At 47.4% G+C, this 72,089-nt stretch overlaps 2 annotated features.

Annotated features, from left to right (window-relative positions):
- Nucleotides 10,943-12,142: an enhancer, noted in NCBI's record as "CDK7 strongly-dependent group 2 enhancer chr1:5408560-5409759 (GRCh37/hg19 assembly coordinates)". NCBI's record gives its function as "activates an origin of replication core promoter dependent on BRD2, BRD4, P300/CBP, MED14 and CDK7 cofactors, with strong dependence on CDK7, by STARR-seq in HCT116 cells {active_cell/tissue: HCT116}" and the evidence as "EXISTENCE:reporter gene assay evidence [ECO:0000049][PMID:35650434]".
- Nucleotides 50,897-52,096: an enhancer, noted in NCBI's record as "CDK7 strongly-dependent group 2 enhancer chr1:5448514-5449713 (GRCh37/hg19 assembly coordinates)". NCBI's record gives its function as "activates an origin of replication core promoter dependent on BRD2, BRD4, P300/CBP, MED14 and CDK7 cofactors, with strong dependence on CDK7, by STARR-seq in HCT116 cells {active_cell/tissue: HCT116}" and the evidence as "EXISTENCE:reporter gene assay evidence [ECO:0000049][PMID:35650434]".

Raw genomic sequence — 72,089 nt, forward strand, 5'->3', positions numbered from 1 at the left:
ACAGAAGCATTCACTACCAAGCCCTGCAGTCAGTTGCAGTATTTGCGGAGGCCCGGAGGAGAGCAAATTCATCCCAATGTCACAGGGATTAGAACTGGAAGGAACCACAGAGACCAAGGAGCTCTGCAATTCATCAGCTGTTTGCTCTTCTAGTGGAGGCATTCATTTTCGCTGGAGCTCTTTCCCTCTCACATGAAATCTTACTTGGAACTGTATGTTTGAAAAGAGATAAAACCCCAACCACTCAGGCAGAGACCAGGAGGCTGTGAGGGTTGTCACTTCCCTCTCCTACGACTGCTGGGGCCCCTCGTGGAATCTAATATAACCCCTCATTTTGCAGATCAGGAAAAAGGGTCAGGGGAGGAATTGTTCCTTCTCAAGCTCACACAGCCAGCTAGTAGCAGAGCTGAAACTTTCCCCAGGTCCCTGGACTTCCTGTCTGTAGTGGATTCTAGAATGCACCAGACACACCTCCAACTATTATACTTCACTGAGACACACAAAGGCATCACCCCCATTTTCCTCCATCCTAAGCTTCATAAATAAACAAGTGCTGATACAGTATCCAAGCAACCCTGTTTGGTTACCAATAACGAACACCAACTCAAACTGACTCAAGCAAGAAGAGGTAGGGTGATGGCCCACATGCCTGGACTCTCCACAATTCAGGGTCCAGTGTCTCCCTTTTGTCTCTTCTGTCCCCTTCTCTCTCTTTTTCCTCTCCTAATTCCAGCTCCTCTTCTCCCCTCTCCTCTCTCTTTTTCTTTCTCTCATCATCTCTCTGCCCCACTCTCCTCCAGTTTATTTTGTTCCCAGGCAGACCCCATCTCATGGTGACTAAAGGTCTGTCAACAAGTCCAGGCTTCCACCCTCAAATATCCAGAAAGAGGTTCTCCCTGCCAATTATTCCTACAGAACCCCTGGGCCTGCCCCACATGGCACAGACGGGGCCAACTTGCCCATCCCTGAGTCAATCTTTGGGGCCGAGGAGACTGGGTACCTGATTGGTTTTGGCCAGTAGCTTACTACCCCCAGAACTGGAGTGAGGTCAACTCCAGCCACTGTAGGCAGACATTATGTAGAGGAAGGCTGACCCCAAGAACAGTGATTTTACTGTTATAGAAAAAGGCAAAGGGAGAGTTGGGCAGGCAAACAAAGACCTGTTTATTACAATTGATCTTCAGTTTTAAGTTCTTAGGAAAATGTCAGGATATTGCAGAGATCATTTATTTAAATAAAACAAAAATACCTTATTTAATTTTAAATGTAATCCTTCAAAGAATTAAATAAGAATCAAAAGCCAAATTCCAGGGATATTTATAATAATGCTATTTAAATAGTAAAACAACTGTTCCAACACAGCCGGACATTTAGTTAGGTAAATCATGGTGCATCTTCCTAATGCAACATTATGCAGCTTTCAAAGTGATCGTTATGAAGACTGTAGCAACGCAGAAAATGCCTCACAGAGAAAGCAACGTGAAAACATAAAACAAATGGTATCTGTGCTGCATTTATACATCTACCAAAAAATTCTATGCTTGGGGCAAAAATTGGAATACAGAAAAATGAGAAAACTTTCACTTGTTGGCATGGCAAGTTGATAGGTGATTGTGTGTGTGTGCGTTGTAAGTAACTGAAAAGTTAAAAAAAGCAAAGGAAGGCCGGGTGCCAGTGGCTCATGCCTGTAATCCTAGCACTTTGGGAGGCTGAGGCAGGTGGATCATGAGGTCAAAAGATCGAGACCATCCTGGCCAACATTGTGAAACCCCGTCTCTACTAAAAATGCAAAAATTAGCTGGGTGTGGTGGCACACACCTGTAGTCCCAGCTACTCAGGAGGCTGAGGCAGAAGAATCGCTTGAGCCCAGGAGGCGGAGGTTGCAGTGAGCTGAGATTGTGCCACTGCACTCCAGTCTGGGCGACAGTGAGAGACTCTGTCAAAAAAAAAAAGAAAGAAAAAGAAAAAGAAATCAAAGGAACAATTCCAATCCAGTGTGGCCCTTCATTTGTCTGGTGTGCTTGCTGGGAGGGTTCTAATCAGTTTCCCCCAGACCCCATTCCCTGTGCCTCTCCTCTCCTCCACCAGAAAGATTAGCAGGAGCCCAGTTCCTGTGGGTTTTAATGTGTGAAGGCAGGTGGATTTGGAAGCTAGGTATAAAATTATGAGGTGTCTCTACAGGTGACTGGAATCTGACAGCATGGTGTGTACTAGGTTGGATGGTGTCCCACCAAACTTATGTCCCTCCTGGAACCCAAACTCTGACCTTATTTGGAAACATGGTCACTGCAGATTTAATCAGTTAAGATGAAGTCTTACAGTGGGCCTTTAATTCAATATGTCTGGCATCCCAATGAGAAGAGAAGAGACCAAGAAGCTGATATACAGGCAAGAGGCCACCTGAAGATAGAGAGTGATTGGAATGCTGCATCTCTAAGCCTAGGAGTGTCAAGGAATGCCAGCCACCACCAGAAGCTAAGGAGATTCAGAGGGAGCAGGGCTGCTCATACCTTGATATTAAACTTCTAGCCTCCAGAGCTGTGAAAGAGAAGATCTCTGTTGTTTCAGGCCACCCAGTGTATGGAACCCTGTTACAGCAGCCCTAGGAAATGGATACAGGGTGCAACATTTGGGAATCCAGATGGGTGGGGGCCACTATAGAATCTTCCAGAAGCCTCAGAGAAGGGGCTTCAGGTCAGAACCATGGGTGGGAACTGGCATGGCAGAGTCTGGTTCTGGGGCAGTTGGGTTCCCGGGCAGCTGACTGCATCAGTGACCCAGGCATGGGTACATCCTCGGCCCAGAGCACTCTGTCCCAGCCCTCAAACAACAGGTTCCCACAGGCCCCAGCTCAAATTCACGTCATAGAACCTTTCCTCAGCATCCCGAATGGCTCATCACAGTGCCAGTGGGGCTGCCAGTCCAGCCCCTCCTCATCTTCATCAGCTCCCCAAAGCCACCCCAAATTCACATCAATGTCAGTAAAAAGTATGCATTCATTTGCAAATGTAGCTTGGGACAGATCTCAAACCTTTGCTGCAACCAGAGAGTCACCCCCAAGCCTTTTGTGCCCAGGTGTCTTCTCAGCTCTGGCATCATCATTCTGTACCTTTGCATCTACCAATGAGGCTGCATCCTGGAAGACCACAGCCTCAGCCCCCACTGCCAGCTACCTCGTGCCAGGGCCTGCCAATGGGAGGCGAGGATGGGATGAAAGGCGAGAGGAAGGCAGGCAAGGAAAGGTGATGCTCTGGGTTTGGGCAGCAGGAACAAAGGGCAGCAGGAGCAGTTGCCCCCCGGCAAGGGTTGACTTGGAACTGCTCAGTTCCAACAGCCACCGAATCCATGCCACAGTCATGGTGGGGCTCCAGGAAATGCCACTTCCTTTTTTCTCCTCCAGCCCTAAGGTGGCAGCAGCTTCCAGCTGCTGGAATCTTTGGTCATGTTAGCTTCCTCTGTTTGCAAAACTAGTCCTTCCAATGCCTTTGCAGCCAATTCCTGGATTAAATTCCTTTTGTTTGATGAAATTTCTAGGACGATTTACTTTCCTCTTTGGGCGTGGACAGATCCGCAGTCCTATATTCACATCCCAGAGCCTTAGCTACAATTCCCAGAAAGTGTCCTTCTCCGCCCTTTAAGCCACAACTGCAATGGTCCTGTTTACTCTTGTGCTGGTTTATTTTTTATCTTCCCATTGAAATGTTAAGTGCTCAAGGTCCAGGAGCTTCTCCGGCTTGTTCACCACTATAGCCCCAGATTCATACAGAGACACCAATACGTACTTTATTTTTTTGAATGGAGAGGTCGCTCATCAGATGAGAAGAGCACTGGGGTTGCTACAGCAGCAACACCGAGTCTCAGGATGCAGCCTGGATCTCCTCAGTCTGCCCCATCTGTAGTGAGCTGACATCCTCCCACAGTGATGGGGCTGAGGCTGAAGCTGGCCCCAACGTCCGTGTCCCCTGGAATGCCCCCTTCTCTTCCTCATCCACCTACTTCCTCTCCTCTGTCAGCTCACCCCTTGCCTGCTGGCTCCCAGGCTAACTGAGGACCCAGCCCTGTGCTCCTGTAGTGCCTGAGTCCTTCAAAGTACCCCTGGCCTGTCCCAGGCACTGCCTTCTAATCCCATTTCCCTAGCTGGCCAGCAAGCTTCTGGACCTGCCTGAGCCCTCATGAGCAGGCTGACACATAGGTGGATGCATGAAGGAGCTCGGTGGATCAGCAGGCACAGGAGAGAGGGGCTGGACACAAGAGCCAGGCTGAGATTTAAACAGCCTCCTCCAAATGAAAGAACAAGCCCAGTGAGGAATAACCACTGGGCAGATCCCAGGCCACTTCCCTCTCTCCTCTCATTCAGTGATCCCACCCTCGGGACACAAGGAGGTTGCCCTATGATCCCTCCTGCAGGAAAAAGAGGCCACTGCCTTCCTTGCTTAAAGCCCCACAGCAAGGCTCAGACTGAGACTTGGCCCAGCAGCATTGGCATCCAGGGCCCACGCTGTTCCTCTGCCTCTCGAGGGGCCATGCCATGCTGGTGGTCCAGCAGCTCATCCTCTTCCTGCTCTCACTGATGTGGAAGCTGAGCCCCGGCACAGAGCCAGCTCCCTGGGTGCAAACCCTGCCTCAGCCACTTCTGGAATTCTGAGCCCTGGGCACAGCACTGGACCTCTCTGAGCAAGTTCACTTCTTCATCCATAAAACAGGGTTAGAGTGGCCTCCACCTCATGGAAATGTGGCTTGGATTAAGTACGGTAATGCACTTACAGAAGGTGCAGCAGGCGTAGTGCATTACAGCAACACTGAAAAACGCATCGTCCGACATCAACACGTACTTGAGCTCTCAAGAAGAGGGATGAAGCAGGTCGTAGAGCTCGTGGCCTCACTGCCTAATGCCACCTGAAATCTGCTCCAAGTTCCTGTCCCCAAGGCTGAGTTCTCACCCCAGCCACAGGGCTGCCCCATTGAAATCAGATGTGAGCCACAGACATAATTTAAAATTTTAGCAACTGCATGCTTTTAAAAATTGAAAAAGATAAGCAGATAAAATCATTTTTTATGTTACTAGGTTGGTGCAAAAGTAATTGCGATTTTTGCCATTCCTTTCAAAATCTGGTGTTACATTATACTCTCTTGCCCAACAGATCAAAAGTGTTATTTCAACATAGGATCAATATAAAAATTATTGGTCAGTCATTTTACATTTTTTTGTTCCTACTGAATCCTTCAGATCCAGCGAGTATTTGACACAGCACATCTGGGTTAAGAAGAGCCACACTGCCGAACGTGGCCAGGGGCTGTCAGATTGGATAGTGCACCTCTAGACACTCAGTGGCTCCATTTCCAATCAAGCTGGGAAGATGTGGAATCTTTGGTTCTGCAGGTAGCACTGACTGCAGAGAAGCAGTGCGTGGGCATCCTGTTGTGTCTAAGAAGCCAGTAGCACTGCATGGGCTATGCTGACCAGCATGGGCCGCTGCCGGGACAGCATCCTCGCTGCCAGGAGACAGGCTCCGAAGCCTGGGCACATCCTTCTGGAGGGGAACAGGCTGACTGATGCCAAGGCTGCAGGACCACCGTGGAGCCACGATTTTGTCCTTCACTGGTGCTGCAGGGAACCCGGGGGGAGCCCAAAGCCTCGGGAACTTCATTCCAACCCTGTCCTGGAAAACAGCTCCACATCAAGGGTTGCTTTGATGGGGAAGACTTTGGGGCTTGAATCCTTCTGAACACTCAGCAAAGCCAAGTCCACTGTCCAGGACTGGGTAGTAGGAACCCATGCTCCAGAGGCTGCCAGGGGATTTCTGTCCATGTAGGGATCAGCTTGTGGTGCACCATAGACCCCCTGAACTCACACCTCAGCCCTTTACAAGCTGCTTTCCCAGGGACCAGACCAGCGAGCCCGAACAGGCAAAGCCACAGCAGCGTGACTGCAGCACAGACACAGTCCTGCCTCCCTGAGTTTATTGAACGAGGGTTGGCACAGGAGAAAAGCTCTTGCTTTGGCATCAGGCAGCCTTGGGTCTGAGTCCAGGGCTGTCCACTCCCCAGACCTCGGGCAAATTGCATGGTATCCAGGGTCCTGATGCTCTCAGCTATAGAACAGGATAAAGCGTGTCTCAGGATAAAGGGTGTCTCAGGGTAAAGGGTGTCTCAGGATAAAGGGGTGTCTCAGGATAAAGGGTGTCTCAGGATAAAGGGTATCTCAGGATGGTCCCCGGGGTGGATGGAGCTGTAGATGAAAGCACCAAGCATAGTGCCAGGCGACAGCCTCCACTAGGGGACCCCCGATCCTCCCTGGGTGTTAGGGAGGCCTTGGAGCATGGGGAGAAGAATACAGGGCCCGAGAATCAGAGTAGGTTCAGAGCCCATTTCACCACTCACCAGCAGAGACATGTGGGGCAAATGACATAACCTCTCTGAGTCTGTTTTCTCATCTGTGAAATGGGCATAACCACAGTACCTCCTCCATGGGAATGAGTTAACATAGATGCATGCACTCACTCTATTGCCTAGCTTATAATGAGAACCACATGTGTCAGATATTGTAACGTTCATTGTCAACATCATCACGGCAATGAAAAGGAATGCTAGTTCATCTGGTCCTACATCCTCATTTTAGACAGCAGGAACTGAGGCCCAGAGAAGACAGGTGGTTTTCTCCAGATGTTACAGCTAGTTAGTAGCACAGTCCAGACTTGGGTCTGGGTCTTATGATGCTTGCACTATTCACCATGGAAGTAGAGGAATACCAGTACCCCAGAAGACAACCTATTGATCCACAAGGCCCTGGGCAGGTCCCCATCATCCTAGCCATCCACCAATTTAGTTGAGCCACATATATTTCCCTTTCACTTCTTGCAGTGGCACATTGTGATTACTTAATTGCATGGGCTGAATTCAGTGAGATTCAATTAAGATGGAAATTTACTTTCCTCTCACCACTGTCCTTCAACTGTGCTGGGCTGGCTCTCCCACGTAGACACAGCTCAGGTAGATCACCAGGGTTTTCTGCGTGCTTTCAGGTACTAGAATGGTCAGGGCCGCCCATAGCATATATGATGTTTTTCTGCAAATTTCTAAGACGTGACCTCTGGACAGATGAATTAGACAAAGGGTATCTCTCCCTATGGACCAATGCAGCCCCCTTATTGGGGATGCAAGTTGTGGCACATGAGCTTAGAGTAGGTTTTAGCATCTACTCACTCATTCAGACTCATTCAGACACAGTCAGTAGTAGTAGCATCTACTACTCAATCAGACACACTTGTGCAGGGCACGACCTGTGTGAATGTACTTGGTGTCCCTAAGAGCAGCCTCACTCTCTTAGAGCAGGTAGTTAAAAGTCCAGCTCAATCTAAAGCAAAACTTCCATTTTCTAATCCAATCTGACATTTCTTCTCCTCCCACCAAGTTCAGTTGAGTCAATGAATTCAGCCCACCAGAAGGTAAGTGGAAGACAGTCTATGATTTCTTTCTTTTCTTTTCTTTTTTTTTTTTTTTTTTTTTTTGAGACAGAGTTTCACTCTTGTTACCCAGGCTGGAGTGCAATGACGTGATCTTGGCTCATTGCAACCTCCGCCTCCCGGGTTCCAGCAATTCTCCTGCCTCAGCCCCCAGAGTAGCTGGGATTACAGGCGTGCACCACCCCGCCCGGCTAATTTTTGTATTATTAGTAGAGACAGGGTTTCACCATGTCTGCCAGTCTGGTCTCGAACTCCTGACCTCAGGTGATCCACCCACCTCGGCCTCCCAAAGTGCTGGGATTACAGGCATGAGCCACTGCGCCTGGCCGGTCTGTGATTTCTTAATACCCACTGCTCTAGGCCCACCAGGGCTGGGCAGGGGACTACTGATGGCAGCCTCAAAGGCAAAAATCTTGTTTGTTGGGATTGCTGGGATATGGCCATGAAGCTCTCTGCTGACTGATGCCCAACACTGGCTCTTTCCCTTGGGACGTACTTCTTGTTTGGGATTTTTTAACATTCCCTACCCACAATTATAAGCCTGACTTAAGAGATGTCCTCTCTGTGGTAGGCATTGCCACTGGGCACCAACATGTGATTCTCTTCTACTGTATTTTCCCGGCCCCCTTGAACTTCAGCATGGCTGCACAATGCACCTTGACCCATACACTGGGACGTGTAAATGCTAGTGCTCTGTTCCTCACCGTCCCTTCCCCTGCTGTGCACTCCGGGAAACATGAGGATGCCCAGTCAACATGAAATTGAACCAGCCGGGAAAAGAGGTCACAGAGTGCAGCCACTCTGGAGAGTTGCTGAGCATCTGCAAGAAGTAACCTTTTGTGGAGCCATTCCACTGGCGTCTGGAAAGTGCCCGTGACTCTAGCATAACCAGGCTTGGCATGACTAATTCACCGCCACTGTCTGCTGGGATTGGCTTGTTCATGCCAGCAGCCCTTTTGAACTGGGTCTTCTGAAGACACTTTGAGCCTGCTTATTTTCCAAAATAACCACTAAGCTCATGGGAAAACTGGGTGACTTCATCCCCACCCCCAACTCTGGAAATGAAAGCCACTCCCACTGCTGATCTCTCCCTTCTCTTGGCCATCAGGCAATCCAGCTGGCCCTTGCCTAGATGATGTGACAGGTGAGAGTCAGGCTCCAATCCCAGGCTCTGCAAAGTCTGGGGCTTCGATCAAATCCTCCCAAGCACTCTGTTACCACCAATTGCCGAAATACCTAACAGCTTGGGGCAGCTGGTTGCAGCTCTCACAAATCGAATGAGATGTTTTATGCCCCATTCACGCAAAGCAGCCTTCTTGAAGACTCACTTGAATCAGGCAAAAATCTTACTCTGAGCCCCCGCCCAGGGAAAGGATGGAACTAGGTGGACCCTCCTTCCCTGATCAATCTCTTTTTACTTTCTTATCTTCTCTTATGTGTGCTGGAGGCGGGTGACAGGGTCAGAGAACCAGTTTCACTCTCTCTTAGCAAGTTCTGCAGGTGCCATGGAGTCTTACTTCTCCTTTGAACCTGGAGACATGGGTTATCTATTGATCTCAGCTCGGGGGTTTCTACTGAAATTCCATGGCAACGGGCAAAGTCCCAACAGCAGAAATGTGCTAATCCATATTGCATTGTTGCTTCTGGTCTCTGTTTTGGAATTTAAACTAATGTTTCATGGGAAGAACCAAGGCTTTTCACCAATTTCATTCAGCCTGAAAGACAAGAGGTGATGTCACCTCCACTTAACTGGTAATCACCTTGATGTTTATAATGTGAACATGACAATATCTCCAAAAGTGCTGAGCTGCTACTTGTAAAGAAAAAAAAAAGGAGCAAGACAAAGGCCAAAGGCTTCAATCTCAGCTAGGATCAGTAACCTTACTGCCCCTCAGCATGCTAATGTCTCTTCCCCTCTGTTTCTGACTCATTTTCCAAACATATCCTGTTTCCACCAAGACTCAGAGATACACACGTGAAACATATCTCCCGTTTTTCCTTTTTTTAAAACCCCCTCTTATGTACATGTGTGTGCATGTATGTATGCCTGTTTCTTTCTCAAAATGTGGGGAGAAAATATTCATAAAGGCACCCGAACACTCTTACCTGGACCATGAAGGGGTTGGACTAGATAATTGATAATGATGATGGTGATGATGGTGACAGTGGTGGCAGTGATGATGATAATGATGATGGTGATAACAAAAATGATGATGATTTTGATGGTGGTGGTGAGTATGATGGTGGTAATGGTTATGATAGTGATGGTAGTGGTAGAAATGATGGTGATGGTGGTGGTTGTGGTTGTGGTAATGGTGATACTGATAATGGTTGTGATGATGGTAGTGGTGATGATGATGGTGGTGATGGTAGCTAATATCTATTCCGGACTTTCAGGACTTGCTCTTTGTCACCTGCTGCTGAACCTTTTCCATGGCTAACTTCATCCACCCCATGAGACAAATACCATGGCTAGCCACCTTTAATAGCTAAGGCACTCAGTGGTTAGAAAATTTCTCAAGGTCGTGCAGCCAATACTGAGATCCCTTCTAGCTCTAAAATGTTTTAGCTCTATGGATGAAAGTAAACGCCTGAGTGCCCTTCTAAGAATTCTTGGGACTTGGGTAAAAACACCTGCCCCTGGCAGCATCCACAGGAAGTTCCATGAGAGGTCACAGGAAGGAAGGGAAGAACAAGAGGACAGGGGCTGGAGGGATGGCGGGGGAGACGTGAGGTAAATACTGTAGTAAGCAGGTGCAAAGGGAAAGAGACAGAGACCAGACCAGCTGCCAAAGGAGGCAGAGGGGACCCCCAGCCTCCCTAGGGAGGATTAGGCCTTTGTCAAACGTTTGATGCAAACCCGTGCTCTGGCAGCATTCAGCGGGTAATGTATGCTGCTAACAAGTATCAAAGCCTCGTGGAGGGGTCCTCTGAGGAGATGCTGTGTGAACAGGTCATTTCGTTTTGTGCCATTAGCCACTGTACTTCACTGGAATAAGTGCACCCTGCAAAGCCCAGAACTTCACACTCCAGCTGAGAAACTTGCACACCCACAACTAGAAGACAAAACATAATGACATTCCACCGCTCTGAGCAGGCTTCCACACCCCTAGTCAATGGAGCCCCGGTCCCTGGCACCCCTAAGTGGCTTTAAGCACTTGACGATAGACTGCTGGCCCTATTGCTCAAAAATAATACCCGATGCACTCGGGAGACAGGCTGCAATCCAATAAACCAACAGCCCCAAAGTCAGCAAGATCATAATTTGGAAATTGTTCTCCCCCTGCCCCAGTCTATTCCACAGACTTCAAATTGATCTGTCTAATCTCTTATCTGTAGCTATGAAATTGTATTTCCCTCTTAATAGGCCTACAAATGTTATAGATGAATAGTTCAATAGCAGGCAAAGAGGGAAGCAGCAGGCATACTAAAAAGGGACATTAGCTCCTCGCACCCTTGTTTTTTGAGTCTTGCTCTGTCACCCAGGCTGGAGTGCAAAGGCGTGATCTCAGCTCACTGCAACCTCCACCTCCCGGGTTCAAGCAATTCTCCTGCCTCAGTCTCCCAAGTAGCTGGGATTACAGGCATGTGCCACCCCACCCAGCTAATTTTTGTATTTTTAGTAGAAACGGGGTTTCACCATGTTGGCCAGGCTGGTCTCGAACTCTTGACCTGTGATCTTCCCACCTCGGCTTCCCAAAGTGCTGGGATTACCAGGCGAGAGACACCATGCCCGGCCAAATTCCCATTGTTTTAAGCCACCCAGTTTGTAGTCCTTTGTTATGGCAACCCCAGAAAACTCTTACACACTCCAAGCTGGGTTAAGTCCCTGCACACACACTGCGTGCCCCAGAACCAAGCCTCGCCAGCACTGTGTTGATGCCATTTCCTCCGGCATGTTGACGTCACCACCACCACCCCTCCCCATGCGTCATATTGACGTCACTTCCTCCACCATGTTGATGTCACTTCCTCCACCGTGTTGACGTCACTTCCTTCCTCAGTAAGGTGTGAGTTCCTTGGCAGAGGGTCTGCTTGTCGTCTTCGTTGGACTGCCCCACCCAGAGCCTGGGACACTTCAGGGACACATCTACTCTTGTCCTGTGGGTTGAATAAAATGGAACAGACTGGAATTTCTAGGGCTGCTGGAAGGACCTCCTGTTCTCAGATGCCAAAAGGAAACTTCTGTTCCCCGTGTCCTCTCTTCTCATGGGTCAGGAGCCCAGGCCTCCCTCCCGAAGCTGGCAGGGTGACCCCCCACTCCTTTTGACAAGCTCTCAGTTTTTAGCCCCCGCCCTCCACAGCCACTGGCAGCAACTTCACACATTTATTCCTGAACAACAAATCTGTTTCCCTGGCAGCATCTTCTCTCATCATTACCTCCTCCCACTCCCTGGTCCTCTGAGGACATTCTCAGGCTCCATTCAGGAAGCTCACAGACTCCATGGCACCAGCAACAGGTGGAAAGCATGACAATGGTCACACAGACAGAGGCAACAAAAATACTTAGCAAGCATCTGTCATGTGCAAGAAGCAGGATGAGGGGCTGGGGACAGGAAGTCCAGGGTGTGGAAGCTCATCCCATCCTTGCTGTCAGTCCCCAGCAAGAGTCACCACTAGGAGAGAGCTGTGGTTGTTTACTGACTGCACGGCTTATCGCTGCCATTTCTGCCTTATTATGGAGGGCCCAGCTGGCACCGAAGTCGCTGGAGCCCCAGAGTGCTGCCTGTCAAAGTGTCATCTCATTTGCTGGCTGGTTGCTGAAAAGCATAATGAAAATTATGTTCTGCTCTAGTCTGATCCCCACTGAAAGCCCCTGATGCTGGGAAGACATGGCATGCAAGCAAACATTCACCATCCCCAGGAAAAGCACTTCTAGGCGCACTTCTCAATCTCCGTAACCTGACACTCATCCCCATCATGGGCCATGAAGTCTGGGTCTCACATCCTGGCTATTTCCTGAGCTCCTGTCCTGAATGTCCTCCTGTCTTCCAGGATATTGCATGAGCCCTGTCTGTTTCTACAACCATCAACCAGGATCCAAGGCTGCTGCAGGCTGCAAGCATCACTGTTGACCACCTACAGTGTGTCAGTGACTCTGCAGCCCCAGAAGTCCCTGAGATGCTAGCAGTCCCCTCAGGAACTTGCATACTGGAGATCAGTGAGGAAGGGACCAGAGTCCAACTCCCCCGTCTGGGGTTTTCAGAGGTCAGTGGAAGGGCCAGTGCTTCTATAGACAGCTCAAGGAAAGTTTGGGAGAAAGGTAGATATTTGAATTCCTTACTGAAGATTGAATGAGATCTGGGCACACAGGCCAAGGGAGGAGGGCACCACACAAGGGAAAGAATTAAACCTGAAGAGCCGGGAAGGTGGGAAGAGGCCAGGAGCAGAGGAGAGAGGGATATGTGTGGCTGAAGGAGAAGCCATGGGGCTAAGGGCTAGAGATTTGGCTTCTGATGCCCGGTTCACAGCCCAGCCCTGCCACCTGTCAGTTGTCCAGGTTGCCTAAGATTTCTGCAACTCAATTTCTCATCTGTGCAAATGCAAAGAAACACAGTTGATGAAGGGCCTGGTACATAGCCAAAGACTTCTGAACATCAGATCCTGTCATTTGAAGGAGAAGGTGGAGGGGGAGGGGTGGCTTAAAGGTCAGATTTGAGATTTGGGGCTTTTTCTTATAGAGAAGGGTCTGTTTATGTCATTGCAGCCTGATATGGTTTGGCCGTGTCCCCACCCAAATCTCATTTCAAATTGTAACTCACACAATTCCCACATGTCATGGTTCGTGGGAGGAACCTCATGAGAGGTAATTGAATCATAGGGGTGGGTCTTTCCCGTATTGTTCTCATGATAGTGGATAAGTCTCATGAGATCTGATGGTTTTATAAGGGGGAATTTCCCTGCACAAGCTCTCTCTTTGCCTGCTGCCATCCATGTTCAATGTGACTTGCTCTTCCTTGCCTTCTGCCATGATTATGAGGCTTCCCCAACCTCATGGAACCGTAAGTCCATTAAACCTCTTTCTTTTGCAAATCGCCCAGTCTCAGGTATGTCTTTATCCACAGCATGAAAACAGACTAACACACAGCCTGAGGAAGTTAATGTCATGAGGTTAGAGCTATGCTTCAAAATGATAGATCTGGGGGCTTAAAACGGAGAGAGGCTGCAGGTGGAGAGACCACTAAATGGTCCAAGGAGAGGTCACAAGAGGTAATCCCATGTGCCAAGGACATGAACAGAGGAGATGTTGAGATGAGAGAGGAATTGTCAGAATCTACAGAACTCAGAACCAATGTGTTAGCTTACAGGATGGGGGCACACACAGGGATGTCCAGCTTTTGTTCCTGAGTGAGAGGAGATGGAGATATTATCAGGAAGGAGAAAAAAATGAGGAAAAGAACAAATAAATAAATGAGAAAGAGAAGGGTTTGTACATAGAAATGAGAAGTTCAGTTGCTAACATGTTGGCACCTTGGCTGGGCGTGCATCGAGGAGGCTTTCTGGAAGACAGGAGGACATTCAGGACAGGAGCTCAGTCAAGAGCTAGGATGTGAGACCCAGATTCAAGGTCGCCCTCACCTGGCAGAGAGGAAGACATGTGAGTAGATGGAGGAGACAGGCACCAGAGTGAGTCTTGGAATCCTTTCTTATTTAAAACATACAGAAGGAAGTCTGTTCACGAGGAATGCTTTTGGCTGCACTTAATGAAAAAAAAATGTAAAAATTGGGTGGCAAGGCACTGTGGCTCACACCTGTAATCCCAGAACTTTGGGAGGCCAATGCAGGTGGATCACCTGAGGTCAGCAGTTTGAGACCAGCCTGGCCAACATGGTGAAACTCCACCTCTACTAAAAATACAAAAATTAGCCAGGCATGGTGGTGGGCACCTGTAATCCCAGCTACTCAGGAGACTGAGGCACAAGAATCGCTTGAACCCGGGAGGCAGAGGTTACAGTGAGCTGCCACTACACTCCAGCCTGGGTGACAGAGCAAGACTCTGTCTCTTAATAAATAAATAAATAAATGTTAAAAAATAAAAATTAGGTACTTTCTTTGTTTCCATAAAACAAGAATCTGGAGTTTGGGAGCGGCTGGTCTTGATTCAACATCTCAGTGAGGTCAGGCCTGATATTTCTGTGACGCCTTGTCATTCTGTGGTCTCAAGGTGATCACACCTGCACCCAAGGTGAAAATGAGGGGATGGGGTGCAGCATTTGTCTGCATTATCAGGAGTGTCCCCAGAGGACTCTGATGCATGCTCACTGGTGAGCACCATGTCACCTGGCCACTTTCTGTAGTATTGAAGAAGGCTGGAAAATGAGATTCTCCTATTTCTGCTTGGGTCATAAAGAAGAAGGAAGTTAATGCTGTGTTAGCTGTGTCAGTGTCTGCCATAGGGGGCAGGAAAAATGAAGACAGAGAATATAATGTTTCAGAAACCAAGTTTCAAGATGGGCACAGAAGTCGGGAGTGTTAACTTCTTCATACACTGGAAAGGTGGTAGTGGAGCAAATTCACTGGTGTTCTGTGATCAGTTCTAGGAGGCAAAAGGACCATCAATAGGAGGACTAGGTGGTGAAGAAGTGGAGGAAGCAAGAATAGACCAACACGCGAACACACTTGGCAGGGGGAACAGAATGCATCAGAACAGAGTGAAGCAATGGAACCAAGGGAGAATCAAGCCCATCTGTAGATAGAGGAGAAGGAACCAGAAAGTCTGTGAAAAGAGAGAGAAAATATTGCAGAAAGAGGCAATATTTATCTAGGCAGATGACCAGGGGCTGAGATCAGGGACAGAAGCGGAGAGGTCAGTCTCGGAAAAGAGAAGCCTCAACTTTTCCACCATGACAGGAAGGAGTTGAGCAAATTCACAAGGACATTTTCAGAAAGGGGTTGAGTTGGGGCCATTCTCTGTTCAGCAGAGCTGGAGCCCAGTTCACTCAGAGAAGCCAGAAGACACAAGGCGGAGTCACTGTGGTGAGACCCACTAAGGGCTGGGGAAGGACAACCTGTTTAGGGACCATTCCCACCATCTGGGTTATCTGTACCTCAATTTCTCTAGGGACTCACTTGGAAAGGAGAGCTCCAGTTACTCCAAATTCTTGCCAATGTTTGGTGTTCTAACTGTAATCGTTCTAGTATGTGTGAAACATTGTGTCATGGTAGTTTTTGTTTGTTTGTTTTTGTTTTTGTTTTTTGTTGTTTTGAGACAGAGTCTCGCTCTGTCACCCAGACTGGAGTGCAGTGGCACTCGGCTCACTGCAACCTCCACCTCCCAGGTTCAAGTGATTCTCTTGCCTCAGCCCCCATCTCTGTAGCTGGGATTATCATTGTAGTTTTAATTTGGATTTTCCTAATTACTGATGGCACTGACTAACTTTTCATATCTATTTTCTTTGATGAAGTATTTGTTCAAGTCTTCTCACTTTTAATTGAGGTCTTTGCCTATCAATTAAGTTGGTTGAAAGTATTGTTTAAATCTTATGTATTTGCTAATTGTTTCTCTATTTGTTCTGTTAGTTACTGAAAGACTGGTTTTAGTATTTCTATTATTGTGAATTTGTCTACTTATACCTTTAGTTCTGTCTACATTGCTTCATACATTTTGAAGTTTTGTTGTTAGCTGCATACTCATTTAGGATTGTTCTTTGTTTTTGACAAACTCTGTAATTATCATTGTGTTTTGCACCTCTTTAACCCTAGTGGTGCCACCTTTAGGGAAGTTCACTTTTTCTGATATTAATGCCATACTGGCTGGTTATGCTTAAGGTTTGCATAGTATATCATTTTCTATCCTTTTGACTTTCAGCCTTTTATGTCTTAGTATTTTAATTGTTTCTGGTAAGCAGCATATGGGTGGGTCTTGCTTTTATATCCAGTTTGATACTCAATGTGTTTTAATAATGTGTTTAGTCTATTTACTTGCAGTAATATTTTGGTAAGATTGGGTTTAACACTACAATTTTGGCATTTTGCTTTTATTTACCCTATTTGTTATTAGTTTGCCTCCCTCTTTCTCTTTTTGAGTGAATCACATTTTCCAAAATCTCATTTTATTTACTGTGTTATGTTTTAGCTATATCTTTTTTTAAGTTATGTTTTAGTGACTAATCAGCGATTACCGTATTCATCTTTAAGACAGCATACTTACTTTTAAATAATATTATACTTCTTCAAAAACAGTGCAAGAATCTTACAACAGTATAATTCCAGTTACCCCATCGTTCTTTATGATTTTTTCCATATTTTACTTTTGCATGTATTCCAAACCCCATAATAAAATATTTTATTTTTTTAAAGAGTCAATGGTCTTTTTAAATGTATATATCTATACTAAACAGAGAAAGGTATCTGTATTTACTACTTCCCAGATATTTGCCCTTTCTGGTGTTCTTTCTCACTTCCTGTGGTTCTAGAGTTTTATCTGGTATCTTTGCCCTCAACCTGAATAATATTATTTTCAGCAGTTCTTGTAATATAGGTCTATTGGCAATAAATTATCTCAGCTTTTGTCTGTCTAACAACATCTTCAATTATCCTTCATATTTGAAGACTACTATCTCTAAACATATAATTCTAGATTGACAGATTTTTGTTTGTTTTTCTCCTACTTTAAAGATGTCATTACATTGTCTTATGATAGCCAGTGTTTCTGATGAGAAATCAGCCATAATTCATGTCATTCCCCTGCATAAAATGTGTCTTTTTATCTCTCTCTATTTTTATATTTTCTTCTTTATCTTTGGCTTCCATCAGGTTGAATTTGATATATGTACTTCTTTGTATTTATTCTGTTTGGATTTTTTTTTAGCTTCTTGAATCTGTGGGTTAATGACTTTCATCAGTGTTGGAAAGTTCTCGGCCATTCCCTTTTTTATTATTTCTTCTGTTTTGTTTTCTGTCTTCCCGCCTCCTGGGCTCTAAATACATGTAGTTTTTATTACTTGTTACCATCCGCAGATTGTGAATAGTCTTTTTTATCTTTTATGATTGTTTGAATTTCAATTTGGATATTTTCTATTGATCCCTCTTCAAGTATACTGATACATTCCTGTGTTGAGTTCAGTCTTCTCTTAAGCCCATCTAACAAATTCTTCATTTCTGATATTGTAATTCAAATATGCAGCATTTCCATTTGATTTTTATAGCTTCCTCTTCACTGTTTTTTAATAAACTTTTTATTTTGAAATAAATTTAGATTTATAAGAGTTGCTTCAAAGAAGTACATAGAGTTCTTGTATGCTTATCCAGGTTTCTCTAATTCATTTCGACTAACTGCAACCCATGAGATAAATTTAGCTTACTGACTGCTTCTGTAAATAATGTTTTATTTACACCACCACATTCATTCATTTATTACCTATGGCTGCTTTTGTACTATGATGATGAAGTTGATTAGTCATAACCAAAGCCATATGACCTGTAAAGCCTGCAGTGTTTACCAGCTGCTATAAACTGGATGTTTTGTGGCCCCAAAATGTGTATGTTTAAATCCTAAGTCCCAAGGTTTAGGATTTAAACATTAGGAGATGACATCATTGGTGGGTGACTATTTCATGAGGGCAGAGCCCTCATAAATGGGATTAGTGCTGCTATAAAATAGACTGAGAGAGATCACTCACCCCTTCCACTATGTGAGGACACATGGTGAGAAAATATGAGAAAATGAGAAAATATCCATCCGTGAACCAAAAGTGGGCCCTCACCAGATACCAAATCTGCCAGTATTTTTATCTTGTACTTCCCAGTCTCCAAAAGTGTGAGAAACAAATTAGTGTTGTTTATAAGCCAGCTTGTCTGTGGCGGTTTGTTATAGCAGCCTGAACAGACCAAGACACCATCTCACTTTTTACAGAAAAGGAATTGCCAAGTACTCCTCTAAGGAAGGAGTAGATAAAGGGCTTGCACCTGGGTTGAAATCTTATATAACCATTTGTTTGGTACATTTACAAAAGTAATAAATTAACATTGATACAATACAATTAACTAAACAATAGACTATTGAAACACAGATGTCCTTCGGATTTTACCAGTTTTTCCCCAATTTTTATTTTCTGATCTGGGAACCAATATACCAGAATGCATTGTATCTAAATATATGTATCTTTCACATCCTCTAATCTATGACAGTTTTGTGGTCTTTCCTTCTCTTTCATGACCCTGATACTTCTGAAGCTCATTGGTCAACTACTTTGTAGAATGTCCCTGAATTTGGATTTATTTAACTTTCTTTTTTCCATGGTCAAACCGGGGTTATGGATTTTAGAGAATTATACTACAGGCATGAAGTGCCTTTCTTATTACATCATGTCAGGGGGCATATGTATTAGTCAGTTCTCATGCTGCTAATAAAAACATACCAGAGACCAGGTAATTTATAAAGGAAAGAGGTTTAATGGACTCAGAGTTCCACATGGTTGGGGAGGTCTCACAATCATGGCAGAAGATGAAGGAAGAGCAAAGGCATGTCTTACATGGCAGCAGGCAAGACGTCATGTGCAAGGGAACTCCCTTTTATAAAATCATCAGATCTCATGAGATTTATTCACTATCATGAGAATAGCACAGGAAAAACTTGCCCTCATGATTCTATTATGTCCCACTGACTCCCTCCCATGACACATGGGGATTATAGGAGCTACAATTCAAGGTGAGATTTGAGTGGGGACACAGCCAAACTATATCAGCACATAATAGCAAAATTATTTATTCCTGGTAATGTTAACCTTGATAATTTCACTAAAGAGATGTCTGCCAGTTTCTCTGATGTGCAGCAACTACTTTTTTTCCTTTTTATACTATATTCTTTGGAAGTGAGTCACTAAATCAAGCACATACTCAAGAGGAGTGGAATTAAGCTCCAACTCCTGAAGGGAGAAGTAAAAATAGAATCTCTGAACATATGTAAAACCACCATAGCCATCAACAAACATTTTGGAGAAGGTATTTTGAGGTTATACAAATACTCTGTTTCTCCTTAAAGTTTTACCCATTAATTTTAGCATTTATCAATGGGTCTTGCCAGTGGTAATTATTACTGTGATTTTCTGGTTGTGATTTTCTGTTTCTCTTATTCTACAGTGATTCTTTAGAAATTTCATTATTCATTTTTATTTATTCCATTTGTAGTTCAGTTTTTACCCTGGATCTTTATTATTATTTATTATAATTATTGAAAAGTCCATGTCTGATTATTCCCACATCTGTTGCCTCTATGGGTTTGCTCCTATTGACTGTTCCTTCTCTTTACCAAGGTCACATCTTATTGCTTCTTTGTGTGCCTTGGAATCTTTTATTGTATGTCAAGTGGTCTATATACAACAACATTAGTGACTGAAGTAAACAGTATTTAGGATCAGAAAAGGGTACACCCCTTCTTCTGCCAGCCCACTAGAGAGGTAAAATCTAATCTGTAGTTCAGGTGGGTCTGGGTTTTGCTGTAGCTTTAGTTTGCTTCTGTCACTGCTGAATCAAAATATTTTGAAAGCAGGATCAGGACGTTCTGTTTTGCAGAACTTGGGTTCTGAGCATGGGAAAGATTCCAGGAGTCTCTGTAATTTATAGCTGAGCCACCAGCTTTCCCATCTGTGGAAACTCTTTCTGCTTCCTGCCTGGTGATAGATTTTTGAGTTGTCTTTGTTCTCCAGGCCTGCTGCAGATCTTGAGCACCTGGGAAGGTTACTCTCTTCCTGGAATTCCCCAAAGGAGTTTCTCTCTGCATAATTTCCTATGCTCTATCTCTCAGCAGCTGAAAGTTTTCCAGATGGCTTCGGATAGATTATTCTCAAGTCCTCTGCCTTGCTGCATACCCTCTCCCTGCAACTCTCAGAGGGAAGATTCTTTAACTTAGAGAATGTCCCCTTGTACCTTGGGAGCATATCTCAGTAAAGCACTCTATGAAGACCTGTGTGAAAGAAGGAATGGATTAGTGCAGATTTTTTGGGGACTTTCAAAATTCTAACCTGCCATGCCAAGCCACACATGGCCATTGAAAGTGTGTGCAAGTTTTAGCCAGCTTTAGCTGGGTCCCTCTGGGTCCCTCCAGGTCATAAACCTCCTCCTGTAGCTGCCCTATCAGGGAAGATGGCAGCCACAAGTCTCTTATCTCAAGGGCTCATCACTTTCTGGTGTTATTTTCCCTTATTTTCTTTGCATTCTCAGCTATCTGATGAGTTCAGATAAATTGTGATTTCATCATGTATCCTGCTTGTTTTGGTTGTTGGGATGAAAGCAAAGGTTTCCTGTCACTTTTCATATTCTAGCCAGAAGTGACCTCATGTCTGCATACAACTTAAAGAATGAGCCTAACACCTTTAGAAATGCTTTAAAACTATAGCTTTAGCCCAAATCTCAAGGTTAATAGATGAGGAAAATACAGCACAGCACAAACTGGAACTCAGTCTGGTCTGGAGTGGGGAGTTCATTTTTCTGACAGTGACTCTCTTGCACCTATCCACCAATGCAACCAATACCAACACCACCAACAGAAGAGCTTTTCATTAGGCACAAGCTTTGGGACAGGTGCTAACTACTTATGTACATTGTCTTATTTTCTTTTCACAACAGCTATTTGAAGGGGGTACTATTATAATGCCCATTTTACAGATGAGGAAACCAAGCCCCAGGAAATCTATGTAAACTTCCTGATACGGTTTGCATGTTTGTGCCCTTCAGACCTCATGTTGAAATGTGATTCCCAATACTGGGGGGACCTGGTGGGAGGTGATTGGATCAAGGCAGTGGGGGGACCCTCATGAATGGTTTAACACCACCTCCTTGGTGATGAATAAATTATCACTCAGTTAATTTATGCAAGATTTGGCTGTTTAAAAGTGTGTGGCACCTCCCCCCTCATTCTCTTTTGCTCCCTCTCTCATCACGTGAAGCCCTGGTCCCCCTTTGCCTTCTGCCATGATTGGAAGCTTCCTGAGGTCCATGTGGTGCAGATGCTGGTACCATGCTTCCTGTACAGCAAGCAGAACTGTGAGCCAAAATAAAACTATTTTCTGGCTGGGTGTGGTGGCTCACACCTGTAATCCCAGCACTTTGGGAGGCCAAGGTGGGCAGATCAACGGTTGAGGTCAGGAGTTCGAGACCAGTCTGGCCAACATGGTGAAACCCCATGTCTACTTAACTAAAAATACAAAAAATTAGCCAGGCATGTTGTTGTGCAGCTGTAATCCCAGCTACTCAGGAGGCTGAGGCAGAAGAATTGCTTGAACCCAGGAGGCGGAGGTTGCAGTGGACCAAGATTGTACCACGCCACTCCAGCCTGGGCAACAGAGCAAAACTCTGTGTCAAAAAAAAACCTATTTTCTTTATAAATTACCCAGCAGATATGGTTTGGCTGTGTCCCCACCCAAATCTCATCTTGAATTGTAACTCACACAGTTCCCACGTGTCATGGGAGGGACCCAGTGGGAGGTGATTTTTCTCCCAGTGGGAGGTTCATGAGGGCAGCTTTTTCTCATGCTGCTCTTGCAATGGTGAGTGAGTCTCATGAGATCTGGTGGTTTTAAAAAGAGGAGTTCCCCTGCACAAGCACTCTTCCTCTCTTTGCCTGCTGACATCCACATAAGACGTGACTTGCTCCTCCTTGCCTTCTGCCATGATTGTGAGACTTCACCAGCCACGTGGAACTCTAAGTTCAATTAAAACTTTTTTTTTTTTTGGTAAATTGCCCAGTCTTAGGTATGTCTTTATCAGCAGTGTGAAAATCGAGTAATACATGAGCCTCAGGTATTTCTTTATAACAATGCAAGAATAAGCTATTAGTAAATGGCAGATCCAGGACTTGCACCCAGGTTGAAATGACCCTTGCCTATATGATGTGGCCAAATGTGGTCTCAATTGGTACTTTACTGCTCTCGTGCTTTGCAGGCCTGGGATTTCCCAGCTGAGCCACCTTCTCTCCTGGCTGAGCCTCTTCTCCCTTGCTAAAAGAAAAAAATTATTCACTGATACATGTTAAAGCACAGTAAAGATTTTATTCAGGGCCATTGAAATAAGTGTAGGGACCACTTCAATGAAATTTTGCAGTGCAGAAGACAGATCAGACTCAGCTCCAAATACAGCATAGGCAAGTGGGAATTTACAGCCAGGAGCAGGGTGGGAAGCAGTGGAGGAAAATTACTAAGAGGAAACATCAGGAGTAAGCCTGGGGGAGTTCTGGAGTTTGGGATAAACTGACCTAATAGGATTTTTACTGAAGACAGGCCAAAGTGATCAGACATCACCGAGGGGGTAATGGAGGATAAGGAACCTGATCAGACACTGAAGATGATCAGATATGGAGAATGGCAGATTCTGGCTAAACCAGCTTAGTTGAGTTCTTGCTAAAACTGGATTTCACAAAGAAGTGTGCAGATGAGCCTAGGAGAAGGTTCAGGGGCTTGGCTGGAGTTTGGTCAAGCAGAGAATCTTTTCAGCCCCTTTGGTCTGCTAACCACTCCAGTTCTTCCTTCTTGAAGCAAGAATTTTGAGTTCTGAGAGTTATGGATGGCCCCAAGTTTAAGAAGCTTACCCTCAGGTCTAGCCTTGGCACACAGAGCTGGCAGGAGCCCTTTCCAGAGAGCCACAGGATTATCATGGGGAGGGAGGAACTCGAGCAAGTGTATTGAGATCCATCACTTGAAGAGCCAGATTGTCCACTCATCAGCCTTTTGGACTCTCTGGACATGCAAAGGATGGACAGCAGAGAGAGGAAAGACCCATGCACAACATGACGAGGACCAAGGCCACCTCTGCTCATCTCCTTGTTACCTGCATGAGAGGAAAGAGGAAGAATGGTGCCAAGTTTGCTCAGGAGATTGATTTCAAAGACTTGAATCAAAAGGTGATCAATGATGGTACGAATCAGGTGTTCAAGAAACTGGAAGAACCTTCAGTCAGAGCTCTCTAAGGAGCCCCAACTTTTGTCTGCAGCTACCGGGTTTGGGGGAAGCATCAACCCAGTCAAGAAGACCTGGGTTTGAATCCAGGTTCTGCCACCTACTTGCTGTGTGATATGGTTAAGCTGTGTCCCTACCCAAATCTCATCTTGAATTGTCGTTCCCTTAATCCTCATGTGTCATGGGAGAGACCCAGTGGAAGGTAATTGAATCATAGGGGCAGTTATTCTGTTCTTGTGATAGTAGTGAGTTTTCACAAGATCTGATGGTTTTATAAGGGGCTTTTCCCCCTCTGCTAGGCACTTCTCCTTGCTGCCGCCATGTGAAGAAGGATGTGTTTTCCTCCCCTTCCACCATGATTATAAGTTTCCTGAGGCCACCCCAGCCGTGCTGAACTGTGAGTCAATTAAACCTCTTTCCTTTATAAATTGCCCAGTCTCGGGTATGTCTTCATTAGCAGCATAAGAATGGACTAATACACTGTGTGATCTTGAGTCAGCCCCTTGCCCTCTCTGGACTCCTTTGTCCTAAGGGGTAATATGCCTTCTGCAAAGCACCTATGGGAACTCACCCAGAGAGCACCTGTCAATGGACTCTGCATTGTTAAGCAGCTCAGATTAAGGAAATGTTCTTGCTGACATTAAAAGGGAAGGCTCAGTGGGTTGGATGATGCAAGAATGAGGTCTTCCTCCAGAAGCATGTGCCCTGGATGGGATTCCAAACAAGAGGGGAGGCCTCTTGTAGGGCAGCTGCAATGACTTATTCATCTTTCCCTAGTACAGACAAATTGCTGAGCAAATCTGCACAGAAGGTCACACCAAAACACATGCCTGTATAGGCTGTGCCAGGTAATTAAACCAACATCACTCTCCATTGCTTGAATTCCTCTGCCTCTGATCCAGGAAGTGCGGACCCAGTAGGAAGCTAAGGCAGGCAGCTGTCCTGTCATTTCCATAATCAAATGTTTACGTACCATTTCCTCCTGCCCTTTCTCTTCCCCTTTCCCCTCTTATTTCTATTTGAGCAAAATGTGTTCAAACATCCCCTCTTGCCCTGCTGGGGACAAAAAGTGTCTGTAATGTTGGTGTAACATTTTGGAGAATGAATGCAACATTTGTGTCTATTTGCCGATCAGAATATCGATTTCCTCTTGAAATAAAATGTCACATCCATGAAATTCAAGATGTATTAGAAGAAGAAAGCCAACTTTGACACGTCGTCTTTGGGCAGCTTTGACAGTGCCTTAGCAACCTGCCTTCCTCTGTGTGAGTCCTCCGGTCTAGAATATCAGACGCAGGGGATAACCCATCCCAGATGTTCGCTTCTTGGTCTCTTCTTCCTCCCATGGTTGTCCAGGGCTACTCAGACACTCTAAAAGAACATAAAACAGTAGTACAGTTTGAGAATCCCTTATCCAAAATGTTTGGAACCAGAAGTGTTTCAGATTTCAGATTTTTTCAGATTTTGGAATATTTGCATTACACTTACCAGTTGAGCATCCTTCATCCAAAAATCTGAAATTCATGGTGCTCCAATGAGTATTTCTTTAGCATCATATTGATGCTCAAAATGTTTCAATTTGGGGAGCATTTCATATTTGGGAACATTTCAGATTTTGGATTTTTGGATGAAGAACACTCCACCTGTACTTGTGGCATATCCTGTAGGCTGAGCATCAGGAGCCACTTGCTATTGTGACTGGATAAACAGCACTTGCTATTTTTAAAAGGGCACTGACAGATGAAAGGCAGCAGCTCCATGCCATCCCAGAGATGAAAGCCCTGCTTCCTCCATAGTCAGGAGAATCTACAGGTATAAACTGACAGACATCAGGTGGTCCATATTGAGGTGTAGAAGACTGCTTCCAAAAGAAGTCAAGTATTGGCTGCTAAGCACAGGTGACCACATGGACCAGAAGCAGTGAGAGCAAGCATCTCTCTCCCTGGGCTTCTCTGTAAGTGCTGACAAGGCCATGTGTCCAGGCAAGGAGCATGCACACAGATGTGGCCACATGCTTTGGGTGAGCGTGGCTTACACGTATCTTCAGGAGCCTGTACAGGTGTCTACACAGCAGTGACTTCTAGGAAAAGACCCAAAAGCTACTCTCCTTTGGGGATCCTCATCCAATTTTTCATTCATTCACAGATATTTTTGAGCCACCTACTGTGTGCCAGATGCTAGGCCACACCCAGGTGATGCAATGGTGAGCAGAACTGAATGGTTCCTGCCCTCAGGCAGGTTTCACTTCCATGGGTCTGAGAGAAGACTCCCCAAAGCAAGTGAAAAGGCAAAGGCAATGGCTGCCATCTAGCATACATGCTGTCAAGGACATGAGATGGGAAGCAAGCAGTCATGGAAAACTAGAGTTAACAAAAAATGTATAGGCATAGGCCACGCCCTGGGGGTTTGGGGAAATATGAAAAGATACATGCAGAAGCCAAAAGTGAAGAGCACCCGGCATCTGTTAGGCTCCAGACAAGTCACCGACAGAGGCATCTTACCTCCTCCAGCTCACACTCCTTGGATCAAGTGCATTCCCAAGTAGGGTGTTTGGAAATTCTTCTGTGACACAGTGGGGAATAGGCCGTTGCAAGCTCTTCCTTTTTCTTGTTCTTTTCATTTCCTCTACATCTAAAAAAGCCCGGCAAGCTCTAGCTGCTCCTTGTTCCTGGAGCACATGCACTGCTCACAGCATCAGGTGGTTCTAAAGCCAGAACAGGGGCAGGGACCCTCACGATTCTGAGTCCTCAGCCTCTTTCCACCTGCCCACCCTGGAATTTGCAAAGATTAACTCCTATTAAGCAATTTCTGGTTCTAAAGTTTCCCCTCCTGAGGGCTTATTTAAAACACCAAAGGCAGTGATAACATAATCCCAATAATAACAGTTATTTGTTCTCCAATTATCTATTCTAGAACACTTTTTCCATCTCCATGACAATCTCTTGAAATGCTTTCTACCAATTCCTGCTTATTTGGGGGAAGCTGGTGGGAGAATAAAGCAATCCTGGTGTGAAATACGATTTGTAACCATGTAGAGAGCACTACAGGTCTTTAGAGAATTGGGGAAATAAAGACGCTGACTTCAAATTCAGCCCCCTCCCTCCCTATGCAGTGATTGACACTAGACTTTACTTGCAAAAAAAAAAAATCAGTTGCAAGTTATTAAAACATAATCTGAATAAACTTTAGCACAAAGAAGAGTTCTGCTGCCCCATGGAATCAGAAACTCCAAGGCATGGGGTGACTCCAGCTTCAGCAGCGGATGGACCCAGCTTGGAAATGGTTTCTAGTCTATGTTCCTCTCTGGACCCTGCCTTGCTCCTCCACAAGCTCCCCTCTGCAGGGCTTCCCAAAGGCCACCTGCAGTCCCATACTCACACTTATCCGGTCACACCTCCAACAGTACAAGAGCACCCCTAGGAACGTCCTTGTGGGAACACCTCAAGGAAAGGAAAGAAAAATAAGGGAGGGTGGTCAGCCTGCCTTCACTTTCTGGGGCTGTCTGAGCTGAAATCTCAAGACCAGTTGTGAACTCTGGAGTCAATATCCATGCCCTCAAGTTCACCAATGTCCACACTTTGCCAAATCCAGTGGCGACTGTCAGTCCTCATCTTGACGGCATCTTGGACACAGTGATCACTCCCCCTGCCTGCAAGCACTTCCTTCCCTCGCGGCTTCACTGGGCTGTGGATGCTGCACACTCATATTTCCTCCTGCTGTGCAGTGGTTGCTCCTGGTTCCCTCCTTGGTTGGGTTCTCCCTTTGTTCCCTAAGCTCCTGGCATTGGAGTTGCTCAGCACTGGTGCGGGGGCCTCTTCTGCCCTCACCCCTTGGTGAGTCTGGCCAGGCTCTTGTTTTAAACACCACACACGTGCCAACAACATCAACATTTATGTCTCTGGCACAGACTTGTCTCCTGATGCCCAGACTTGTGCATCCAAACGCTTACTCAGCATCCGCACCTGGATGTGGACCAGGCATCAGCAACTGAGCTAGCACGATGAGGACTTCCCGATGCTCCCACCCAATCCTTCTCTACTCACAGCCTTCTCCCACTTAGCTGATGCCAGCACCATCCTTCTAGTCTCAAAGGCCCAAATCCATGGAGTCATTGCTTTGTATCATCCTCTCATCCAATCTGCAAGAAAACCTGTTGCCTCTACTTTCTAAATGTCCCCAGCATCTGACGATTCCTCCCTATCTCCACCACTTCCAGCTTGATCAGAGCCACCATCATCTGCCTGTCCTGGATTCCTGCAGTGGCCACTGAATTGTTTCTCCTTTTGTTACAGGAAAGGGGTCCAAAAGAGGGTTCTTGGATCTCGCACAAGAAAGAATTCCGGGCAAGTCTGTAAAGTGAAAGCAAGTTGATTAAGAAAGCAGAGAAATAAAAGAATGGTACTCTATAGACAGAGCAGCTCCGAGGGCTTATGGTTGCCCATTTTGATGGTTATCTCTTGATGATATGCTAAACAAGGGGTGGATTATTCATGCATCCCCTTTTTAGACCATAGAGGGTAACTTCCTGATGTTGCATGGCATTTGTAAACTGTCATGGAGCTGGTGGGAGTGTAGCAGTGAAGACGACCAGGGATCACTCTTATCACCGTCTTGGTTGTGGTGGGTTTTAGCCGGCTTCCTTACTGCAACCTGTTTTATCAGCAAGGTCTTTATGATCTGTATCTTGTGCCTATCTTCTATCTCATCCTGTGACTTAGAATGCCTAACCTTCTGGGAATGCAGCCTAGTAGGTCTCAGCCTTATTTCACCCAGCTCCTGTTCCAGATGGAGTCACTCTGGTTCAAAGGCCTCTGACACTTTTGCTCTTGCCCCATAGGGGGTCTCCTCAATGTAGCAGTTAGAGGGGTCATTTTAAATCTGGGTAAGGTCATGTCTCTCCTCTGATCGAAATGCTTCAGTGGTTTTCCATTTCACCCAGAGAGAAAGCCGAAGTCCTTACAGCCTTAGCCCTGCAAAGCCCAGCCCCCTGCCACTCCGGGACTTCTCTCCCAGCCCCACGAGGTCATCTGCTGTGCCCTGCAGGCTCCCCATGGTCTTTGCTGCTCCAGCTGTCCTCCCCGCTGCAGGGAACATTCTTCCATCAGATTCCCCCAGCCCAAATGGCTTTCACCTCCAGCTTAAACCTCTCCTTCTCACTAGGGTCTCTGCTGCCCACTCTGTGGGCACTGCAACCTGCCCCTTCACCCCACTCCAAGCCCTGCATGCATTCTAATATCTTCTATCAGTTACCGACCATGTTTGTCATTTAGTAGTTGTCTTTCTGTGCTGGTGATGGAACATAACTCGTCTCCTCTAGGGCTGGGCTGGGGACTGGGTCTTTTTTACTCAGTGGTATATTCCAGCATCCAAAACACTGCCTGACACACCACAGATGCTCTGTAAATATCCACTGAATAAATGCCAGAGAGCCCAAGACTCACCCAGCCCACCCTCTCACAAGCATGGCAGAAGGCAGGCTCCTGTGGACATGGATGAACAGTAAACCCTTCTGTGTGTGTCAAACCCCATGGGGCACGAAGTTGGACAAGGAAGCTTCTGCTCAAGGCCCTTTGCTGTGACCACAGCAGGTGCCCAGGAGTGAGAAAGAGGAGAGGCTCAACTCTGGTTCTCAATGCCTACGGATCCTGTTTTCTTAACTCTATGTCTTGTCCCATGAAGCCAAAAACAAGACAGGAGCCTTCAGGACAAAGAGGCTGACAAGGGATGGAGCCAACTTAGCTTCATCTCCCAAAAATGTTTCCTGCCTCTTCACCCCCAGCTGCATCTGACTTCATGCCCTAACCCCTGTGCCTTCTAAATAGGAAACCACGAGGGAATGCATCTTCCCAAACCAGGTAGAATGTCTTAAGGTCAACGGTATGATTGGCAATGCAAACTTCTTTTAAGTGGCCTCGCCATCCATTCATAACAGGCAATGCTCACATTTGAGGGTCACTTGTTGGAAGAAGTGATATTCACCTGGTTTTCCATTGAAGGCAGAAAGAGTGAAAGGAGACCACCATGGAGCTTTGATGGATGGCAGAGCCAAGGGCTGAGAAATCCAGGGATGTGGACTAGGTGTCCTGGGACTGAACAGGAGTGCCCTGCAGAAGGAAGGGTGAGGCCCTGCTTGGATTCCACCCCAGGGGCACAGGTGGACGGCTGTACCTGTGGGTGCTTGTATGAGTGTTGGAGACCAGAATACGCTGCTCCCAAATAGGCCTCTTTGGCATTGTGAGCTGATTATTTTGAGGAAGAGCAGACACTGGAGAAGCTCTGGAAACAGTAAAAGGTATCTTGGCCCTGAGGCTAAGCCGCCTCCTTGAGGCAACCATTTCCTTAGGTATCTTTATGTATAGAAACTTCTGTTTGTCTCTCTCTCTCTCTTGATAATTTATCTTTTGTTAAAAGGGTCCCAGCTGAACTCTTGGAAGGGTAAGGGGGAAACTGTTTCTCTTTCCCTACAGCAACATGCCAGCCACACTGGCCTCTCATCCAATAGAGCTGTTTGGCTACAGAAAAGTGAAGCCAGGCCCCGAGCCACCTTCTGTTTCCAACAGCAGCCAAGCTGACCTGCTTGGGCAACAACTCCTGGGCTGGGCTGGACACTACGAGGAGCCCAAGGAGTCCTCTGGGGGAAGCGGCTGGTGCACCATCACTGCGTCTTGCAGCCTGCACAGCCACCACGAATAATGAGATGGACGGGTTTTGTTCTCCAGCCATGGATTGACCCATAGGGAGATCTTCTCTTTCTCATAAAAGAATCAAGAGCTTAAGAGAAAGGAGAACCTGGGAAGGGCTTCCATGTTCCTTTAAAGTTTACAGTTTCTGATATTTGCAAGCACCGAGGTGCCTGAGAAGAGGGGATGAAACAGGAGGTTGTGCTGCTGATCTGAAGCCCACAGTTATCGACCGTGTCCCAGCGGAAGAAGCACAGCTGTGCCTCAAAGGAGGGTTTGTCTCAATCTGCAAGCGCTGATGGAGATCAGGGTTGGGATTTCAAGACGCTAGGGGAGAAATGGAGAATGCCTGTAGTTCCCCTTTTGACATCATAAAAAATATATGTATATATTTAGCAGCTGGTTCCTGGCACAGAACTCCCAAAATCCTTGCAATTTCCTGAGTAGTAGGGGTGCTGGGAGAATCTTTGTTCTAATATTTGATCTTTGACCTGAGTTGCTGACACAGAGTTCCTAAACCCCTTGGAATTTCCTAGGAGACTAGCGCATCTTTTGTTCTAATGAGGCGACTCTTGGAGGCTCCTGGATGGAGACAGAGCCGGGATTAGAAGCCTGGAACTTTCAGCCCCACCCCCATCCTCCAGGAAGGAGAGAGGGGCTAGAAATTGTGTTAATAATTAATTATGCCTGCATGATGAAACCTCCATAAAAACCCCTGAACAACAGGGCTTAGAGACTTCCTGGGTTGATGAACACGTCGGAATGTCTAGAGGGTGGTGTGCCCGGAGAGGGCATCAAAGCTCCACACCCGATTCCCATACCTTGCCCTGTGCACCTCTTGACTGGGCTGTTTATCCATGTCCTTCATCACATTCTCTGTAATAAACCACAGATATAAGTAGAGTGTTTCCCTGAGCTGTCCTAGCAAAGACTCAGACGTGAGCAGGAGGTTGCATCACTCCAATTTATAGCTGGTCCATCAGAAATACAGGAGGTATGGACTTGGGCTTGGCATCTACAGTGAGGGCAGTCTTGTGGGGCTGAGCCATTCATCTGTGGGGTCAGGTAGTTCGGGTCATAATTGAAATTAATGTATCCAATGCCCAGTTTGTGTCTGGAGAGTTGGGGAATTAGTTGGTGTGAAAAACCTCCCACACCACATGTGGTATCAGATATGAATATTATTTCAGTACAGAGAAGAAAACAGTGTGTTTTCCTATCATCCCCCAAACCCTGCCACTGACTTGGAGCTCCTTGGCCTGGGAGCAGCTATGGTTACAGGGAAAAAATCAAATGCATGAGACACCTAGAGCTAATTCCCAAACTGAGGAGTTTGGGGTATAAACCAGGGGCTGCTCTTGGTCCCCCTGAGTGTGTCCTGGCCTGACCAAAGGGCACTAAGGGCTGTCCCTTCATGTTATCAGTCAATTCTTGTATTGCTAGGAAGGAATACCTGAGACTGGGTAAAAATTTATAAAGAAAAGAGGTTTAATTTGTGCACAGTTCTGCAGGCTGTTCTCATGGGAGCTGGGCACCAGCTTTGTCATACCTGAAGAGCCCCTTCAGCCCCTTCTCTGCACAGGGCCCCAAATGCCAACGTGAAGTGCCCTTGGAATTTTCTAACATAGCACAACTTCTTAGGGGTGAATTTTACATCAGCACCCATAAATAGCACCATCATGTCTACAGAAGGCTGGTCTCTGAACAAGGAGACCATGGTATAAAAGCACTGAATTCCATATCCTGTTAGACCACAGATATTTTCCCCTCCCAGTGGGGCAATACTTTTATAGTGCTGGCTGGGGAAGCCCAATTAGGTGTTTGAACTAATGCTTGGGCCAAAACTTGATTTGTCAGCAGTGCGTGTCTAGGCAGGTTTTTATGCCATATCCACTGCTCATGAGATCCATTAAAATCTGAGTCTAACCAGGTGCAGAGGCTCTCACCTGTAATCCCAGCACTTTGGGAAGGCAAGGCAGGCAGATCTCTTCAGCCCAGGAGTTTGAGACTAGCCTGTGCAACATGGTGAAACCCCATCTCTACAAAAATTACAAAAAAAAAAAAAAATTAGCCAGGATGGTGGTTCATGCCTGTAGTCCCAGCTGCTTGGAAGGCTGAGGTGGGAGGATTGTTTGAGCCTGGGAGGGCGAGGCTGCAGTGAGCCAAGATTGCACCACTAAACTCCAGCCTGGATGACAGAGCAAGACCCTGTCTCAAAGAAAAAAAAAAAATCTGAGTCCAACACCACAATGAAAAGGTGAAATGGTCATATATGAATTTAATTTAAATATTTTTATTTCGTTAGAACAGAACAGAACAAAGCTATTCTCAAGGCTGGTCTTGGCTTTGGTTCAGATCAGAAAGTCTGAGCACACTGCTCTGTGCTACTTTCTTAATGTGCTTTTCCTGACCAATCTGGGGCCTCAATCTTCCTTGGAGCCTAGAGAAGGATGGAGCAGGCGATACGAATGATTACCAGAAGGGCTCTGACACCCCTGCTGACAGGCTTTCCAGCAGTGCCTTAAAGCTGTCATTTATCTTACTGGACCCTCTAGGGCTGGTGAGGCTCTTCCCCTCCAGGGGCCTTGGCCATGCTGGGGAGATTGTGCTCAGCCTTCATTTCTCTCCAGCCACAGCCAGGGTTTCAATCTCTGGCTTTGACAGCGCCCCATGGACCAGCCAGTCAATTTCCTTGACTGAGTTTCAGGTGCTGGTGTTTTATGCTATACTCTGAGGTTGCATTCCCAAAAGTTGGTTTGATTATTTTTTGAGACTGAATATGCAAACAAACAATGGGAAGACCATACATAAAAAAAGAGCTCTGACCCGCAATTGCAGCAGCCAGCCCAGGAAACCACGCCCTACCTATACACCCAGCCCAGGAAGCCATGTTGTCATGAGTCAGATTTGAAGAAGTCAGATCACCATCCCTAGAACAGCTCAGAAAGCCAAACAATAACCCCTGCCACAGCCAACCCCAAGTGGCCAGGACTTGATTAGCAGCTGACAGCTTCTCTAATGTTTGTCCCCACTTCCAACTCATAATCCAACTCCAAATAGGCCCCTGTGATGGTTAATATCAGGTGTCAACTTGATCGGATTGAAGGATGCCTAAATAGGTGGTAAAGTATTGTTTCTGGGTTTGTCTATGAGGGTGTTGCCAGAGGAGATTGACATCTGAGTCAGTGGACTGGGAGAGGAAGACCCACCCTCAATGTGTGTGAGCACCATGCAATTGGCTGCCAGCGCAGCTAGGACGAAGCAGGTGGAAGAAGGTGGGAGAAGCTGGCTTGCCGAGTCTTCTGGTTGTCATCTTTCTCCCATGCTGGATGCTTCCCTCCACTCCTTCTTCCCTTGCACATCAGACTCCTGTTTCTTCGGCCTTTGGACTCTTGGACTTACACCAGTGGGTTTGCCAGGGGCTCTAGGGCTTTTGGCCACAGACTGAAGCCTGCACTGTCAGATTCCCTACTTTTGAGGCTTGTGGACTTAAACTGAGCCACTACTGCCTTCTTTCTTCCCTAGCTTGCAGATGGCCTATGGTGGGACTTTGCCTTGTGATTGTGTGAGCCAATTCTCCCTAATAAACTCCCTTTCATATATACGTAGATCCTATTAGTTCTGTCCCTCTGGCGAACCCTGACTAATACAGCTCCCCCTCCAATCCTTCAATACACTTGCTTCTGGTCAGCCACCTCCAGCACACCAAGCCAACAGCCGAGCCTCCCTTCTCCACTCTGAAGTTTCCTACTCCTCTGCCTGCCTTTGAGTCTCTGCCAACGCAAGCAATGGTGGCCGTCTCCCTTGCTACAGCAAGTTCCGAATAATCAGCTTCTGCTTTTCTCATTTGGCTGACCTTCATTTATTTCCACATCTTTCAACTGGGCTTCACCATCCGCCAGACAGAGGGCAAAATGCAAACAGAAGCAACTGTGAGCAGAAATGAATCCAGAGTTCCCTGGCCATTCCTGACTCTCATGCTTATTCGCAACACCTTACTAAGCTTCACCGAGAGATCAGCTCCAGAGATCACCAACCATGGACTTTTTCAAAGCCAGTGATTGTCCTTTCTGCCTCTAAAGGGCACAGCACAAAAACCAGGCATGAAATTAGTAAACCTCACAGCAGCACTGAGGAAGGCAGCCCACGGGGCTCCTGGATTGGCCTCTTCCAAAGGAAGCTATGGTCATTATCCCATTTTGAAAATTACCCTTGAGCCTTTTATCCTGTCTTTCTAAGTAAAAGTCCTTGATCCCAGTCTACCTCAAGAGCCCAAGTTCTGGGAAAAAACATCAGAAGTGTTGCACAGGAATGCAAAAGGGAAGAATGAGGTAATACCCAGCTTTGGCATTCAAAATAGAATTGGGTGGCAAGACAAAAGCAGCTATTTTTTAAGAAAAGTGTACACATTTCTTTATTTTCCATATTTAGCCTATCGGTGGCTGAGCCTGGAGGTCCCAACTTAGAGGTGTTCCTGTTGTGGAAGAAGGAACTCTGTAATTATCCCTCTGTGAAGCAACAGAGCCTTGTGGTAGGAGGAAGTCATGTTGGTAACTGACGTAAGCAAAGGGCAAGGACAGTCAGCAGTTATCCCAAGGGCAAGGGAAAGGCAAGGAGAGGTGGATTTGATCAGAGCTGGTAGAAGTGGTGCCTCATGCTTCTCCTGTCTAGCTCAGAGAGAAGGTCAAGGGAATTGTAGAAGTAAGACTAACACCAAGGCAGCAGGGGTTCTGGTCTCTGTTCCCCACTGAAGACCCTGGAAAGAGACTAAATCTCAGGCCTCCCTACCTGTACCACTGAGGATGACCCCATCCACTAGTTGGTCTTATTCTCAGGTGGAGGGGATGTGATATGGTTTGGCTGTGTCCTCACCCAATTCTCATCTTGAGTTTTAGCTCCCACAGTTCCCACCTGTCATGGACGGGACCTGGTGGGAGGTAGTTAAATAATGGGGGCGGGTCTTTCCCTTGCTGTTCTTGTGATAGTGAATAAGTTTCACGAGATCTAGTTTTTTTCACCAGAGACAGAGTCTTGCTCTGTCGCCCAGGCTGGAGTGCAGCAGTGTGATCTCAGCTCACTGCAACCTTTGCCTCCCGGGTTCAAGCGATTCTCCTGCCTCAGCCTTCCGAGTAGCTGGGATTACAGGCATATACCACCACACCCAGCTAATTTTTGTATTTTTAGTAGAGATGGGGTTTCATCATGTTGGCCAGGCTGGTCTTGAACTCCTGATGACAACTGATCCACCCGCTTCGGCCTCCCAAAGTGCTGGGATTACAGGTGTGAGCCACCGTGCCTGGCCTGACTGATGATTTTATAAAGAGGAGTTCCCCTGCATAAGCTCTCTCTTGCCTGCCACCATGTAAGATGTCTAATGCTCTTCTGCCATGATTGTAATGCCTCCCCAGACATGCTGAACTGTGAGTCCATTAAGCCTCTTTCCTTTATAAATTACCCAGTCTCAGGTATGTCTTTATTAGCAGTGTGAGAACAGACTAATACAGCATGGAACCCAGAAGTGTCTGGGAGTCTGTTCAAATCCAATGTGAGTTAGAGGGACCTGGCACAGGAGGCAAGATGCAAGGAGGACTGCCCAGTCAGCAGAGGACCAGACCAGATGCCAGGGACCACAGCCTGCCCTCAAACGGGTCTGCAGTGGCACCCACAGCCCATCAGAGGCTGAGAAGCCAGAAGGGGCCAGCAGAGAGAGCCCTGAGTCCTCCAAACAGACTGGAGCCCCAGGGACCAGCTGGGTACACATTAGCCAGGCAGACACCGGCAGAGACAGAGGACCCTGTCCCTATAGACCTCTCTCTGCCAGTCATCAGGGAGAGCAGCAAGATGGCAGGGTGACCATCACCTGGCAAATCTGTAATTGCCTGACAGGTTCTTCCGGCCCTGCTGCACAAACAAAACCAGTTTGCTGAGACTGTGGTGTCGCAGTAAAGACAGCGTTTAATGAATGCTAGGCTAGCCAGACAGAAGACAGAGTTGTTACTCAAATCAGCCTCCCTGCAGGCTTGGAGGTTACAGTTTTTCAAGGTGGGCAGGGGACTAGGGAATGGGTGCTATTGATTGGCTGGGAATGCTGTGGACCATGGAAAATGGTCTTCCTGTGCTGAGTGGGGCCACAGCACTGGTTGAATTATGAGCCATTAATCTGTGGTCAGTAGGTCATCAGAATGCAAAAGTATGGAAAACTTCTCAAAAGACCAATCAGGTTGGTATTTTCTATCGAGGAAGTCACAAATAGGAGCAATTGGGGAAGTCACAAATCTTGTGGCCTCTGGCCACATGACTCCTGAGTAGTAAGGGAATATAGAAACTATGCCTACACATTAGGAGACCTCAGGCCCCTCCCATAATCCAAATCTTGTGGCCTTTCATTAATCTCACAAAGGCAGTTTCAACCCCCAAACAAGGAGGGGATCCATTTTAGAGAGGAACTACTATCATCCTTGCTTCAAAGTTAAACTATAAACTAAATTCTTCCCATGGTTAGTGTGGCCTATGCCCAGGACTGAGTGAGGACAGCCAGCCTGGTAGGCTCGAAGCAAGATGGAGTCAGTCGTGCCAGATTTCTCTCACTGTCATAATCTTGACAAAGGCAGTTTCCAATCTAAGAGCATGTGTGTTCCTCTTATCAGATTACCCTGGGCTTTAAGCTCAGCTGGAAAATCCCCACCATTCTCACCCAAGTAACAGGTGCATGGGAGCCTGGGAGGAAACCCAGCTGGCTCCATAAAGAGATCACCTTGTCTCTACACATCTCCACTTGCTGGGAGTTACGTTTGTGAGCTCATTACATCACCATTATGATCCTCAGGACCATCTGCCCGATGCAGCGGCTGCAAGTCAGGAGAGGCTGTGTCAAGGAGATTCATGCGGTGACCTTCATTGAGAGCCTGCCCATGACAGGCACTGGGAACATGGCAATGAGCACAGCATCCCTCATCCTGCTTGCATGGATGCTCCATGCTAATGGAGGGAGGCAGATGATGGCACGTTAACAACCACATAAATATTATTTCCTGTAGTAGGGTAAGGGACTTCAAAACTGCATTTAAAAATGTAGACTAGCAATCATTGAAACAGGATTTATGAGGACATGATCAGAAGTGCCATGGGAATGCAGCATTCAGAGATGCTCGATATGCAAGCATCTTCTCTTAAAGACCTGGTGGTCTAACTGGTGAGCAAGTAGAATGTGTGCATGCACACACACACACAAAACCATGTGTGAACATATGCATATACTTTTACATGCACACACCCCAACATACACACATACACACATGTACATAAACGTGTATGTTTATAAAGTGAACTTGGAATCAGAGCCTGGGCCAGTCTGTCCCAAGCAGCAGATCTGTCTCTCCACACTGACAAATTCTGATCGGTGATTGACACTTACATACACACACAAACACTGAATACACAAGGCACATGCACACACGTATACACATACACACATGCAAGTACATATATACACATGCATGCAGATACTATACATGCAACTATGCATGCATACACATATACTTATGCACACATACAAATACACATGAATATATGCAGACATGTTCATGATCCACATGCATGTGCACAAATATACACACACACATAAGCTCTCACACAGTGCATATGAACATACACATGTGCCTATACCCCACACATGAGTACAGATGCATACAAATACATGAAAATATACATGTACATGGTACACATACACATACACAAATATCTACAAATTCACATGTACACACTTGCACACACAGACATATTTTCATTGCAAATAAAGGGGGATCTATATTTAGCTCCTGGATCATGAATGCATGCTCCAGGGTCCTCTCTTTCACTGTCATTCCACCATCTACCACCAGCGAGCCCCCATCTGGATAAATGTCCTCTGGCCTCTCCCTGGCCTGTCTGCTGACATCTGAGCATCCACACTAAGGTGACTCTAGCTGACAGACAGCCGCCGCTGACAGGAGCTGAGCAGCCCAGGCATCATGTTGGGCTCCGAGTCAACCACCGGTCAGAATTTGTCAACGCTGAGAGACAGATCTGCTGCTTGGGACAGACTGGCCCAGGCTCTGGTTCCAAGTTCACTTTATAAATCCCTGCTTCATAAACTGACCTTTGACTGACAGTGTTATACTGAGTAACTGTGTGGAGATAACCTGCCAAAATATTATCCTTGGCACTGTCCCCCAGAGAGATGAATGTGCCATTTGCTGAACCCTGACTGCTGAGGCAGCATTTGCTCTGGAGGGAAAGTCGCTTTTTATTTATTAGCCTAAAAAAATTATATGCCTGCATTAAGAGGACTCCAAGCAAGCCTGGCAGATTAGAAATGCACGTTCATTCATTTGTCCATCCATCCACCCCTTAATTTATACACTGTTAGTGGTGAGATCATAAATAGACTTAAACACACTTAGATAAGCACAGCCCAAAAAGAAAGAGGTATGTACGTGAAATGTGCGTGTTCCATAGGCTCATTTGATTATGACCAAGCTAACCTATATAACTGTGTGATGTCTGTGATATTGAAAAACAGGACATGAACATTGAAGACCAAATGGCTTGGGAGGCAGGTTAGTGGCAGCTTATGAATCTCCATAGGATTGTAGTTTGTCTCTCTCGAATAATCATCCAATTGGAACTTCACAGCAGCTTTGTCAAAACTGCAGAGACATGGGGGGGTCAGGCCCAAACACAGCACCTGGTATACTGAAGGTGCTTCATAAGTACTCGTTGGATAAATGAAGGGGAATGAAAGAGAAACACCCAAGCTAGGGTGAATTAGGAGAACGCTAAATACTTTATCCCGGATTTCATCTTCAGGGGCTTACAGACTGTATCAGTTTTCCGTCTCTGTAAAACCAATTACCATGCATTTGGAGGCTTAAAACAACACACATTTATTTTCTCACAGCTTCTGTGGATCAGAAAAGCAGAGATGGCTTAGCTGAGCCCTGTGCTGTGGGACTCAGAGGCTGCAAACAAGGTGTCAGATGGGCTTTTTCATATGAAGGACTGACTGGGAATAAACCTGCATCCAAGCTTATTCCAGCTGTGTGTGGAATTTGCCTCCCTGTGGCTGTAGGACTGAGGCCCCAGCTTCTTGTTGGCTGTCGGCTGAGGCCCCGCACTGGTCCCAGAGGCTGCCCACAGTGCACTGCCATGTGGCCCCTTCACAGACTCTCAACACAGCAGACAGTTGGGTTTACCTCTAGACCAATTGTGCAGAAAAGATGACAATCCCAGAACCTGGAGCTCAGGGCCCCACCATGAGGCCCCTAGGCAGGCTAAGAGACTAGGCTTGACATAACCAGGCTCCAGGGAGGCCCCAGACTCATACCTGAGCCTCACACCTATTCCTGCCCTCTAGCCACAGGGAGCTGGGAGCCTCACCTGCAGGGAGGGAGGAGTGATGACAGACAACCTGCGACTGGCCAGCTGCCCTCGGGTCTCACTGTCCTTCCGAGTCCATGTCTGCACCCTGCACCCTTATGAAGCCTCTTATGAAAACAAGGCAGGACAGAGAGTTTTTCAGTTTGGGCGATGGCAATGGCTTCCCCCAGACCTGCTGTGCTGGGCCCTGCCTTTTCTAAGGGTCTTCTCAGACCCCAGCTGCCCACCACCCTGCTACACTGGGTCCTTGGTTCCTGGGAGTACTAAGACAGGTTGGAACTGTCAAAGGGAGCTTTTCTCAAAGGAAAGCCAAACTAACCACAACTATGTTCGCATCTCGTATTGATGGAGCCAGGTGCCATTCCAGGCGCCGAGCACTTCGCTTCTCTCTTCAAACCCATGGTGTTGTTTAATTCACACAACAACCTTGGGATGAAATTTCTGTCCATTTCCACATTGCTCTGGTAAGAAAGCTGAGGCTCAGAGAGGTCTGTGCCACCCACAGCGGGTCACTGTCAGCGCCGTCTCGAGACCACTTGGGGTCTAGAGCCCATGCATGATCCTCATTGCTACTTTGTAAGCTAGAGAAATGCATGTGGATCTTCCAAGGCAGTGGTCTGCCAGGCCCCCTACCTGCCCTACTACCCACCCGTGCCCTCTTCTCTTACCCTCACCCCAAGGGATGCCACCTCCTGTGAGTGCTGGCTGGCCTTGGCACCCCTGACACACTCATCCTCCACAACCCTCACTGAGCACCTCTGAGAGCTGAGCACTCGCAGGGGCGGAGGCTGCTGCTGTCAACACAACGCACAGAGGCTGGACCTCCTGAAGGCTCTCTCGTGAGTCCTTTGTCCCTTCCTTCCTTCCTTCAATGTTTCTTGAGCATCCGTTAGATCCTAGAGTGGAGGGGCCAGTGGCCGTCCTGGGAACTGGGAAAGCAAATGGACAGTGTGAGTCCTGCTCTCAGGGGGCTCTGGCTGGTGGGGAGACAGATGCCAGAAAGGACTCACCCAGGCAGTGTGGAGTGGGGACGTATGAACGGAGCAGGGAGGGGTCTCAGGGCTGGGAGCTCTTGACAGCCACAACCCTGAGCCCTTCCTGAGCTCCTGCTTCCCATTGGAAGGAAAGGAATGATCCAGATGGCATCATGGACACTATCCCTCCAACGGGCACATGGCTCCTCAAAACATGGCCTTATCCCCCCCAACCCCCACCCCCCATCGCCTCGACTTCCCACTGAAGTACTTGCCTACACACCATCCGAGGAGTCCCTGTATCCCCTGCAGACTCCCCACACACTCACTGCTTATACCCACTGCCACTTCCTTTCCTCTCTAGGGACCCCCTTGCTTCCTGGATGGCAGGTATCCAAGAGAGCCCTAGGATCAAAGCCCCACAGCCTTACCGTCCTATCCTTATCCTGGGCAATGGCGGTGGGGATGGCAAAATCCACCTGCTTTCTTGGCCTCCCAGGGAATGCTGCTTGGATCCGAATTCAGGGACAGTCTGGAGTAATTTGAACCCAAATGGAAGAAGGGCAGTCTTGATCTATTATTTTTGCACTCACACTGTATTGCTCGGCTTCCATACTCATTTTACTCACCAGCCTAAGCTCCCAAGACTGTAACTTTTGGAAAGAGCAAAGGACAAAGGTCACCACCTTTAAATTATTCAAAAATCTTCATTTGATCAATATCCATTCACTCCACAAATATTTATTGAGCAAATTATAGCAGCTTCTATGGGCTCTTCCCTAAGAGCAGTTACAAAGTGACTTAAAGCAATGGCAAGGCTTCTAATCACAAATATTCCATCAATAGGTCAAATCGTTCAAAAAACCATCTGTTCACTTTCATAGCTACTGAAAATGCTCATTAAAATCCAACATTCATTTTTGATAAAACTCAGTAAGCTAAAAATGGAAGGATATTTCTGCCTCATGATAACAAATAGATATCTTAAGCCAGTGAGTGTTATATTTAATGCCCAGGGTTTTTTTTTAAAAAAAAAAAGTTAAATATTTAACTAAATATACAGAATTCTCCAAATTTTAACAAATGGATTTTACAAATAAAATCCTATTAAAAGTCAATGGAGAAAACAGCATTCAATTTTTCATTTCTGTGTTTGGGGGTGATAGGTGATTTCTGTACGTTTTCTAAATTATCTTCAGTTGTTTTAAAATCAGCTCTAGATTACTAGCATGTAAGAGACCCTTTAGAGATGGGGCAGTCCAGTCTCTTCACTGCATGGGTGTGAGGGAAGAGGGTGACTGGCTGCAGCAAGGACAGGCCTGGCCAATCGGGAGGGGCAGAGAGGACACACATGTTGGCTGAAGGTTTGGGTCCATTTGGACTCCTAAGTGGCCGTGAGATGGCACCATTCCCTGGCCTGGTCCTCTGTACAAGAGCCCTTCTGAAGGCCAGATCAAGAGTCAATGACCTAAGTGGGCCTTTCCTGTGGAGCAAATATTTCACTCCCTCTTGCCGTGTCCCAGTGACATGCAGAGGCTTTGCGTGTGCAGGGAGTGAGCACACGTCAGCCCCGGAGGCAATTTAGTTAATGTCATTGGATTGCTGTCTCTACGGGATTAATTCCAGGCCTTCTGACAGATGCTCACTCAGACTGTTTCTCACCAGAGTCCTCAGTCACACATCTTGTTATAATCGTGTCATCTGGGTGACACCGTGGTAACCCTGCACTGCGACGATGCAGTTTCCTAGGTCATCGTATTACACATCAGGTCAAATCAGCCAAGCACTGCCCGTGTGTGGTCCATACCTGTGTCCAAACTTAAGGTCCCCAGACTAAAACCTCCATCCCACTCCTGTCCACAACTATGCCATTGAGGGAGCCAGCAGGGAATAAAAGTCCAGAGATGGGCAATGAGGAAGCACCTGGGAATCTGGGAGCTGGGCAGCAGCTCCTCTGAGCACGTGGAGTATCTGAGCTGTGGTCACCATTGGGACCATGATGCCACTGGCTGATTCATCAAAATGACCGGTTCATGGTCAGCCCCTCCCCTGCCTTCCCATGAAGGCTAAATGGAAAAACGAGAGTTAAACAAATGCTGATTCTCCTACCACCCCTCGCCTAGACCCCCGTGCAGCCAGCCAGGGATGCCACAGAGCCAGGTCATTGTTGCTGACGAACATGTGAGCTCTAGACGAGGCAGGGTCTGACCACAGAAACAAAACACATGCCAGGTCTTTGGATTGAGAAAGCTGATTATGGGAGATGGCTGGAATGTTGTGAGCAGAGCTGAATGCACAACTAGAGAAAGAAGCTTGCCCCGAGACTGGCCGCTGTAGGAAGCTGCTGCTACCCCCAGGACTGGATGGACAAAGGCCAGGGGTATTCTTACTGGAGTACAGAGAAGCAGGAGAGACGCCCTGGACCTTCTCTTCTTCCCACCCTCCCATCTCCCACAGTGGCTCTCACTGGACAGCTGGCATCCGGATGACAAGGAAGTCTGGGGAGTTTCGTCTGCAGGCGGCGACTCCCTCCCCACCGCCCAGAGCAAACTCAGAATGAACAGGAAGGGATCGGTGCTACAAGCAAAATGGCCAACACAAGTTACTTAACAATACATTGTTTACCACAATACCCATTAGATTCTAAATGGTGCCATGCTGACTGTAAGGTAACAGAAGTCCAGAGGAGGACAGAGAATTTTACGGGTAAGAACTTTCTGGGGCATTCTCCTAGAGAAGAAGACACTAGAAGACCAAGTCCTGCTGTCAATCAAGAAGAAAAAAGATTAGGAAGAGTTAGAACCCACCCCGCCCTCCAACCTTCATCGGTATCTCCCAAACTGACCTGTCTACTGAACCCAGTAGCAATAGAAGGCCTCCTGGGTTACTTTAGTTTTGGATTAGGGGGGTCAAAATCCTCCTCTTAGAAATTTTCCTATGCACGTTGATTTTCATCTGTGAAACGGAATGATAGCACCTTCAGGAGCCACTGCATACCACCTCATGAGTGAGGAGTCACTGCATACTACCTCATGAGTGCTGCCCTTTGCAACTCCGGGAGCCCATTCCTGAGACTACCCCCAGGTCCAGTGAGGTGGAGCTGAGAGCAGACATAGCCCAGCCCCCTGCAGTCTCCACAGCCTGCTTTGCACCAGTGGGGTGACCCTGACAATTGGGCAAAGTGATGACTCCCTGCTTCCATCACATGAGCTCCCCTTAAAATCAGGACCTAGACTGAACTAGGTGTGCTTACCACCTAGAGGCAGGAGCTGAAGGAGGAGCCCCTATCTCTGGACAGGGAAACCAGAAAGAGAGCCCAGAAGGGCTGGACACCCCAACTCCCACCCCTTCCCCAGAGCTCAACAGTCAGATGTCCTGGAAGAGGGCAATGGCAATGTTCCCAACACATCAAAAAAACAGTAAAATACTGCTATTTTATGGGTCCAACAGGAAGACCGAGAGAAGAAGAAACTGTGTCCCCAGGAGCCTCCTGGGCAGCTCTCAATGACATAGAATGGCCATTCTTCGTCAGCACCTACCTGATAGGTCGAATGTTCTGACTCATTTTTGGCCAAGCTCACCACATTTTAGGAAGTTTCCTCCCTGGATTTCAGGCCTCCTTGGATCCGAGAGGGAGCTGCGTTGCAAGGAAAGATAGCTCGTACATTTGTATCTGCATTTAAAACAACTCCCAAGGGGTTAAAATCCAATTACCGCCTGAATGGAACTCTGCTTCTCCATTCTCAATTAATTACCAGCACTCCCATTTTGCACCTCTTATTTCTTCCCTTCACATTTTCCCAGAATACGAAAATTGCTGTGCAAATCATTTTAGTTGAGAAAAAGAAGTGGGTAAAGATATTTATCTTGGGTTAAGGAGGTCAGCTCCACATCCTGTTGGAGTAGGAGGGATGGTCCATGATCCACAGGCGTGGACGTGGAGAAAATGGGAAGCAAGGAGACCTCAAGGCAGGGACTGCCCTGGTAACAGACCCCGCGGAGATGGGTTTCTAGTCTGTGCATCAGGAGACTCAGAAAGGCAAGGATAAACACTATTGCTCCAGAAGCAGGAAAATGGCGGAAGACAGTGAAGCATGGGCTCTGCTGCATCTCTGTCCTTGGCTTTGGAATGCAGCACCGGGCTGTCCTCACAGACTTCACCTCCTACTTACTCTTTGTTCAAGCTAACGCAAGTGTGAGTTCTGCTCCCTGAGCACACACTGGCTGATGCGTTGAAGCAGGCCACCTGGCAGGGGAAGCTTCTGGGGTGAAAAGTGTGCCAAGAATAGCCCGTCAAGGGCAAGCATCACGTAGAGAGGATCAATAATCCACTGGCCGCAAGTCCCGCTCCTCCTTGTGTCTGCAGAGTAGAGGGGAAGGGTGGTCAGTGAGGTCACAAAAGACAAAGAAAGGATGGGGCGTCTGGGGCAGGTGTGGACGACTTTCCTAAGTCAGGAACATGGCGCTGGTGAAAACTCAGGAGGTTCTCTCGGGAGAACTGACGACCACATTGCCAGGCACTCAGCACACAGGCAATCAGCACCAGCTCTCTGGAACATCTCAGCGTAGGAGCTGCAAGACAGGCATGCCCGGGTCTGTCTTCTACGACAGACCCAGGGCACAGCCCAGCCACATTCAGCCACAGGCACACAGGAGCTCTCTCCTCCAGGGATGGGAGTAGATGGGAAGTGGATTCCTGGCCTTGGGTTTCTCCTTGTCTCTGTGGTTTGAGAACATAAGATTCTCACTTTCCCAGAATCCCTGGCTGGACAACTGGTCTTTCCAAGAGTCTGGATGAGGGATGAGCCAAGGGAAGGAAATGAGATGGAAGAGAAATAACCTCCAGGGGGCCAATCGGATCTAGGATTCTCCGGGGCAACTGTCTGGACCAGATCAGAAGAAGAGGAAGGCAATCAGTGAGCATCTCCTAGGAACTGGACTAAACACCCCTCCACGGATGGCTCCTTCAACGCTCGTGAAGATGATGACACCACAGGAGGGGGGCTTTTAACCCCCCCAAAATGAGGAATCACAGAGGGAGTGCTTGGGAGACTTGTGCAGCCCACAGGTAGGCCGTGGTGGAGGGAGGATTGGAAAGCAAGACTGTGATCTCTGAGCATTTTCTCTACCCCATTCTGCCTCCCAAAGATGTAAGCCCAAGGAGGTGAGGGCATGAGAGCCGGTGTGTGCAGAGAGACCGCAGAGCCACAGGGCTGGGCATTCTTCTTCCTGGACATCCCCTGGCCCCACTGGGAATGGCCTTGGAGCCCCCCAGGGGATCTCCACATCACCCCTGCAGCCACCTGTCCATCTTCAGGTGTCCAGAATGCAGAGGAACCTCAGGGGCAGTCAGTGCCAAACATCAGCCTCCCAGGACTCCAGATCCCAGGGTGGCTGAGGCCTTCCTGAGAGGAGAGAGCCCCCATCAGCGTGGCTCACAGCCCATGGAGCGGCTCCAGAGCCACTGTCCCGAGGACTTGCAGGCTGTTTTTGGTTTTCAGAGTCACTTCTCCAGCTCTTCTGCAAACGCAGAACAAATTTAGAGCTGCTATTTATTGCTTACAATGTGCCCAGACATTTTGCAATTATTTTATTCAATTCTTATGATAATGCTGTGAGTTAGGTATATTATTCCTATTTTATTTTATTATTTTATTTTACATTTGAGGAAACTGAGGTCCAGGGATGAAAAAATAAACTAATAAGTGAGAGGGTGAGCAGTAGAGTCCAGGTCTGTCTTATTCCAAATACATGCCCATCACCATTTGGCCACACTTCAGTACTGTGTAGATCTCTTAAAGATGACATGACACAGGCCAGGGGCAGTGGCTCACGTCTGTAATCCCAGCACTTTGGGAGGCCGAGGCAGGCGGATCACCTGAGGTCAGGATTTCGAGACCAAGTTGGTCAACATGTTGAGACCCCGTCTCTACTAAAAATACAAAAAATTAGCTTGGCGGGGTGGTGCAGGCCTGTAATCCCAGCTACTCAGGAGGCTGAGGCAGGAGAATCACTTGAACCCGGGAGGTAGAGGTTGCAGTGAGCTGAGATCGAGCCACTGCACTCCAGCCTGGGCGACAGAGTGAGACTCTGTCGCCCAGGCTGAAATAAAAAACAAAGATACATAATACATATCATGTGTGCACACATATACATCCATCACATTTGCAAATTGTATAAATATGAGTGTGTATATATTCTATACATACATGTATACTGTATATTCATAAGTATGTATACACATTATACATATCATATAAAATAAACAAATACCTTTTCATTTAGGTATACACGTTTATTTCTCTAGAGATTCAGTTTAGACAGCAGAATGATATTATATTGCTTAGATAGCTTGAGCATTTTAACTCAAATTATTTTTATAATGATGTTACTTCAATAAGCAGAATTAATAAAGCTAGGTATAAACTGCTGATGATTATAGCTCTTATGCAACTATAGAAACAAAATAAATTTACAATTCAAATACAAGCAAAACCATAAAAATAATAAAATTCAAATTAACATCACAAAGGTGACGGATGCTGCTGTTGGCTGAAACCAAATAGCCTGTGTTGGGTGAGAAAGGGGTCTTGGTGTAGCCTACGTTTGATAAATCAGCTTGGGTCTTTTGCTTTTGAGCATGATGGACCACCAATTAATTCATCATTAACATTGTTTTTGCTTTCTTTTTTAACAATGCATTCATTTTTAACCATTGATCTGTTATTTTCATGGACCCATCAATTTAAACAAGGCAACACAACATTCATTATTGAAAGAAGACATCTTTAAATATGGTTTAACTTGGAATTCTTGCTTAACGGAGCCAAGTAGATCCAGGTGAGACTTGTGTTGGCTTCAGAGACGTGCCTAAGAGCCAGGGCAGTGATTTTCATTCCATGGGTCACTGTGAGGCCCTCAATCTCCTGTCTTTCTTTTTTGTCTGTGCTCTTATCCAGGCCACAGCAAGCGGGGTGCCTTTCACTGAACCCTAACGACATGGAAAATGCACGCAATGCAGGAACGGAGACCCCCGTTCAGTGTGAAACTGCCATCCTAGAGGATGCAGATGGCCCTCCTTGTTCTAGGTTGCAATTAATTGAAAACACATTGTTTATAAAGGGCTCTGTGAACTTCTGAGGCTCCTCGGATACCTCTGCAGCCCCTTCTCCTGCACACGCCTGAGTCTGAGAAATACTGCTTTGTGCCGGGAGGCATAGCAAGTTGCGAATTGCCTCAAAGCTTGCTCCAGAACTTCCAGCAGGTGTCCAGGGACAGAAAGAGAACATTCGAAATTCAGCTCCCGAGGCATCTTGCTGGAGTGTTTGTTACAGATGCTTTCCTGCATAACAATATGGCTCTAATTAGACATAAAAGGGGGGTCGCTATGGTGGGCATCCCGGCCTGGCTGTGGCTCTGCTGTCTGCTACTTGGAGTCGCGTCGGGAGACTGGGGTAGGAAGCACAGGCTGGTGAATGGACTGTGGGCTCCATTATCCAACCAAGGAACTTAGCCAACTGACACCTCCCCTATCAATAGGGCTGCTTGGGCTGCTGCAAACACCCTAGGTTGTGGGCTTAGACAAGACATGTATCATCTCACAGTTCGGAGGTTGGCAGTCTGAGGTCAAGGTGCCACATGGCTGGTTCCTTCTCTCCTTGGCTTGCAGACGCCTGTCTTCTTCCTGTGCCCTCACATGGTCGTCTCTCTGTGTGTCTGTGTCCTAATCTCCTCTTCTCATAAGGACAACAGTCCTATTGAGTTAGGGCCCACCCTAATGACCTCAATTTGATGTACTGACCTCTTTAAAGATCCTATCTCCATACACAGTCACATCCTCAGGCACAGGGGTCTAGGACTTTAATACATAAATTTGGAGGGCACACAATTTGGTCCATAACAGTGGGTGACAGACCCCTGACACCTGCTTGACAGATAGCTCCCAACAGCCGACCACAATGTCTCCTTTTGGAGGGGGTGGCTACACTACCGTGTGACTTGAGATGCCATCCATTGGAAGGAGGTGCTGGGTTACGCCTGAGAGGCTCAGAACCGTCCCAGTGAATCAGAGCCTCTTCTGCACACAGTGGCCATTAGTAGTCTAAGCACACGAAAAGGAAATCTAAGCATTTCTCTAATTACTGCAGGTTAATTAGTTCTCCTCACCATTTTAGGAAAGAAGAACCACTTGAGTACAACATAAGTCACTGAAATCCACTCTCTACCTGGCACAGGCTGGTGGGAGGAGGGCTCTCCAAGAGTGAGGATGCCAGCAGTCCCTGCTTCCCTGCTTTCCCCTGAATCTAAAGGGGTTGGACAGTCCTGACGCAGTGTTGACAATGCTGAACACGTGAGGGAAGATGGGGGGGAGCGGGCGGTGGTGTAGCCATTGCCCCAAGATGGGGGCAAGGGGCTTAAACACATTTTTCAAAGCAGATTCCCAAAGGCTGGGTCAGAATTGCCAGGAACAGAGGGAGAAGTTTATTGCTGTTGCCTATTATGCCATCCCCACCTCTCATCCCAGAGCAGGGAAATGAAGCTGACTTGCCAGAGACTGTCTCCACATCCCCACTCATCACGAGGCCCAGGCTGACCCGCTGAACCATGGTCTGGCAGCAGACCCAGTTCTCAATACCAGCTTCCCCTGTCATCAGCTGGTTCCAGGAGTCCACGGGAGCATCAGGGTTTATAAAATGCTCCCCAAGGAACACAAACTGAGGTGGTAGGAGGGGACAGGTGGTGGGGGTTCTGACTCAAGTGCCATAATAAGCTCTCCAAGGTTGAGTAGATTTTCTTGAATGAATGCTTCTTCATTTGCTGTGTGCCCTTAGGACAATTTTCCAGAGCATATGTGTGTGTGTGTGTATGTGTGGTGTGTGTGGTGTCTGTGCGTGTGGTGTGGTGCGTGTGTAGTGTATGGTGTGTGTGTGTGTGTGTGTGTGTGTGTGTGTATGGTATGTGTGTGTGGTGTGTGTGTGGTATGTGAGTGTGGTGTGGTGTTTGTGTAGTGTGTGGTGTGTATGTGGTGTGTGTGGTGTGTGGTGGGTGTATAGTGTGTGGTGTCTATGTGGTGTCTGTGTGGTGTGTGTGGGTGTGTGTGTGTAGTGTGTGGTGTGTGTATGTGTGGTGTGTGTGGTGTGTGTGTATGTGGTGTGTGTGTGTAGTGTGTGTATGTGGTGTGTGTGGTGTATGTGTGTCTGTGTGCATTTCTCTATGTCTGTGTATGTGTGTCTGTGTGTGTCTATGTCTGTGTGTGCCTGTATCTGTGTGTCTCTGTGTGTGTCTATGTCTGTGTGTATGTCTCTGTCTTGTCCCCATGTGTCTGTGTGTGCCTGTGTGTATCTGTGTGTCTCTATGTGTGTGTCTGTGTCTGTGTGTATGTCTCTGTGTCTTGTCTCAGTTGTGCCTGTGTGTGTGTCTGTGTGTGTCTCTGTGTCTTCTCTGTGTGTATCTCTGTGTCTGTGTGTCTGTCTCTATGTGTCTGTGTCTCTTGTGTCTGTCTCTATGTGTATCACTGCGTGTGTGTCTCTGTGTCTGTGTCTCTTTGTGTGTCTGTCTCTATGTCTGTGTGTGTGTCTGCCTGTGTGTCTGTCCCTGCATGTGTATGTGTATCTCTGTGTCTGTGTGTGTGTGTCTGTGTGTGTGTCTGTGTGTGTCTTTGTGTCTGTCTCTATGTCTGTGTGTGTGTCTCTATGTGTTTATCTTTGTGTATTTGTGTGTGTCTCTGTGTGTCTGTCTGTCTCTGTGTCTGTGTGTATGTCTCTGTTTCTTGTCTCTGTTTGTATCTCTGTGTGTGTCTCTGTGTCACTTTAACTTGATTATATCTGCAATTTCCAAATAAGTTGCCATGCACCGGTACTGGCAGTTAGGACTTCAATGCACCCATAACAGACTCAAATCCGAGTGCTAGGAGTTTGGAAATAAATTCTAACACATTCTGCTCTTGGAAACTCACAAAGCTCACAGGGCTCTGGGAAGTTCTAAGTCCTGCTCAATTTCGTTTTCTCCAGAGAACCCCCAAACATGTCGGTAGTTTGGTCCTTCTTCCCGTGACACCCCTGGATCCCCGGAAGAGCTCAAGGCACCCGATGTGCTGGTGCCCTTGACTCTATGGAAGGAGAGGAGCGAGGCTTCGGAGGCCAGGAGGGTTCTTGGAACAAGGAAAAGACAGGAACGTGGATATTTAGGCACAGACATGCGGAGGACTCCCCTCCCTTCCTCAGCCAGGAGCCTAAAACACTTGTTCTGCTCACTCTCTCTTTGCCAGAGAAGCTCTGAAGCCAACGGCTTTGGTCAACAACCCAGCCACGGCCACTTTGGGATTTTTGCTGATAAATCCAGCACTTCTAGGAAACCAGCAAACTCCTAAGGAAAATACAGAAGCCCAGAGCCAGCTTCCCCGGCCTGGCTAAATGGTTCTCCCAAAATGGAGTCTTTTCTGATGGCACTTCCTCACAAGTTGGGCAATCCGTCATTTCTTTGCTGTGATCTCACCTGTGAATGCTCCCTGGAGCCCATTTCTGCAGATCCACAGATCAACAGATGGACCAGCACCTCCAGTGCGGCACTGGCTCCTTGGAAGATTTACTGGAGCTCCAGGAGGAGAGCCATCAAGCCAAAGAATTACCCACTGAGTTAGTAAGATGGCTTCTTAAAGAGAGGTGTCTGTTTAATGCATCTTCCCCCAATGCATTCCATCCCGTCCTTGCAGAACGGATTAGTGTTTCTCGGCGATCCTACAGGCTCCCCAGGGACAGGCTTCAAGGGAATGGAGGAAGGATCGCTCCCTTCTCCTGGTCATCAGTCTGCACCTTCAGCTGAGGAGGCTGGCGTCATCCTGCAGGCATGGGGAGGACATGTAAGGAGGGGAAGTGATGATTAGAGGAGGTGGCTGCTCATTCCCTTGAATCATGCTGTAAGCCTTCTAAAGCAATTTTCTTAAGTTTGGTGTAAAATTTTGATGGAAAAATACCTGCTCCCTGGTATTTTTCTTCTCAACTCTCTCTCAAGAACTTTCTAGTTATTTCCAAAGCCAATGCCTTTCAGACATAGAGAAGATAGTCTCTCGGTAGAAGCTGTTTTTTTATTACCTGCTATTTCAGATATTTTTCCCTTCTCTCTTGCTTTGCCTCAAAGACAGGAAATGGGTTTTGTTGTTGGGTGGGGTTTTTGGTTTGGTTTTTTTAAACCCATCTTTTTACAATGTAGCTTTCATCTGTGACTCATATCTTGTGGCCAAAAAGGTGGCTAAAGGAATGAAGAGTACTTCTTTTCAAAGAAAAGGAAATTAAAATGAACTACAGACTGGAAGAGCGGTGTGTACGGTCTAGAATCCCCAGAGCGGCAGGGAGAGGACATGCTGGCATTGCCAACCAGCACACGCGTGAAGTCCTCGCTGTCCCCTGGCCCACAGGATGTGGGGGCTGCGAACAAAGTGTTTGTGAAAAGGGACCCTCCACCCTCTTCAGCATGCAGATGTGTTCACAAAGAGCTCCGTTCCTAACCGTCACCCACCAGGCACAGATCGTGTGTAACAGCTCCCGAACTTACTGTCAATTGAATAAAAGACCACTATTTTAGGAAATGTCAGTATTTCTCCAAAAAATAAATAAAAGCCCCTTGTTGTGAGCAGCTCTGATTTCAGGCAATCTGACTGGCAAACCGGTGCTTCGGGACACACAGAGCTAGTTCCTTTAATGGCCCAGTCACGCACACCCAGAATTCTGAGTTGGCTGAATGGGATCAGTCATCCCTGGACGCCATGTGGAAGTTGGGTCTGTGGAGCTCATGCTCGTTGGCTCACAAGTTCACTGCATGGATGCCTTGGTCAGGATGAACTTGGAGGCTTGGTGGCTCTGAACTGAGGAGGGACCCTGGGTTCCTCTCTGCTGCAATTCTAGTATGGATAATGGTGATGAGAACATGGCAAGCATGGGGAAATGGTGGCTGCTCACACCTGCCAGTGTAGGGACTGCCTTGGGCTCACTGTCCAGGGTTACAGATTCCCCCACTTCCACTGGGTCAAGCCAGTCCAGCCTGAAGACCCTACTGGAGCCCAACACTTTAACCTGAAGTTGGGACATGGTGACAACCCTGGTGGCCCCTCCTTGGGGTGGGATGAGACCTATTTCCTGCCCCGCCCCCCGCTGGGTTAGAGGATCCCCCACAGCCACAGCCCTGCCTCCGCACTGTGCTCTGGCTACGATGTCCCAGCGAATGTCCTGCTCAACTCCAGAAATCCCCAGGGAATGACGAAGGCTCCTGGACACAGAGGCTTTGTCTGGAGCTGTCACCCTTTGGGTGTGGTGGGGGTAGCCAGACATTACTAAGCATCTAGGAAAAGGCAATCATCTAAAATCAGAAAAGAACCCCTCTTTTCAGAAGTCAAAATTTTTGCAAGCCAGGACTGTATTTCCCAAAAGCACAATTCAACAAATGGTTTGATATCAACTCTTATGTATATCAGCAACTCCAGAAAATAGGTCTTGGACCCTCAGTTGCAGATCTCTGAGTGTGTGCTAATTTTGGTGGGGGTTGGTAACATGATAGATCCTGAAGTTGAAATTACTCCAGATCACTTGGGGTCCAGAGCCAGGGAGCTAGGTCTTTCACTCCCGTCTCTCAGTGAAGCATTTGCAGTGGGTTCCTCTGCTCATGTCTTAAATGTGCAAGAATCAGACATATGGGAATGACTCAGCTCAGCCCCGACCCCAAGCACCTGAGGCCCGGCAGCTGCCCTGGAGGAGTGATTCTGTGATTAGCAGAAGAAAGCTGATGTGCCGCTTCTGGCTGTGGGTGACTATGCTGGGCTCAGGCAATTGTAGACAGCTGGAAGAAAATATGTTTCCCTACCCTGGGCAGGAAAGACTCTGGAAGCCTCCTTGCAGGGACGCCGCAGCCGTGTGTTGGTTCTGACTGGTACTGGGGTGGGAGGGAGACGCCTGGATCAGGGGCTTCAAGCCATTCTTCTCCTTCAAGGCAAACAGACAGACGCTTGACGGCAGGGCACCCTCTGGGCTGGGCAGCCTCAAATTTAGGTCCGGGGCGGGACTGTTTTGAGAAGCAGGATCCTGCAGAGGCATGGAGGAGGGGTATGTGATGGGATGGGGTGGGTTCCCTGCGAGGATGCGGAGGGGTGCTGCTTCATCATGCACCTGCGCGGGGCTCAGGGGAGCAGTGCTGATTGAATCTGGCCGTGGTGCTCCCTCTTTGCTAGGAAATGCACAGCTCTGAGCTTTATTTAGCAATGGACCATTGTGCAGAGATAAAGAGCGTGCCAGACACATCAGTGCAATGGTGTCTCCTTCGCTGGCCACAGGGAACAAGCCCCTGATAAGCCGATCAGTCTTCTGATGGTGACTCCCTGTATCCTCAGCAACGGAGCCAGACACCTAGGTTATCATGCTTCTTCCCCTTGAGGCAGCGTGAGGGCGACATCCTCAGCCTCCGTTGAGGAGGCAAGGGGGCCAGGCATGGGTAACCAGCTTCTCTTTGTCTCCGGGGTTTAAAGGGAGTCTAAGCATCCCTGGTGTGAACCCACCATTGGCACCATCACCCTGGGCCCCTTTACCATCCTTGAGGGCTGTGGCCAAAGACCTGGAGCCCATGGGGTTGGAGCCCAGAGAGGACATGGTTAAGGGAGTCTGCACCTTTCTTACTGTATGGCCAGGTTCATTCCCCTCACAAATACAGTGTGCACACAGTGTGCACAAACATATGCACTCCCACACCCACGCGCGAGTGCACAGGGGCACACATGCATACTCACGTATACGTAGCCTGTATACACATAAATGCAAATATACACATACGTGCATACACCTACATATGTGCATATACAGAGACACACGCATGTGCACACACTTATGTGTGTACATACATGAACACACCTGCGCACACCCACATGTGTGTGCACACAGACATGTATGCATGCACCTCTGCATCACAGCGTGCGCGCGCACACACACACACACACACACACACGGCTCATGATGTCTGAGCAGTTGGGCTCCAGAGTCCAGCTCCTGAGTCTCCCCCTGGTTCTGCCCTGGTGCATCTTTCTGGCAGGTTCCTTCACGTCTGTACATCTGTGTTTTATTCTTTAAAATAGCAACAATCATCCTACGTACCTGAAAGGATTGCCATAAGGATAAGATGCGTAGGGGCATCTAGAGCCTTAAAACACCCCCTGGCACACAGTAGGTACTCTAGAAATGCCAGCTAGTGCCAGTTCTCATGCGGAGGGAAACGCATTCTCAGATGTGGTCTCCCAATCCCCACGCTCTCCTGTGAAGCCACACCAGATATGCCCACCTTCCCGAAGATGCAAGATGTGCCCCCTTTTCTGAAAATGTCAGATGCCCCCGCCTTTCTGAAGATGCTGGCTTCCTACCTGGCGCCTCCCTCTTGTTCCATTCCCGTCTTCAGCCTCAGGGACGCCAGCAAGAGAATGAATTGGAAGCTTATGGGGGTGGACGGATGCTCCTTTGACAAGCTGCAAACCCCAGGCCTGAGGGTTCTCCAGAGCCCGGCTTCACCAATTACCCAAGGGGAAGGAGCTCTCTGCCACAGACCAACACTTCTTAAAACATTTTTGAAAACATTAATCCCTAGATAAGTGAAATACAAGTCCGCATACAAGTAGTCATACAAAAGATAACCTCCAGTTTTTATTATTGGATTCAAAGGCACTCACTGCCAAATGGCTATAAGAGTTTCTAGACGCTTCCTTGGTTTCTGTGCTTATCTCCTCAGAGGCCAGTCATACACGGCCCCAGGAGGGCTTGGACCTCCGACCTCATCATGGAGTGAGGGCATCATTCACTCTCTTCATTAGCCAAGCAAAAACTGAGCACATGTGGGGACCTGCCCAGGGCACCAGTCATAAGGATTGAGGGGAGAGAGCCTGTCCCAGCGCTGCTGGTCATCATTTGGGGCAGGAAGGGGAAGGGCAGCCAGGTGGAGGTCAGGGTGGATCCCATGCTGGAGTTCAGGCTGTTGAAGAGAAAACACAATCGGACCCAGTAAGGAGAGATTTGATTGCAGGGGATTCTTGCAAGCCGGGCAGAAACGATCAGAGTAAGGAATGACTTGACTGGGGGGATTCTTGCAAGCGGGGTGGACAGGATCACAGTAAGGAGAAACTTGATTGGGGGGATTCTTGCAAGCGGGGTGAGGACCATCACAGTAAGGAGAGACTTGATTGGAGGGGATTCTTAAAAGTGGGGCGGGGATGATAGCAGCAGGGAGAGTGGTGTAATCCCAAGGCCTCTAAGGAGCTAGGCAAGAAGGGTTTTTCTTTCACAGGGAGGAGTAAGCAAGGCTAGGAAGAACGGGTGTGGGAGGTGAGATCATGGGTCAAGAATGCTGGACCCTGAGTCCAGCTGGTCTTCGAGGGGCTGTCTGCTGGCTCAGGCCATGGGTAGGCCTGGGGCAAGGAGAGATGCGAAGCCTTAACCAGTTCCTCATATAACCTTAACCAATGCTTAGTAACCAGTTTGGCTAATAAGCATTTGCTCCTATGGTTCTGTGGGGACAACCTGCTCAGCTCAACAATGATGAGGCCAAAAAAAAATTTTTTTAAGGGAATTTGGAGGAGCTGTATCTGGTCGTGTCCCAGGTACAGAAGGCATTATCTGTGAGTCTCATCTAAGGCAAATCAGGCTCGACCATCTTTGCAGAGATGCTTTCCGAGGAACACAAAGGGCTAGGTTTCTTAACTGTCACTATTTCCAGGGATCACACGGTGCACATAACATTCCACATTGCCAGATCCACCTCCCCCTCATCCAGGTTCAAATCCCAGCACTGCTTGCTACCGGTAATATGCCCTGGAGCAGGCACGTGGCTTTCTAATTTTAGATGCCTGGTCTGTTGCTAGGTTGTCAGGAGAGTTCGATGAGATGGTTTGTGTAAAGCACGGGCCACCTGGCCTGGGAGTCCTCAGTCAATACCAGCTCTGTTGTCCTACCTCCAGCTAGCTGATCAGGAAGTCTGGTGGGAAAACTGTGGGAGGAAATGAAAGGTCATCTGTGAAAGGAATATTTGCCTTTGTATGTATTTCTCTTTTGCAGAGGTCTTCCAGGGTCCCCCAAAAATACCTTTGCATAAGGGAGACAGTTTGGCCCAGGGCCCTTCAGCTGCAGGATGGAAAGGATGTGATCAGAGCTATGGCAGGAGGCAGGATGTCATCAGAGAGGGAGCTGGTGGGCAGGGACTCCTAGAGGAAGGAACCAGAGGCAGTCCTGGGTCGTCCCCCTCCAGCATCACCCAGAAGACCAGAGACTCTTAATACTCCATTTCAGAAGACCAAACGAAGGCACCGCCTCCTTACCCTGCAACTAGAGGGCACCACAGCCTCGCTGCCCTTGCACCAACCCTAGTACTCCAAGCAAAGGCCATTGGAACTCCCCGTAGCATGAGAGTGTATTGATCCCACTGACAGAAACAGGTACCTGGAACAGGAGCATTTCAGGTGAATCCAGTCACCAGACGCTGACTGTGATCTGACTGCCCTTGCATTTTGACCATGGCAAAAGCTACTGAGCTTTCCAGGGCAAAATGGCTGTGCTGGTCCCCATAAACATTGTAGTTTTAATTATACAGTTTGCATTCACGTGAGTTATCAGTCTCTTGGGTTTGATCAATCCATGGGCAAAGAGAGAGGGAAGAGGGAGAGGAAGAGAGAGAGGGAAAGATAGAAGGAAGGAAGGAAAGAAGGAAGGAGGGAGGGAAAGAAGGGAGAGAGGAAGAAAAGGAAGGAAGGAAGGAAAGAAGGAAGGAAGGAAAGGAGGGTGGGAGGAAGGGAGGGAGGGATGGACGGAGAGAGGGAGGGAGGGAGATATAAAAGAAAGGGAGGAAGGAAGGAAGATGTGGGGAGCCTTGGCTCCAGCTCTGCAAGCCCAGCACCTGGCAACCATTCCTGCCAGGTGAATGCTTCCAGAACACACAGTGACATCCTTCTTTCCCCTTAACCTACCATGTCACCATCTCACTCAGAGGCCTCCAGTGGAGAGAAAGTTTCTTGCAAATAATGAAGTAACTTTGGTACCAAATACACAAGCAATAAACTTTAAAAAGACATGACCACCCAAGCCCTATATCCTATCATTATCTAGAACGGGCCTGCCAGATCCCTATGGAAGCTTGGTGGCCATTTGACCATGGCCAGCTCCTGCTCCTGACAGCACCTCATCCAGCAGGAAACACCTTCTGCAGGCCCTCACAACTCTCAAATGCACCATTCTCTGTAATCATAATTATATAATAGTAATTGACATTGAGCCATTTCTTATTTCATGCTAATTGAAAATTACTGAATTTCCTCCTGCAAATCGCTCTTCATGTCAATTACAAAGTGTGGTGTGCACCATTTTTTAATGAACCACTCTCCACAGCTTCCTTTAAATCTAGTTGACTGGTTTATCTTGTCACAATTACAGTAAATAATGACCAAGATCTCTAAAAAGGATATTTCATTGTTAATTGCAAGGATTGTAGAATGGGACTTGGAGAAGGGTTTGGTTTGCATTTCTTTGCTGTCTCCAGTAAGTGCTGAGTGAGCGCCCTTGCCTTTGGCTCTCCGGGACCCACTCATACCCTTGTGGCTGAGCCTTGGCCTCTGTTTTTGCCTCATTCTCCAGCGGGGTTGCTTTCAAATGTCATCTCGGTTCTCTGAACTAGGTCTTGACTTTCTCCTCCTAGTCTTCCCAGGGTCTATACTTCAAATACTATGCATACCCAGGCTTACTGTGTACCAGATTTAATTAGATACTCAATTGAGTCCAGTACTAGAATATATTCCACCTAAGACCAGAAGCTATGTGTTTCTTACTGATACCAGGTTTGAGCTTTAAGCCTTTAGTATGCATTTATCCAATGGGTGTGTATTAGTCAGCTAAGCTGTGTAACAAACCACCTCAGAACAAACTAGCTTCAAACAAGGATTTATTTAGTTCACAAGTCTATAGGTCAGCTGGGAAATTCTTTCAGTCTGGACAGGGCTAGGTTGATCTCGGTTGATCTCATCTGGTCTCATGCACACATATGTGGTAAGAGAATGGATCAACAAGAGGCTGATTAAGAATGGTCCCACCTGGATAGTTCTCTCCCAAGTGGCCTCGTGTGTCTAGGCAGGATATCCCAGGCTCATTCTCATGATGGCAAGTTTCCATTTTCTCAGCCCCCTTTGCATCTTGCACTGACCAGTTTTTGGTTTCTGGGTAATCCAGGTGCCACCAGATTCACCTCATGCCCATCACTGTGGAAAGGGATGGAGTGAGGAGCAGAAAGCACAGAGCCGATGCCAATGGTGGGGAGCCCTGCTAGATGTGCATAGGCCTAGTGTCCTACATAGAGCCCATGTCATCCCTAGCTCCACTGGCCAAGACTAGACCCACCTTCATGGGCTCTGAGATCTCTATGGTGTCTGCACTCCACTGAAAGCCTTGGGTCTTATGCAGAGCACCCCAATAAAATGGTGTGGCAAAGAGCATCTGTACTGTGTGTGCACACATGTTTGTATGGGTATGTCTGAGCCCATGGAAAAACTCCCACATACAGCCACTGTGCACCGAACCAAAACCAGATTTTTAAAATGTATCAGTAATCCAGTTTAAGTGTACAGTTAATTCAAAGTATGGGAGGCACCTGTGCGGTTGGGCTGCAAAGGAGACTGGATTAGATGTTAAGACACTCCAAATGTAGGACTTAATGCACCATCAATATGCACTGTGGCTTTAGTTAAGTCCCTTAACTTCTCTGTGTCTTAGTTACCATTTTTACGTGGGAATTCTCAGGCTACTCTGGCAGGGTTGCCATGGTGATCAGAGAAGAGTGCAAATACAAATATAAGTGAAAAGAACATGGCGTTGTATAAATATAGACCATTATTATTATTACTGTTTGTGCTATAAACCAACTGGCAATGTTCTTGGTCCAAATTTTTCAGGAAGACTCAGAAATTAGCCTTCTGCCTTGCAGAGATGCATTCCACATTGCTCTAGTGCATGAGTAAAGGGGCACATTGATATTCATTCATTCAAACCATTGTTACTAAGTCCTTGCAATGTGCACAGCACTGTTATGGACACTAGGGACCGGGCCATTGGAAAAAAAATTCAGAATGTTTATACAAATGGAATTTGCATTTGGGTGGGGAAGATGAAAAATAAGTAATAAACAATGATTTCAGAGGCTCTTAAGTATTATGAAAAAATCACAGAGAGTGATTCAATAGAGAAAAGCTGGTTGGATGCCCTTCCCTGTATAAGTAGGATGGTTCTAGAAGCCCTGTCCAAGGAGGTGACATTTAAGCTTTGTCCCAATGGATGAGAAGGGAATGGACACCAAGGCTCAGAGACACAAAACCACCTGCCCTGGGTCACATAGCTGGTTGGTAACATATATCCATGACTCCAGTGTCTCAATTTCCATTCACTCCCTCCCCTTCTTCTTATCTGAGACCAGATGATGCAAGCTCGATTCATTCTGACATTGACCAGAGGAGTAAAGGCCTTTCGAATTCCCAATCCCTCCACCTTGGAAATAAGGCTTGATTTATTTGGTTACAATCTAGTGATTTCGGCTGTTAATCCTCTGTTCCTTGAAAGCCATCACAACAGCATTGAGACCATTTACAACACCCCCACACTTTAATCCCCTTCTTCCCAACTGGCCCCAGAGCCGAAGGCCCCTGGGAAAGCAAAGACAATGCACTCTCCATCCCAATGGAGAGCCAATGGCACCCAAATTCTCTCTGAGTCACAGGCATAAGCCATGGCTTTTGAGGGACTTCATAAACCCCTCTGCTCTGGTCAGATTCAACCGGCTCAGTGAGCTGGTATTTACATGCCCAAAAAAGCTGAGACTCCCTTCCTCCTCATTCTAAGGCTCTGTTTTCTAGGGGGCTGCAGAGTGTGAATGAAAGTGGAAATAATATCCTGTTCCTAGGAGGCTGAGACAATTCAGCCAGGAGGAAAGAGGTATGACCAAGCTGGGAACAACCTAAGAGGTACTAAAATAATCTGTCTAATGAGAATATTGGGCAAAACTTTAAGGTCAATTTAGCATGATTTAAATATTTCCCACTCATTAGCAATAATTTAGAATGAATTTCCTTTTCTCACCCCAAACTAGAAGTTTTATTTTAATAGCTCTATGATTTTGGACCAGATCATTAAAATTAATGATATTCCAAATGTTCTAGTATGCCTGGTAGAGTCTGATCAGTGTTTCTTCCCTTTATAGATCATCAGTAATAGAACACTTTAATGACCCTAATAGAAGGGCACTCTCTCTGTGTGTTAATGAATAATTCCCATAGCCAGATATGGAACCCCCTAAAGAAAGGGGAAGCATATTTCATTAGGCACGTCAATGCCAGACCCTAAATAATTCAGTCCCCCAGATTAAAATACTTGATGCTCTTTCAGTGTCCTAATGGGAAATAATGAAATGTCCCCAAATGCTGCCATCTTAAAATTAACATCCTTTGAAATTCTGAAATCAATCAATGGTGATGACGAGAGCGGGGTCTAATCCTTTATTGATTTGTGCAGCCAAGAACGGGAAAATGGAGCCTTGCTTAGCCCTGTCCTTCAGGCTGGCTGGTTGTTAGCCAGCACTATTTTTCATTCCGTCTTTGTCCTGGAGGACTGAAAATGCCAGCTGGTTAGTCCCCAGCTTGTGAATGAGAGGCAGCACTGCTCGGCCTCAAATGCCCAGCTCTGGGTTATCACTCAAGGGGTAGGTTGTGACTGGCCCTGTTCTCCACACCCACTTGAAGACACTGTTCACTCCTGGGTGGGAGCATGGATTGAGTCATCTATTGGCCCAGGCTTTAGGTGGCCCTTTTATTGGAAAAAGCAATCTACTCTTCTGATCAGCACCCCTCTGTCCCATTACTCAGTTTTATTTTCCACAGAAGTTATCACCATCTAAAATTGTCTTGGTTACTTTGGAGAGGTCTCATGTCCTTTGGACTCCATCCTCTGTCCTCTTGTTAGCTAATCTTTCCTGTCTTGCCCACCAAGATGAAAGCTCCATGAGAATAGAGACTGTTTATATACTACTATACTCAGAGTACCTGAAAGAATACCTAGTATAAAAGGAATCATGAATGAATGAAAGTTTGGATGGGTGAATGGGTAGATAGATGAACAAGTAGATGGATGGATGAATAGATGGATGGGTGGATGGGTGGATGGTCAGATGGATGGATGGATAGATGGATGGATGGAAGAATGGATGGGTATGGATGAATAGATGCATGGATGGATGGGTGGAAGGATGAATGAATGGGCAGATGAGAAGGTGGATGTGTGGATGGATGGATGGATGGATAAATGAATGGATGGATGGGTGAATGGATGGATGAATGAGTGGAAGGATGGGGATGGATGAGTGGATGGATAGATGGATGAATGGATGGCTACCTCAGATAGATAGATGTGTAGATGGATGGATAGATGGATGAATGGATGTTTGGATAGATGGATGGTGGGTAGATGTGTCTCTTTCTGTGCTCTCAGCACAGAAAACAATGTCCAGCATGTATTTGCTAAGTGGATGAACCAATCTCAAAATCCAACAACACTGATCATTTTCCACCTCCAAGTGCTTGCTATTACCCGTGCTCTAGCCAGAATTATCCTTCACAGAGTCACATTGACCTGTTGGTCCATGATGTTTATATAAATGATCTTAGATCATGTGAGTGTTCTCTGGCCTCACTGACTGTGAGCTTCACGCAGGGCAAAGCTATATTTCCTTCGCTTCTCCCCTCAAGGTTATCTGTACTTGACACATAGTAGGCGATCAGTTTACCATGTAAGTCACACTTCTAGTAATAAACCACCTGGACCAACACAAAGGGAATAATAAAGGAGGCCCTTGAATAATTCAACAAACAGCCTGTGGAATCCAGGTGCCTCACACAAAAGTTATACAACTCCTGTTGGCTGAAACTCAAAGGAAACACAGAAAATGGAAAACCACAAAATGTCTCTGCATAAAGATTAAAATCTCCTGGTGATAAAGCAGCCTCATGTATCAGAGTCAGAGTCAAGAGGAAATAAGAAAATCCAGAAAGTAAATTGGAATTAGGTCAGAAGGAATGGGGTGGAATCACAGTGAAAATACTAGTCCACAAGAAGAAAATAGAAAGATAGCAGCAAGTCAGAAGGAAGCTGATTGCATGTTCCCTAGGAAACGGGATCGAAGCTTTCCTGGCCTTACCTTTAGGTAGTCATGCAGGATTTGTGGTAGAGAGGAAGCCTTTGGCAGGGCTCAAAGCAAGGAGACCCCCACTGAAGAGGACAAGTAGTAAAGAATGGCCTATAAGCCCCAGGACACACATTTGTGTTGGTGGTGCTGTTTGTTTATACACTCTTCAGTGTGGCCATTACTCGGCTCCCAGACACTCTCTCTTTGAAGTCCAGACATTCCCATCTATGCATGAAACAGAATGATATAACTGTCCCCATGTGTCTCTGGGGTCCTTGGCCCAGTGCTGTGTGAGCAGCGATATCCACCTGACCTGTCCCCAGCAGGGTGCAGCTATCCTCTCTTTGCATGCCTACTTGATCTCGGTCAATCCCAGAATCCAGGCTGCAAGGTGGTTCATGGGGTAGTTCGCTTAAGCGAGAAAGACCCCTAAGCCAAGGAGAAAGGTGCCATTTCCTTTTCTGGATACTGTAATAGTCTGTTCTCACCCGGCTAATAAAGACACACCCAAGACTGAGTAATTTATAAAGAAATAAGAGATTTAATGGAGTCACAGTTCCACATGGCTGGGGAGGCCTCATAATCATGGAGGAAGGTGGAAGGCATGGCTTACATGGCAGCAGGCAAGAGAAGTGCCAGCAGGAGAAATGCCAGACAATGCTTATAAAACCGTCAGCTCTCATGAGAACTCATTCACTATTACTGCTCTCATGACAACAGTGTGGGGAACCACCCCCATGATTCAATGATCTGTACCTGGCCCCGACCTTGACACAGAGGATCATTGTAATTCAAGGTGAGATTTGGGTGGGCACACAGAGCCAAACCATATCAGATGCTTTGCCTAAATGTTGAAGTGCCCTCAGGTTTGACCCCAAAGGCCCTTCCTGGCTCAACCAAACCTTCTTTCTGTGAGATCCAATCCAGCCCTCTAGGCCACTAACCCCCACTGTAACCTGTGGGCTCCATACCTCTCCTGAGCCCCAGAGTTATAGTCAACTGTCTCCTCCCGCAGCCACTCGGGTACCTGCTATGAAGTTTATATTTTTATTTTATTTACCTATTTGTTTTAATTTCAACTTTTATTTTACACACAGGGGCTGTTTGTACAGATTTGCTACCTGGGAATATTGCATGAGGCTGGGGTTTGGAGTACGGAAGTCCGACTAGACCAAAGCCGAGGCCTCCAGTTCCCGCCTGCCCCGTGGACTCCTTCCCCATCTCCCTCGCCATGGCTCAAGCAAGTCCACAGTGGTTCAAGCAAGAACCCTGGGGGCCATCCTGGAGAAATCTCTTCTCTCTCTCCATCCCCCATACGTGATAAGTCTTTCAAAGTCCATCTAAATCTCTCTCCTCTCCCCAAGTGCAAACCCCCTTCCTGAAACCCCACCCTCTTCGGGATTCTGGCAATGGCTCCTGTCCCATGGATGCTTATTTAGCCCTCAACTGGGCTGGGAGGCAGCAGTGAGTAAAAGAGAAGCCCCTATCCTTGGGGCCCCAACCTTACAGCAGGGAGGCCAGCCATGAACAAACATTTAAGCCCATGTGCTGTGGTGATAACAAAGACTCTCTGCTTGTCCAAATTCTAGCCAGGTCCTTAAACCCTCTCCTAGGCCCATCTGTGCACTTCCTTGTAAAATCCAGTTTCTTGTACAAGAACTAAAGTCTGTTGCTAAAAGAACCTCCCCTCATCCTCACCCCATCCTTCCCCCACTCCCCCGCCTCCCCGTCCTCACTCTATTCTCAACCCATCCTCACCCCAGCCCCATCCTATCTTCACCCCATCCCCTGGGCTTATTCTTTCTCAACATTCAGGTCTTGGCTCAAATGTCCCTTCTTCAGAGAGGTTCCTTGACCTCTACCACCTCCACTTCCACCATCATGAAGCCCCATTTTATTTGTTTCACAATATCTGTCACTGCCGGGCACTTTTCTTATTGACTTCTCTGTTTAGATGTTCATTTTCTGCACCTACACCCCTGCCCCCCTGCCCTGGCCCACTGCAATGAGAACAGAGCTACCAGGACACAGCTGTTCCCTCTCAGGTTTGCCCATTTGTCCAGCATCTGGAATACGGCCTAGGCAACTGATGGGCACTTGTAAATACTTGTTAAATAAGAATGCTTGAAAACGAGTAAGTGGCCATATCTCCAGAGAACACCACTGGCTCTGAGGGACTGCTTAGGCCAATTGCAGTTTCTATTTGCCAGCGTGTGATTTTCTGAAAAGCAAGAGAGTCCAGATGGCAGGTAAAGTAAAAACCAATACCTTCCTGCTGGTCAGAAATGAAGGCGCTCCACTGATCAGCAGGGCACACACAAGGCATCAACAGAGATGCCAAAATCAAAATAAGTTGCCCGGGAAATGCAAGCTTGGCTGCCTGTGGCCAGAGGGGAGCTGGGGGAACCCACATGAGTCTCCTCACCTGGCACCCGTCCTCTGGTCTGCTGCTGGATCACTAGGCTGCAGCCGTTCCTTGGGACAGCTCTCCAAAGCTCTCAGGGAAAAACGATATTGGCCACAGAAGAGCAACTCATCCTGGCCTGCTCTGAGAGCCTTGATAACGTGTCTCTGTCCAGGGGCTGCCTTGGACAGCTTCCAAGACAAAGAGTCCCAAGGAAGGAGGACCACGCTTGAGCCCTGGCATAGCTACAAAAAAAAAAAATATCTAACGAGCAGAACCAGACAGTGCCCTTGGTGGCTGCAGGACGGGGATGGTGAAAGCTCTCGACCGACCTCCATGCACTTCTCCCACTGGGGTGGTGTAATAGCTTGGGGGCCATAGCAAAATGCCAGACTGAGCGGCTAAATACAGGCCGGAGACCAGAAGTCCAGGTCGAAGGGATATTGGGACCAGTGTCTAGTGAGGCATCTCCCTTTGGTTTGCAGATGGCTGCTTTCTCTGTGACCTCACATGGCAGACAGAGGGGATCTCTGGTGTCTCTTTCTCTTTTTAGGATCCTAGTCCCATCAGATCAAGGCCCCATCCCATGACCTCTTCTAACCTTAATTATCTAAAGGCCCTACCTCCAAAAACAGTCTCACTGGGAATTAGGGCTTCTACGGGAATTTGCAGGAGACACAGTTCAGTCCATAGCAGGTAGCTCCCTGTATCACCCATGGGCACTCTGACTCTTATTTATTTTCTAGCGAGCAGACCCTTCTCCCCAGTGTCCAAAGAAAAGCCCCCCACTCACATGAGGAAACAGAGGCCTGAGAAAAAGAGGCCAAATGAATTGAGGGCTCAAGTGATGTTGAAGGGTTGACAGTGTAGGTAGGAGGAAGGGCGCCAGACGCAGATAGTGATGTCACTCATGGATTGGTGACACTCTGTGCTGGGAGCTGTGCAAAACCCAAGGGCTGCAAATGGGACCAGGATGCTGTCACCGCCCTGAGGCACTTACTGCTTGAGAGGGAGGCCAATCACAAGGGCCCATCCAGACATCTCCCAGCCCAGTGTTGCCCAGAGACACAGGGGAATCTCCCAGGGTCTGGTCCAAGGCCATGAGACCCCTTAGGAGTAAGTGGGTTGGTTGTACATCTGTTCACTCGGGAAGAGAAGCCAGGAGTCCTCGTGTGAATCCCTGAACATGGCAATGGTAGGCCAGCATCCTCCCGTGGGAAACGAGAGACAGAACACAGCCTGAGCAGGGAAGGCCATGGTCCTACGCACTTTGAAGAAAACTCATGCGAGCAGCCGGAGAGCAGCAGCTCAGACACATCAGGGCTCCCAGCACCAGCAGCAGCAGCCCTGCCTCTCAGGTTGTCCCCTCTCACCCCTCTGGACACCTTGCACACCGCCCGAAGCACAGCCCCACTCCCCAGTGCAAAGGCCAATCTGCCCAGGTGTGCTGCCAGTCAAGGTCAGGGAGGAAGGGCAGGGCGGGGCCTCCTTAGCCAGGCTTGAGGGCTGATATCCTCAACCAGAAACCACTTGCCAGCACGGGCACTGGGCAGCTGCAGCCCACAGTTGGCCAGGCCTGGGTTGAGAGGGTCCTCCGGGACCATGCAGATCAGGCTGGGCTGAAGGACCCACCTGCTTCCTCTCCCCTCTGGAGTGGGCTGTTGCCTGTCCCTGCACCCATTCCCTCTCCAGGCATCAGGCTGGAGCCCCTGTAGTAACAGTGACAGACCACAACTCTCCTCAGAAAAGCTCTGTCCAAGGTGCCTCCACAGCTGCCAGCAAATGCTGGCCAGGGTCTCTCCAGGAGACGTCGGCTCCTCCAAATGAAGACCCCCACACTGCCTCAGGTTTTTAAGCCCCCAAACCCACTTTTATTCTACCTCCTGAGACTCCCAAGAAGCTGAGGGAACAACACACACTGTCCTACTGCATCACCCCCTAGGGACCACATTCCACCCTGGTCACCCCCCTACCAGGGACCACATTCCACCCTGGTCACCCCCCAACCAGGGACCACATTCCACCCCGGTTACCCCATGGGGACTACATTCCAACCTGGTCACACCCCCAAGGACCACATTCTAACCTGGTCACCCCCCTGGGCCACATTCTAACCTGGTCACCACCCCCCACCCAGGGACCACATTCCACCCCAGTCACCTCCATGGGACCACATTCTAACCTGGTCACCCCCCTGGGATCACATTCTAACCTGGTCACACATTCCACCCTGGTCACCCCCCTGGGCCACATTCTAACCTGGCCACCACCCCAGGGACCACATTCCAACCTGGTCACCTCCCAGGGACCACATTCCACCTCGGTCACCTCCCAGGGACCACATTCCACCTCGGTCACCTCCCAGGGACCACATTCCACCTCGGTCACCTCCCTGGGACCACATTCTAACCTGGTCAGCCCCCAAGGGACCACATTCCACCCTGGCCACCCCCGGGGACTATATTCTAACCTGGTCACCCTCCAAAACCTCATCCCTCATCAATCACCACCCCCCCCCCAGGAGCCCACCTCACACTGGTCATCCCCATTAAAGCCCCCATCCCACCACAGTCACCCCCTCCTTAGTCCCCACCCAGACTCTGAGTTGGGCGGTCCCTCTGCCTGATCTCTGCCCACACTCCCTTTCCTTCCTATTCCTCTAATTCTCGTTATTCCTCAACCTCACTGAGACTTCTAGGCCTGGCCCCCCATTGCCTCCCAATTGCCCCCTGTCTTCAATCTCCACTCAGCCCAGCCTAAACTTCATGGAACTTCACTTCAATCTCTTTCTCACCCACACTGAACTCCTATGTGCACCTGTGATGATTTATTTACGTGTCATCTTGACTGGATTATGGGATACCTGGGTAGCTGGCGAAGCATGATTTCTGGGTGTGTCTGTGAGGGTGGTTCCAGGAGAGATTAGCATTTGCATCAGTGGCCTGAGTAAGGAAGACCCACCTCCACCCATGTAAGTGGGCAGCAGTCAATGGACAAAGGGCCCAGAGAGAACAAAGTGGTAGAGGAAAGGAGAATTTGCTCTCTTTCTTATGGAGCTGGGACGGTTTTTTCTCCCTGCCTTTGGACATCAAAACACCAGGCTCTTCAGCCTTTGGACTCTGGGACTTGCACCAGCTCCCCTCAGCCCCACTGGGTTCTCAGGCGTTCTGTCTTGTACAGAGAATTACAGCATCAGCTTCCCTGGCTCTGAGGCTTGCAGACTCAGACTGAGCCACACTACAGGCTTCTGTGGCTCTCCAGCATGCAGACGACCTGTGGTGAGACTTCTCAGCCTCCGTGATCACATGTGCCAATTCTCCTAGTAAACCCCTCTCATCTATCTACAGATAGGGTCGGCCCTCCATATCTGTGGGTTCTGCATCCATGGACTCAATCAACGGCAGATTGAAAATATTTTTAAAAATCGTGTCTGTACTGAAGATGTACAGACTTTTTATCTTGTCATTTTGTTCTAAACAATATAGGATACCAACTATTTACATATTATTTACATTGCATTAGGTATTATAAGTAACCTAGAGATTATTTAAAGTATACAGGAGGATGTGCATAGGTTATACACAAATACTATGCCATTTTATATCAGTCACTTAAACATCTAGGAGTTTTTGTATCTGCAGGAGGTCCTAGAACCAATCCCCTTCAGAAACCAGGGGACAACCAGATAGATAGATAGATGGATAGATAGATATAGATAGATAGATAGATAGATAGATAGATAGATAGATAGATAATGGGTGGATGGATCTATAGATGATAGATAGATAGATTGGATAGATAGATAGATAGATAGATGATAGGTAGATGATAGACAGACAGACAACAGGTAGGTAGATGATAGATAGATAGATAGATAGATAGATAGATAATGAATAGATAGATAATGAATAGATAGATAATAGATGATAGATAATAGATGGGTAGATAGATAATAGATGGATAGATAGATAGGATAATAGATAATAGATGATAGATAGATAATGGATAGATAATGATAGATAACAGATGGATAGATAGAAGATAATAGATAATAGACAGATGATAGATAGATAATGGGTAGCTTGGTAATGGATAGAGAGATAGAGAGAGAGAGAATAGATAGATAATGGATAGAGAGAGATAGATAATGAATAAATAGATAATGGATAGATGATAACAGATAATAGACAGATAATGGTAGATAGATAGATAATAGATGATAGATGATGTATAGACAGATAATAGATAAATAGATGATAGATAAAGATAGATGATAGATGGGTAATAGATCAACAGATGACAGATAATAGAAGATAATAGATGATAGATCAATAATAGATAGATACATAGATGATAAATAGATATAGATTCTATTGGTTCTGTTTCTCTAGAGGACCCTGATGAATACAGCACCATTAGACCCTCTCTGCAAAACTCCAGCTTGGGTCGGAACTGCACTTCCGCCCTCCTGATGCCTCACTGGCTGCTGAGCACTAGGCATTGGTCCAAGGACCCGCTTGAGTCCCATCTCTTGAGGCCTTCTACGTTCCCATGCCTCTGTGCTTTGGGCTGCTCTCTCTCCCATTCCAACACTGGTTCTAATCTCCAGTCCCCTAAGTTCCTTTTTGGAGTCTGAATCCAAGTTTCCAGGAACATAAAAAATAATCTCAAACTAACCAAGCATCCTAGAGGTGGCCTGCTCCCAGGAAACAAGAAGCCTCTAATGAAATAAAGGAAACTTTTCAAAGTGAAAAGAGTTAGAATGTACTTAATGTGCAGATGGTAGACATCCGATAGGAAAACAATGTCAGGGCTAATGATAAGCGGAGGAGGAAGCACTATGCAAATCCTGGTTATTAAAGCCCCTCATTAATCTCAGTGTTATGCACACCACTTGCAAGCCGTGTGTCTGAACTCCGTCAGAAAAATGCACACACGAGCAGTATGGTTTCTGCTGGGATTCTCTTTGGAAAATCAAGGAAAGGTCAAGTTCCAAGCTGGAAGCTATTAGTTATTAGACTTTTGCTTTTCTTTTGGAGGGGATTGATCAATACTGCCTGTTTTTGCAAGGCCTTAGACACGTGGCAAAGCTTCCCATTATCACAAGCATATGGGTTGGACCTCATGTCACAGGTGTGGCATGCGGGGCTGGGTTCTTGACATTCTGATTCAGGAGATGAGCAACCTACAGAAAGGGAAGTGAGTTGTGTAAGATCAAACAGCTGGTTCACCTGAAGGCAAGCCTAGGATGGGGCAGCGTCCACTGATTCTCTAAAGTCCTCTCTCCAGATAAGAATACTAGTGACAACACCCCAAGGTGCCTGACACCTCCTCTGGGGCCTGCCAAACACTACCCAGGGTTTCTCCGTCCCCACACTGTTGACAGTGTGGACCGGATGGTCCTGCACTCTGGGGCTGGCCTGTGCACTATTGGCAATCCTGGCCTCTACCTACTAAGTGCTCATATTCCTCCACTCCCTAGGTGTTGTGACAACCAAAAGTGTCTCCAGACATGGCCAAATGTCCCCTCGGGGGAGTTCTTGCCACTTAGAAATGCCACTTTACCTGTAAGCCCATTTTGATCATAACCCCTCATTACTCTTTTCATGAGAACAAAACTGCCCTGAGACACGAAGAAATATACTCAGAGAAGTATCCTTGATTTCTGTGGGCAGACTTCTCTGAATTTGATAATGAACTTGAATCAGTGGAAAAGTGGGGTAGGGAAAAGGGATAAATTCAGAACCATAGCTCAATGGTGACAATCAGAAACGGCCATGGTAACTTTCTCCACATCCCACCCAACAAGACAGACCAGCAGATGAGCAATACTGAGTGCATCACTCAGCATCACCCAGACCTGAGGGAATGGCCCAGCCCAGGGCCTCAGCTGATGGTCTTCAGTACTTCAAGCAGAACAAGGGCACCATTCCTCCTGCCCTCTCCCAGCAGCTGTGCCTGGAGCCAGCAGCTGTGCCTGGCTGTGCCTGGAGCCAGCGGCTGGATGGGACAGAGCCCTGGCTGGGACCCAGCAGTGCCTTCCTCTAGGACACAAGCTTGTAGCAGGAGGGTGCATGGAGGGCACATGGGTGCATGGTGGGTGCTCAGTGAGGCCCCTGAAGCAGAAGCCAAAAAGAGTCCTACCACCATATTCCCTCATGGAAAGTGTGGAAGGCCAGCTGCCTTCCCTTATGGGAAAGCATGTGTGTTTGTGTGTGTGAGTACTCCCTTGATATGGTCTGCCTTTGTGTACCCACCGAAATCTCATCTTGAATTGTAATCCCATAATCCCCATGTGTCATGGGAGGGACCCAGTTGGAGGTCATTGAATCATGGGGGTGGTTTCCCCCATGCTGTTCTCATGATAGTGAGTGAGTTCTCATGAGATCTGATGGTTTTATAAGCGTCTGGCATTTCACCAATGAGTGGCATTGGCACTCATTCTCTCTCCTGCTGCACTGTGAAGAGGTGCCTGTTGCCAAGAGTATAAGTTTCCTGAGGCCTCCCAGGCCATCCAGAACTGTGAGTCAATTAAACCTCTTTTCTTTATAAATTACCCAGTCTGGGTATTTTTTCATAGCAGCATGAGAACAGACTAATACATCCCCCATCCAGAAGTTAGCTTTGTATTTCCAGAAACCAAAACTTCCAGGAAGCACTCACTGCTTCCTTTGCCAAACTTCTGGACAGGTTGTTCTCTACATCTTGTGCTCAGGCCAGCCATGCAAAGATAAACAGCATATGGCCTCTGTTTTCCAGGATGCCATGGTCCAGTGCGAGAACACATGTCCAAAAGTTGTCTTTTCTTCTGCACGTGGGTGACGGGAGGCATGCAGGAGGTATGCATGCACACTTGGAGAACAGCATTGTGCTGTCATTTGCTGCCACCCACCAGACCGCATCCTTGAGTCAGACCAATCTTATTGCCCTCTCAGGCCATTTTGTCTTCTCTGTTGCTAAAATGCAGAAGGAATTCTCCTGCTTCAGTTGTCACAACATTCACAACATTGCAGGCATGGCCAATCTAATCTACAGGA

Source organism: Homo sapiens, chromosome 1 (assembly GCF_000001405.40).
Source record: "Homo sapiens chromosome 1, GRCh38.p14 Primary Assembly".
Taxonomy (NCBI): domain Eukaryota; kingdom Metazoa; phylum Chordata; class Mammalia; order Primates; family Hominidae; genus Homo; species Homo sapiens.